The 71640-nt window shown below is 41.5% G+C and overlaps 2 protein-coding genes across 8 annotated transcripts in view; one reads left to right on the top strand and one right to left on the bottom strand.

The window, feature by feature from the left end:
• The first annotated feature begins 21858 nt into the window (after positions 1 to 21858).
• lancl2 (LanC like 2) lies at positions 21859 to 42140 on the top strand. 3 transcript variants are annotated; one of them, XM_023326709.1, is made up of 11 exons: positions 21859 to 22413; positions 23913 to 24109; positions 26660 to 26777; positions 27658 to 27696; positions 27793 to 27865; positions 31835 to 31982; positions 32520 to 32666; positions 33532 to 33714; positions 37309 to 37485; positions 37579 to 37651; positions 41472 to 42140. In XM_023326709.1, the coding sequence occupies exons 2-11, from the start codon at positions 23945 to 23947 to the stop codon at positions 41546 to 41548; spliced, it is 1200 nt and encodes a 399-aa protein (XP_023182477.1). In that variant the 5' UTR covers positions 21859 to 22413; positions 23913 to 23944; the 3' UTR covers positions 41549 to 42140. The 3 variants fall into 3 exon arrangements, with proteins under 3 accessions (XP_023182477.1, XP_023182476.1, XP_023182475.1); XM_023326708.1 differs by having other exon boundaries at positions 21861 to 22413; positions 23825 to 24109; positions 27658 to 27865; XM_023326707.1 differs by having other exon boundaries at positions 21862 to 22413; positions 27658 to 27865.
• Positions 42141 to 54249: 12109 nt separating this feature from the next.
• Positions 54250 to 71640, bottom strand: part of vopp1 (VOPP1, WBP1/VOPP1 family member) — a 20217-nt gene continuing 2826 nt past the window's right edge. Inside the window, exons 2-7 of one of the 5 annotated variants that reach the window (XM_023326778.1) lie at positions 62732 to 62790; positions 61365 to 61499; positions 61071 to 61288; positions 57774 to 57851; positions 55583 to 55716; positions 54250 to 55454 (exon numbers count right to left, since the gene is read on the bottom strand). In XM_023326778.1, coding sequence (XP_023182546.1) covers positions 55249 to 55454; positions 55583 to 55716; positions 57774 to 57851; positions 61071 to 61105 — 453 coding nt within the window. In that variant the 5' untranslated portion in view covers positions 61106 to 61288; positions 61365 to 61499; positions 62732 to 62790 and the 3' untranslated portion in view covers positions 54250 to 55248. Of the gene's footprint in view, positions 55455 to 55582; positions 55717 to 57773; positions 57852 to 61070; positions 61500 to 62731; positions 62791 to 71640 lie in introns of those variants that run through there. The other 4 variants (XM_023326780.1, XM_023326779.1, XM_023326777.1 and 1 more) reach the window with 4 other exon arrangements.

The raw sequence follows: 71640 nt of genomic DNA on the forward strand, positions 1-71640 counted from the left end.
CTTAATCCCAAAGCACCATTTCATGATTCACTATAGAAGAATAGTTGTAATGTTTAGACCTCTTGTCAAGTTGTGGTGCATGAGGTTTGAAGGTAAACGCTATCCTTTGAAAGGTCAAGCACAAGTAGTCTGTAACTTTGGGAACATCTCCAAAACACTGGGTTACAAGAATCAAACACATGCATGTGTGTTTGACTCAGGTACCGCTTCTCCTGGACAATTTTTAGATTTTCAGCTTGAAATTCCATTTGAAGAATGGATTAAATTTATACCAGGAAAAAGTCGAATACAATGACATGTTTTTGTCATCTGGCAAAATGGAGTACACAATTTAAAAACGTGGCACTTGGAGTCATATAAGTAACGATCTGGTCTGGAAAAAGGTGAAAAGCACATGTACATTTGTATTCCAAGGAGCAGGGGTTTATCCAACTGTCACTAGTAACTACATAGATATCAAAGGCTCTATGAAGAGTGTCAAGACAATGTTAAATTACATATGACAGAGAGCCAATGGTCAACAGTCCAATGGTGCTCCAGTGTTCCATCGAAGACACTGATATCTCCCTGCACACTGACCAGTCCAAGAAATTCGTGTCAGGAACCCTTTGTGCATGGGTTTCAAAAGAGCTGTGTGAGAGCAGGATGGAACCTGCTGTATGGAGGTCAGCAAAGGCATCAGATTTGATGGATATTGGAGATCTTGAACCAAGTCACCTTGCAAACTTGGCAACCCTACGAAAAACCAAGCAGAAGACAAAAGATTTGGCATTAGGTGACAAAGAACCCTCTCTATCTTTGCAGTTATTAAAGTATAGCACACCTAACAGCGCCAGTATAAGAGATATTGGTCTGGATAAATGTTTCTGTCACTATTGGAGTCCAACTCAGATACATGTGTATAAGGCATTGACCAGAACATGTCCCTCAGTAGTTTGCGTTGATGCAGCTGGCTCAGTTGTCAGAATATTGGCATGACCAAATGGTACATCTGGCTGCATCTTCTTATATCAAGGTGTTCTGAGGGGAGACAACTGCTCAGTCCCAGTGGAGAGTGGAGAGTGGAGAGGACAAATTCCTCTAAATGAAGAGGACTTCATTCCTAACTTCTTGCAATGAATTGCTTCATGCAGATCCATCTTCTGGGGCCAAAAGGTTGAAAGTGGGATAATTAAAAAATGGAAACATGCATCAGAATGTTAAAGTTGGGAAATTGTTGCGCTCTGTGTCAAACACCTGTTCCTTTGATGCCTTTTGTCAGTACTTATGCTGTGCTTTCAGTGACAGCTCTGCATTTCAAAATTTTGTCATAAATGACAGTGAACACACTCTTGCAGTTGGTGAAATCCATAGCTACAGATGGTGTGACCCCAAAGACATACTTGCAGAGGGCAGATCTGCTTAGTTCAATATTTGCAAAAACACAGTTAAGGTCTGGTGTAACATAGTTAATGTTGGATAGAATTCCACTTGTCACTACTTCCAAGTTTGGGTTCATGTGTAATGGGTGAAACAGCACCCCCTCCTGGTGGTTGGCAGTGTTAAATATACTGAACACAGATATCTTATTGCCAGTTCATGAGAGATGAGCGCGAGGTAGGTTCACTGAGTTTAACACTGTGGTAAAATGTTACGTTAGCTTGATGCTAACATGAAATGCTATTCCTCGTAAGGTGCTGTACCCGCTGTGATGAACCTGATTCCTGATCAGTCGTTATTCTGTTCCATACAGATAAAAATCATTTCATCTCATCCTGTCTCCTGGCCCTTATTCACACAACGCAGAACTGAGTTGAACTGAGCTATCACGATTATCGAGGTTACACTGGCACCCACCAAATCGATGCCCAGTGCAATATTGCCACTGTTATTGGCAGTGTTGGGTAAGTTACTTTAAAAATGTAATCCGTTACAGTTACAAGTTACCTTGTTTAAAATGTAATTGTAGTGTAACTTTTTCGATTACTTTTAAAAAGTAATGTAACTAATTACTTTTGATTACTTTTTGATTACTTTGAGGTTTTAATGAGTATTGACCCATGTTCAACATTTAATTTTTGAGAACTGAGTGGGAACCTTAAAAGAGCACTAAGCTGAGAGGGAATTGCTGACAGGCAATCACAGGAGGTCCACAAGAAGAGATGCCAGCACCAGGCATGTAAGATTTTCTCAGACTCCTCTCATCGGGCCATACTCTTTTCTGCTCCTCCCCCAGGCTCTACCATTTACGCAGTTTGCAGACTAACACAAGCAGGTTCAGAAACCACTTCTTTCCTACAGCGGTCACCTTATTGAACTCTTCCCAAAGACCAGTCTTTCCTTCCCCTCTATCCATACCTTACTGTACCATCCCAACATTTGTACAGTGTTCCTCTTCAATTCGCACCTGTATAGCCCTATCTACAGTGGCTCTGCACATACATGCATTTCCCTAGGGGTAATTTATTTATTCTGCTGCACATATCTATCAACCATCTTTCCTTACCCTAGCTGTAAATAACTGCATTTTATCTCTAAATACTGCATGCTGTACAATCTTCACACGTTGCACTTGATTAGATGCCAAACTGCATTTCATTACTTCATACATGTGCAATGACAATGAAGTGCTCTAGTTTAGTAATAAATAAGCAAAGTGTCTTTTTTAACAAAAGTAAGACTTTTACATCACATTTTATTTTTCTTGATTTTTTCTTTGCACACCCTTGCTTGTAAAATTAAACACTGCACATCATCAACCACAAAATCGAATACCAGCTTGTTTACACGTTCCTGTGACACATTGAACGCTGGTGTGATCCTTGCTTGCTTCAAGGGGGGTTGAGTAGCTGCTGGGGTAGAACTGCCTGCCAGGTCATCTTCCCGAGTATCAGATGGACTAAACGTGCCTTTCAGAAGAACGCCTGGATGCTTCCTCTGAAAAGAGAGAGAGAAAAAAAGATAGAAGAAAAATATACTATAATTAATAATTATATGTTCAAAGTAGCATTAATTGGGGCCTGCCCATAGCAATGCATAAGGAGAGTAGTGACTGACTTGCGAAGCAAGTTATAAAATTCAACAAGCTAATGACTACTATTTAGCTAAGCTTAGCATTGATGCTAATTTTTAGCATCAGAACGCTGGGTCCAAACCGACGGGCACACTTTGGCAGGCCCCAGTTAAATTTCTTCAGGAATTTCTAGTTTACTTTATGTTCATCATAAAAACCATAACACTAGCACATTGCATACAATGTCTCATGGAAAAGAATAGATTCCAACGTTTGTCATGCATCAACACCAAACAGTCAAATATTCGTAAAACAATACGCTTCGTCTATCAGTGAGTTGCACTTACCTCTAAATGTTTCCTCAGGTTTGACATAGATTGCTTCGACGTGGACAAGTTCTTGATAGCCGGCAAACACTTCTTGCACTGCACGGTTAAATTTGAGCCATTTTCACATATGTAAATGAAATGCTCCTTATATTTCCAGTGCTGGAAGGCTGTCATTTTTGACGCGCTGCTTGAGCTGAAATGGAACCGTCCGCTCGCTTGCTGTTCCTCCAGGAGGCTCCACCAGCACAGGATGGAACATCAGAGTGGCATTGCGGCTGGCAGATATGATAGAGACAAGGAGCCGTAGCGGGAAACGGCTATATAGGGCGCAAAGCAATAAAAATATCATTACATATTTCGCAAAGGTTTCTGTTCATATTTTTTTTTAAATGTAACTAAATTTGTAATTCTTAATATTTTCGGAAGTAACTGTAACTGAATTACATATTTTCTCATTGTAACTGTAACGAATTACAATTACTCTTTTTTTGTAATTAAATTACGTAACGTCGTTACATGTAATCCGTTACTACCCAACACTGGTTATTGGGAAGACAATGAGAAATGTATCAATCGTTTATCTCAAAATTCTGAACAACATTTGTTTTTCCTGACATTTCTATTTTGAAGAATTTTGGCATTACTCAGATTGACTCTTCAGTAGAAAAAGGACTCTTCCTTCTACAGTCTACCTGCCTCCGACCTCTACAGAATGAATCAGAATGTCCAGCTGAATTCAAAACAGGAGCCAGCACCTCAGGAAATGTTATCTGCGCAGGGACCGTTTCTCATACCTACAGCATTGGAGAAATAGCATGGATTGACACTGACTTTGCAAATCCACCTGAATTTACCTTGAGTGAATTTCCCTCCATTATGATTTTCCAAGGAAAAAAATTTACTTTGCGAGCAGACATTGCTTTGTAGGGAAGCTTGACCAAAGATGGCCTGGGACATTACACTGCATAGTGCCGGAGAGCTCCGTGAGTGTGAGAACTTTATGATGACTTGGCTAACATAATGAAGACATGTCTGAAAATAGAATAGAATAGAATAGAATAGAATAGAATAGAATAGAATAGAATAGAATAGAATAGACGTACTTTATTCATCCCAGTGTAACAGTGTTTAGGTTTAAGTTGTAGAATCCCACTTGCCTTATATGGATCAGTGCAATGGGGAAATAGCGCCCCCCTCTTAGTGTGGCTGGTTAAATGTTGCTGGCTCCTGTACTCAGTGCCAGTCTGTGAAAGCTGCACGAGAGGTGAGTTGCGTTTTTCAGCACACAGTAGAAACGTGTTAGCAACATCATTTTTATTAACTTGGACAAATAGTGTGAAATTTATTAATTACTAGATGTGTGCCTAGCACCAATTTTTGTACTTTTAGTTTAGTTAAAATTATCAAACACTTCATGTGCTAAGCTAAAGGCTAACTTAACGCTCTGTTGTAGTGTACTGAATGAAGTGGAGCCGTTGCACTGATTTGAACTCCCCATATGTTCCCATTCAGGTACATCATTTATTATTTTATTCTTCAATGTACATTGAAAATATCAATGCTTTACTGTACTCAGTGCCAGTCTGTGAAAGCTGCACGAGAGTGTGCTGAATGAAGCGGAGCTGTTGCACTGATTTGAACTCCCCATATGTTCCCATTCAGGAAATAAACTGCCTGAACAACCAGAAACTTCTCGTCTTCATTTAAAAATCTACACAACGCAGAGTCGAGGGGTTACTGGGGTTGGCCTGGTACAGTGGAGTAAAGCAGAACCCGGTTACATTGGTGCCGTGACCCGTGCTTCTGCAATCGTGTATTCAGCGGTGCTGTCTATTTCCTGGACAGTGGTTGGAGTCACCACGTGGACTGTGGGGAAACCCCGTGGGATTTCCCTCCTTCCCACCATTTGCTGTTTTCTGTTGGAACACTGAGGTGGGATTCTGTACATCTGGTTGTAAAAAAAAAGGAAAAAAAGACAAAAAGAACAAAGCAGATCTGCATCATGTCAGACTTTCCTGGTTTTGGCAGAGGGAGGGGGACAGTTGGTTTTAGCCCACTGCAGTCATTTGGCAGGGGTAGAGCAGGTTTGCTGGCAGCCCCAGTCTCATCCACACCTAGGCCCGTCTTTGCTGAGTTAAATGAGAAACCTGTTGATGGTGACTGTGATGATTCCCATCATTCTAATTCAGATACGAAACCTACTAAAGAGAGCCTTTATGCAGAGATAGCAACGCAAATTGGGGTTTCTATTGGAGAAAGCATTGCCTCTTGTATTGAGTCTCGCTTGGGCTGTGGACTGGGAAACAGTGTTCTTGGGTCTGCCAGTAATGTCCTCTCAGAACCTTCACTTTTGAATGTGATTGTGAAATCTGATGTTAAAGAACCTGTATGTTTTAGAGGGGATGGTTGTGACACATGCAGTGTTCAGGAATGGGAGGAAATGATAATGACCTATTTGAAGAAAAAAGGGGTACAGACAGCTGAACAAGCTGATGAAGTGCTTAGTAAACTGGCAGGGAGGGCAAGAGAGATAGTCAGGGTGGGCATACGTAGTCAGCCATCCTTGTGTCTTAAGGAAGGCCCAGAACCTATTTTTGAGATCTTAAAACAGCACTTTAGTGACACTGCCTGTTCGAGCATGCCTTTGGCTGATTTTTATGCGACATTACCTAACTTAGGTGAGACACCTTTCGATTACTGGCTCCGGCTGAACAGAGCCATGGAACGCACAGAGGACTGTCTCAAACGACAGAATAAGTCATTTGCATATCTGACAAAAGAACTGACTGCAATGTTCATTCGTCACTGCCCAGACTCAGAACTGTCTCTTATTTTCAAATGCAAGCCGTTGCAGCAGTGGACGCCTGCTGATGTGCACGAGAAGTTGCTGGAGCACAGCAAAGATCAGAAGTGTGGCCCTCAGCTGAGTGCATCCAGTGCTTTAAGTTTTCAGCGACAGGATGTGCAACAGGTGACATGCAGCAGTAAATGTACCACACCATCACCGACCTCTACCTCTACTGGACTTAATGCACCGGCGCCTGCTGATCATCTTGATCATGTGATAGCTCTGTTGGAGAGAGTTCTGGAGGGTCAGCCTCGACAAGCAAAGTCACCGGCTAAAGATGATGTCAGAGCTCATCGAAACCAAACACACAAAGTCATGCCCTGTGTAATTTGTGGAGACACAGCACACTCTACCTATTACCACTGTAGAGCCAATCAGCTGTGCTTCATCTGCTATGCTGCTGATCACACACGGGCTTGGTGCCCCAGGGCCGTATCTAACGAAACCAGAGGGCCTGAATCAGCTGCCCAGCAGCTGGGAAACTAGTTGGCCTACATGTGGAGGGGGCAAGTGTTAGGCCTGAAATTGCGCCCCAAGAGACTGATTTTGATGATTTGGAGTCTGCATACCAAACTGTCTGTGAAGAACGACAGCTTGGTCATCGACCAGTACTTCAGAACACCCAAAGACTGCAACAACACGATAAACTGTTCTATGAAAATGTGACCCTTGGTGGCAAAGTGTCTGTTAAAGCAATGCTTGATAGTGGCTCCATGGCCTGCACCCTCAGTTCCAATGTGATGCCCCACCTCTTAGATCATGCAGTGCTGCAGTCCCCCACCTTGCAACCCACTGACGTTGTACTGATTGGTTGTGGTGGTTCAAAGACAATCCCATCAGGTGTGTGTGACATTACAGTGGAAATGTATGACTGCAAAGTTGTTGTACCTATGCTGGTGGTTGCAGGACAAAGTGAGGACCTTATCATAGGCAGCAACCTTATGCGGCATTTGGTCAATCACCTGAAGACAAAAGATAATTTTGGGGTGAAATGCAGCAAGAGTTTAAATGCAGAAGATATGTCTGATCACAATGTGCTAAGTTTAATGTCAGAAGTGGTGGTTCCAGAGAGTTCAGGTGATAGAATTGGAACTGTCAAGCTAAAGAAAGCCATAACCTTGGAACCTTTGACAGAGCACCTGGTCTGAGGCAGGCTGCAGCTAGGAGACAATGAGGAAGTCGGCAGTGCTGTAGTGATCGAACCCACAGCAGCAAGGTCAAGGCCAAGGTCAGTTATGGTTGGAAGAACTGTGGCACATCTTAATAGTGATGGGTGGCTCCCGGTAAAGGTGTTGAACCCCTTTGACAAGCCAATGCCTTTAAAACGAAACATGAAGTTGGCTGATGTGTTTACCTGTGCAGCAGTGGAGAGCTTCAGTCCCACTGGCTCCTGCTTACAACAGAATATTCAACTGCCAACTACTGAATCAGCACAGTGCAATGATGTGCAGAGTTTAGTCACTGATGTCTCTACCTTGCCTGATCATCCATCTTCGGAGAGAGCAATGGGTGACAATAGCTCCTTACATGCAGTGCTGCAACATCTGGGGCTGTCTGACATTGATATCAACTCATGTGAAGTGTCACAAGCTAGCAAAGAGAAACTAGTTGATCTCATAGCCCAGTTTGAGTCCATTTTCTCGAGAGACAAGCTAGATTGCGGCAAAACTACAGGCTATCTTCATAGGATTCGAGTAGTAGATGACAAGCCATTCCGGTTGCCTTGCCGACGTGTGCCACCGACTCATTATGACAAATTAAGACGAGCTCTGAATGAAATGGAGGAACGGGAAATAATCCAAAAGTCTTGCAGTGATTTTGCATCACCTTTGGTCTTAGTTTGGAAGAAGTCTGGTGATTTAAGAATATGTAATGACTTTCGCTGGCTTAACGCTAGAACTGTCAAAGATGCCCATCCTCTTCCGCATCCAGCAGAGGCTGCTTTAGGAGAAAATGGATTTTTCTCTACAATGGACCTGACTTCAGGCTACTATAATGTGGAGGTGCATGAACAGGACCGCAAGTACACAGCATTTACATCACCATTCGGGTTATACGAATACAATCGTATGCCACAGGCAGTGTTGTATAAAGTACTGAAATCTCAGAGTCAAGTAAAAGTACAAGTACCTCTCCAAAATATGACTTTGGTAAAAGTCGAAGTCACTGACTGAAATGTTACTTGAGTAAAAGTCTTAAAGTATCTGAAACTTCTTGTACTTAAGTATGGAAAGTACTGTAAAAATGGATGTACTCAAGTAATGTAATGAAAAGTACAAGTAAAAAGTAAAACAAAGCAAATGCAGGTTGAATGACATTTTTTATATTTTGGTAAACTTGTCAAATACACTTAAAATAATGTACACAACCATGTGCAGGCAAAATTAAACCTGCTAATAGATATACCTGCAGGCATCATTTAGTTAAGAAAATTAGGTGCTTTACCTATAGCACAAGGTTAACTTAACCTGCTTTACAACTGAACCAGCTTCTTAGTATACCCTCCAGGACAGAAAATACAAAGTTTTTGTAAGCCTTAAGTTTTCCCTTCAAGTAAGGTCAGTGCTGAAAATGAGAAAAATAAATAGTACAGAAAATGCGGCCAACATGAAGAAAAAGATCTGTTACGATTACTCTACTTCACAAATCAGTGAATCAGTCAATAGGTGGTGCACACAACTGGTCATTATGCAAAAAAAAAAAAAAAAAAACCCAGAAAACTTTGGAGCGGGGGGGGAGGGGGGGGATGCTGCCCACTGACGCGGCTCAGGGATTACGTGACACGCAGCGCCGTGCGCAGTGCCCTACAATGCACTGTAAGCTATGTAATGTGTTTTGAGGCAATTGACCAAAATCCCGGACAATTTTTAAATTCCCCCCGGACATCTTTTTAGGTCTGAAAAGTAGGACATGTCCGGGAAAAAGAGGACGTCTGGTCACCCTACCACCAGCTGGTGGTTCCCCTGGAGCCGTGTCCGACGTAGTTGCAGTCGTTGTGGTCTCCGTCTCCTCCTCCATGTGGCTGTTCCTGATTGCGAGACTTGCTTTGTGTTTAATGGGAGAAGCGAAACAGGTGTATCCTATTGGTGGTGATGAACAAGCCCAGGCAAGAAGGCTACGGACTTTGTTCGGTAGCCTTCTTGCTACTTGCTAATCAGTAGGTGGGGTCAAAACACTTCGTTTCTCTCTCTCGCTTTTTTGTAACGAGTAACTAAACCACACATTGAAAATGTATCGGAGTAAAAGTACGCAATTAAGTTCGGAAATATAGTGAAGTAAAAGTGAAAGTCATCAAAAATTGTCATACTCCAGGAAAGTATGAAGTACTCCAAAATATACTTAAGTAAAGTAGTGAAGTATTTTTACTTCGTTACTATACAACACTGGCCACAGGGACTGTGCAACAGTCCAGCGACCTTTATGAGGATGATGTTGGGCATTTTCGGAGACCAGAACTTCCTCAGTGTGCTGTGTTATCTTGATGATGTCCTGGTTTTTGCCCCCACAGAAGAAGCAGCACTGCAGCGCTTGCATATGGTGTTCCAGAGACTGCAGGCTCACAATCTTAAGTTGGCCCCAAAGAAGTGCCACTTCTTGAGGCAGTCTGTGAAATTCCTAGGGCACATTGTTAGTGCTGATGGAATAAGGTCAGATCCTGACAAAATTGCATCCATTACGTCCCTTATGGAAGCAGACCTCATGGATGATGGTTCTAAGGTTCCATCCCAGCGGAGGATCCGCTCATTCCTGGGAATGGTCATGTATTATCAACAATTTATTGAGAACTGTTCATTCATTGCAAAACCTCTGTTCCGGCTGACATCTGGGGACAAAGGTCCACGTGGTCCAAGGAGAAGGCGCCAGAAAGCACGTGCTAAGCTGTGTGATGAGGACTGGACAGATGACTGCAGGATGGCGTTCTTCAAGTTAAAGCAGGCTTTGTTGGATCGAGTGCTCCTGGCCCGTCCAAACTTCGAGGAGCCCTTCCTTCTATCCGTTGATGCCTCCAGCAGTGGCCTTGGTGCTGTGTTGTCACAAGTTCCGGCTGGAGCTTCAACATCAAGGCCAATCACCTTTGCCAGTAAGACACTCAGTCACGCACAGTCCAAGTATCCAGCACATAGGCTGGAGTTCTTTGTCTTGAAATGGGCAGTGTGCGATAAGTTTCATCACTGGCTTAGGGGTCATCGGTTTACAGTATGGACCGACAATAACCCTCTGACTTACATACTGTCTAAGCCAAGATTAGATGCATGTGAGCAGAGGTGGATTGCAAAGCTGGCACCTTTTCAGTTTGACATACAATACATCCCTGGTCCTAAAAATGTGGTTGCTGATGCACTGAGCAGGGAACCCTTTGTGCAACCAACTGCCTCCCATCGACTCATAAGAGTGCCATACAATGATCTGCTGGTTGAGGCAGAGGTAGTTGCCACAGGTGGGGTGCAGGAGGCCTTCAGATGGACGGTTCACTCACCTGAGGAGACCCAAGGCAATGACCAGCCTATTGTTTCTCAGTGCACAGCTGTTGTACAGGCCGGGGGGCTGACATCTTCTGAGGTGGGTGCTGTTTTCCAGGTTCATACAGAACATGAGTTCAAGGTGTTGCCACATGCTCTCCTTCTGCCTCAGTTCTCTCAGACTTTGCTCACACCAAACCAAACAGATTCTGAAATCTTTTCGCATGACAAACTAGTGAGGCAGCAGCGGTGTGATGATACACTGAGTAGGGCAATCTTCTATGTAGGAAGAGGGCGAAGACCATCAAGGAGAGAGCGTGCCAAAGAAGCGACTGATACAATTAGACTTCTGAAGGCATGGAACAAGTTGACTGTGAAAAATGGTGTATTGTACCGAATCTCCAAGAATCCTGTAACAAAGACAAAAACCTACCTGTATGTTGTCCCGCCTGCCCTGCATCCTGCTGTACTGAAGGGAGTCCATGATGAAGCAGCCCACCAAGGCCAACAACGAACCCTTTACCTGGCCAGGCAAAGATTTTATTGGTCTGGCATGGCTAAACATGTGGCAGAGTATGTGAGGTACTGCAAGCGGTGCATTGTTAGCAAGTCACCGGAACCAGAGGCTAGAGCACCTTTAGAGAACATCAAGACATCAGAGCCCCTTGAACTAGTCTGCATAGACTTCTGGTCGGCTGAGGACTCTGCAAACAAATCAGTGGATGTGCTTGTGGTCACCGACCATTTTACAAAGATGACGCATTCCTTTTTATGCCCCAACCAGTCTGACAAGGCAGTGGCGCACCAACTGTGGCATAACTATTTCTGTATCTACGGCTTTCCAACTCGCTTACACTCTGAACAGGGAGCGAATTTCGAGAGTGCACTCATCTCTAAACTATTGAGTGTTGCTGGTGTCCAGAAGTCCCACACGACTCCATATCACCCAATGGGTAATGGTTCTTGTGAAAGGATGAACCGCACCTTGGGCAATATGATTCGTGCCTTACCTCCAAAAGCTAAGCAAAGATGGCCTGATGCGCTGAAAGCCCTCACCTTTGCATACAACTGCACTGTCCACGAGACAACTGGCTTTGCTCCATTTCTGTTGATGTTTGGCAGGGTACCAAGACTCCCAATTGATATAATCTTTGGCTCTGTCATTGACCATCATGATGTCACAGATTATGACCGTTATGTCCAGACACTAAGGAAAGACCTTAAGGAGGCAATGGACATTGCACAAAGAACGGCAAGCAAACAATTGCAGCGCCACACAGATCTCTACAATCGGAAGGTCTGGGGATCCCCAGTGGACATTGGAGACCGTGTTCTTTTGGCCAACAAAAAGGGGCGTGGCAAGAGAAAACTTGCTGATCGCTGGGAGAATGTTGTCTATACAGTTGTGGACAAGAATGACACAAGTCACATCTTTAAGCTGCAGAATGCGTCCACCGGGCAGGTGAAGGTTGTACATCGTAACCTGTTAATGCCAGTGAACTTTCTGCCTGTCGAGGATGCTTCGCTGCAGGATGAAGTGGATGTGTCTTCTGAATCTGGCTCGCTGATGGTGGGTGGCGATGGAGAGGCTGTGTGTGGTGTGTCTGTGGCATCTGCTGAGAACAGGACAAGAGCTTGGGTTTCTGACTTGCCATCTGAAGTGTCCAGTGAGTTGCCGTCGACTGAGGATAATGAACCAGAAGGCACGGTTGTGAAGCATCAACTGGCCTCCACCTACGTCACCTCTATTGACGCCGATGTACATGACAATTTGACCAGTGATGAGCAACAATCTGACTTGGTTGTATCCTTGGATCCAGCTACATGCTCTTCTGCTTTGGAGGCAGCAACGACTGCTGAGCATGATCCGAACTGTTTGCCTTTAGTTACGGTTCCTGTCTCACTTGAGTGAAGCAGAACCCGGTTACACCAGCAGGGAAATTACTTCGCAGTTACAGCATAGAGACAAGACAAGACAAGAGACAAGACACAATAACAACGTCCGGGTGTTGAGTCTGGAGTTTGGCTGCGGTAGAGCTGATGACGTCACAGGCCACCGCTGCATCAGCTGATGGGGGGAATGTAAACAGCAATCAAAATGGCGGACGTAAACTCCCTCGGTAAATAATACGGCCGCATTCCCACGGCCAGAAGTTCAATGTCCGGGCTACAAATCTGTTCCTTTACGTTAACATGACCGGGATTACACCACCTCTCACTCACATAAAGTGCAATCCCGCCGCCCCTCTTCTTCTGACTCTTGGAAAAGTCCAAGGAAAATCCAGGGACCTCCACGCTGTAGTTTGGAATAAGCGAGTGTAGCCAGGTTTCCGTGAAGCAGAAGATACTGCACTCCATGTACTCCTTCTGGGTCCTAACCAGCGCCGTGAGTTCGTCTGTCTTATTCCCCAAAGACCTCACGTTCCCCACAATAATCGCCGGTACCGCTGGTTTGTGCCGTCTCCTCTTCTCCCTCCGTTTAACTCCAGACCTGCAGCCCCGTCGTCTCCTCCGTAACTCCTCTGGGACCACAGGCCTGTCTCTGGACCGCAGCAGAGGCTTACACAGCGCAATCAGCTGTTCACGCAAGTAAACAATGCCGTTACTCCGTTCGGTGAGGTTCTCCGTAACAAAGAGTAGAAAAAGTAGCAGAAGAACGCGGAGAACAGCGACAGAACCACATCCAGCCATTGTGGAAATCTTAACTGATGATCTATGGGTTCTTTAAGCACGGATCCTTAATCGGTTACAGCAAATATACACAGATTAACACACACACGACGGGAGCTGCGTCTGCAAGCAGCCAGCTGTGCCGGCGCCATCTAAGAGAAAGAAAGAAAATACTACCACACGCAGTGTTAGACACAGCAGATTGAGCTGTGAGTGAAAAAGAGTTGGGGAAGAAACTTTGGAAGTGTACTGAAGGGAAGAAATTCCACATTTGCTGTGATATTTTATTGTCTTGTTTGACTTGAAAATCAAAATAAGTCTGAAACTGTTTACTGTATTGTGGTGTGTTAATTTTGTTATATTATGGTTTGTCAGCCTTCAATCTCAGGAGAAAAACTGAATTTCACTGAAAGAAAAAAAATCCTTATTTTTTTTATTGTTTGTCCTAAGAACAATTCTATTTGATAAAATAAACAAAGAACTAGAAAAGATGTCCAGTGAGGGGAGAATTTTAATTTTAATTTTGTATTTTGATCTCTCATTTTTTGCCTCATAATTTATTTTCCTAATGTTAAGGGAAACTTTGTTTTGTTACCGTTTCATTGTTTCTAAACAGAAATGTTGATTGTGATAAAGTATTTTGTTGTCACGTATAATGTTTGCCAAAATTCTATCCTAGGTCTTTTGGATCCTTTGGATCTACGAAGCTTATACTGGCCCTGAATGTAGTTGGTATCAGATCGATAAGAAATTTCCTGGTATTGCCCATCTCTACCAGGCGATGTTAGCAATTTTTTTAAAATATGGGCCTGTAACAAGGTGGCCTTTTGCGGTTGGATTTTACAATGAGGATGAAAAGTTGAGGCAGAGTCAGGTGGAAACAGCAGTGGTATATTCTTCACACAGCATCAATAAATCACTTCACAGTTGAAATTTCAGCCTTAAATAGTCCCAGCTGTGATGGACCAAATCACTTTTGATTCACAGGGGGATATCAATTCATCAATCTCCCCCTATCCATCCATCCATCTTCTTCCGCTTATCCGAGGTCGGGTCGCGGGGGTAGCAGCTTCACATAAAATATCTTTTACTGAATACAAACATTTCCACTTACTTTTTATAAATATTTTATGTTTTATCATTACACCATAATGAAACATCACAAAACCCATAAACAATCTCCCCCCCCACACACTTTTCAATGGCCTCTCCCAGAACCTATAAATGGTGTCTGGACCCCCAGGACAGTATTTGTCCAAACACCCTGGAGAGGACACAGAAAAGACAGGTGAGTCACTTCATATTAGCACTCCACACTTAACAGATTATGCAGAAACATTTGCTCAGTTTTACCTACCAGTAGCTTATTGCTCTGAGTAACAATTATCCTCTCTTCACATACAACCACCTCACTTCTTGAGAGGCAACAACCATATGTATGCTTTTAGTACATATGGTGCATTACAGTAATAGAATAGTAGGGGTGCCCCTGTAAGCAAAATAAATTTTTATGAAGAGAGAATGAGAGGCATAAACATCAAAAAATTATATTTTAGACATGCTTATTATGACAATAAATGTGTGAAACCAACGAGAAGGACCTCGTTGCGGCAAACAGAAAGGGGTGGGAACAGACCACATGGCAGTCTCATACCTTATTTGGAATGGGACCATTGCACTCTGGAAATGAAGGGGGCACTATTTATTATGTTATCCGCGGGCTCCTGTTTTTATTTTCTTTTGAAATATGTGATATATATATTGCTCAAAAAAATAAAGGGAACACTTAAACAGGTGTTTAACACTTAAAGTGTTCCCTTTATTTTTTTGAGCAGTATATTTTTCACCTTACTTCAAACAAATAACATTAACATACATAGAGGATCTTCAACACAAATATCATAACTATCACAATATTTTGAAAAACCAAAAGAAATAGATAGTTGGAGGGCAAATTTTTATTTCCTTTACTTGACTCTCCATGTCCTCTGAAATAAGTCATAAGTAAACTTGAGATGGAGCTGAAAAGCTTTTGTTACTCCAGGTGTATTGTCTGTCAGTAGGATGACGATGTCTCCAAATGTCTAATAAATTTTGTCATTTTAGAGAAGTCCATTTGATGCTCCTGTCCACTTCTAAGTCTAGAGGGATGTCTATCCAGTTGAGTGGGGAAAAAAACTTATTAAAAACTCCCCATAAATTAACTTTTGCTGATGCCAAGAAAAAACATGGTGTCCTCCAGCTCCTTTAAGAAAATAATATTTAAAGAATTAGAATTATAACTATAAATATTGCCCAGCAAAAAGATGTAAGAATGAAATTCAACCACTGAAAATCCAATTACCCTTATTATCACATATAACATCTAAAACTTTACTTTTTGAAGTTATCTTTTAATATTGCTACATCCCCTGACTTGTTTGAACCAAGTGCTAACCATATATCTTTGCTCCACTGATTCTTCCAAAAAGATTAATCTTCTAAACATGAATGGCGTTCCTGAAGAAAAACAAAATTCACTCTTGCCTCTTTGGAAATTATTTTTATATCATTACATAGACCCCTCCTATTAATAGATGAAAATGTCAACTCTGTGCTTTATGAACGTTAAAGAAAAGTAGTTTAATAAAACATGACCCATTTAAAATGACTCCTAGAATAAAATTTGAAGCCACTACCAAAATTAACCATTTATAAAGAGTAGTGCTTACTGCTGAGTAAAAAACATTATTCTCCAGACCCCCATGGGGTCTGGAGAATAATGTCCAGAACCCCAATTTCCTTTCCATCCACATAAGCTTTACGTCCCACAAAGTAGGCCCTCTTCCCATCCTTGCAAGCCTGTTCGATGATAGGCCACAGAGCAGACCTGGCATCCTTGTCATTCTTGGATAGGTCTTCGCTGAAACAAAGTTTGTTGTCTCTCAGGCAGATGTTATGTTTTGCACTTCTCCAGATGATGTTCCTCACTGAAGTTCAAGCAAACAGGACAGATGTTCAGTTTTATATGATGACAACCTGATCTTTTTATCTTCTACACTTAGAAAAAAAGGTCCACTTGGGGGAGCTAGTATCTATCAAATAACTACTCAAAATCAGCAATGCCATTCTTCTCCATTAAGTTTTTCACTCAGGTAAAAAACTTAATTTAAAATGTAAAATATAAACCTATTAGTCAAAAGAAAGTGACCATTTTCTTAAGAGTGGTTCTCCTGTTCAGTCGAGACATGAATTCCTCTTCATCCTTGAAGGCGTGTTGTGGCATCTGGCTCTGTGACATTACCAGCAGGTGTTTCACATTGCACTGTAATGCACTCGGTATTGTGACTTCAATTTCACTGCATATCTGAACTCAGTAATATTAATGATGCTACCCCACAGTGGTGGAAGAAAGAATGGATGTAAAGAACTTGGTTTTCATAATGATGGTGACAAAACAAGGGTTAATATTAGAGATAGATCTGAATCAGTAATAGACTTAATTTTGAGTCTTGCAGGGATTAGTAATTCAAATGTTTTAAGAGATTCAAAGGCAGGAAGTGATCACTATCCCAAACTAATTCAAATTGGTTTAGACATTGCAAAATATGATAATTAAGGTGAAGAAAGACTGATCTTTTGAAGAGCTGGTTAGGAGAAATGCCAAAGGTTAGTATTGATTTGAATATTAATTTGAATATTTCTGCTTGTGAAGTCATTTTGGGTACTGCATGTGAAACAATTCAAAGGAAAACAGAAAAACATAAGAAGAACATTGTGGACAAAGTAATTTGATGTTGCAATAAAATATCAAAATAAACTTTTATATTATTAAAAAACAACATTTAGAATTTTATTCCATATAAAAAGTTACACGCTCTTGTTAAAACCCAGAAAAATGTTTCTTGGAGGAACCTTTTAATAGAGAAATAGAAATTTGTGGAAATGTATACACAAATAAATTTAAATAGAACATGGAAATCCAACTCTGAAAGATTAGATGTTACTGCTGTAACAGAGGAGAACGCAGATATGTTATAAAATGGTTGAAGTTCACAACTGTGGCAATTTATGTACAGAAAAACAAGAGAAGAGATTGTAGAATGAATGAAAATATAATATGCTAGAAGAAAAAGATAATATTTCTCACATTATTATGAATAAAAATAGTGGATCATCTGAACAAGTTTTATTAGACTTGTGTAATAATATCTGTGAAGTAGCTTTTTACGTAGAGCATGAAAAGAAGCAATTACAGTTCCAATGCTTAAACCAGGTAAAGAGTGGTCAAATTCAGGAAGTTACAGACCAATAGCTTTCACTTCTCATATATGTAAAATAATGGAGAAAATTATAGATGAACAATTGACCTACTTTGTAGAGAAGAGAGGATATTTATCAAAAATACTCAGTGGATTTGAGAAAAGCATAAATATTATGGACCCTGTTTATATTTAGAACGTGAAATCAGAAAAGCACAAGTTAATATGGAGAGTGTGGTGGCTCTTTTCTGACAAAGAAAGCATACGGTATGATTTGGAAGCAAGGTTTCTTAATAAAATGAAAAAAGATCAGAATTAGTTGTCAATAAGTACAAGTACAAATAAGACAAAGTTTTTCAAACAATTGTTTTTGCTGTAAATGGTTTTCCTCGGGGAGCTCTAGTGAGTCTGTTTTGTTTTCCATTATGATTACAAACTGGTGCAGGTTCTGTCTGGCTGTTTGAAAGTGTTGGGAATGGAATGGGTTTTTCTTTATTTTCTGATGATGGAACAACGTTCCAACCAAAGTCCAGACTGAAAACTATATGGGAATGTTTTCCAAGGTTTGAAAATATTGTTATCCCGCTGCTCTCCAGACAAACAGACCTGGAGGTGTTGCGCAACACCCCCCCCCCTCCTTTCTGTCTCTACTCTCTCACTCTCGTACTTCCTCTTCTGAGAGGGGAGATGTGCTACCAGCTCTCCTTCTAACGGGTTAATTGAGTTTCCTAAATCTGCTGGGATTTACCCTGTCCAGAACTGAAGTAAACTCTGTTTAAGCTGGTTTCGAGAAACGATTCGCCTGGTTTTCTGACGGCCTACATCCAGGTGTCCCACCCTTCTTCCCCCTGTGAATTAGCCAGACTGAGCAGCCTACAGCCAACTAGTTTCACAGAGCACACCTGTTAACGGTCGCTCGTTCTCTATTTTACAACTTGCATTTGTTATTGAACCAGGTAGGTTTTAGTGACTCGGGCGAGTCCCAAGGATGACGTTTTACATTTGGGCTACCAGCAACCTAAAAACATTTTCCACTTCTTCCTCTTCAGAATCAAACATCATAGCTATTTTACAACCATCAAAGAACTTTAAGGCGACTCATTAACTGAATGTCCACAACATCTTTTAGATTTTCTTTATGCTAAATATTTTATTAGTAAAGCATTTTTGCAAGGGTCAGTACAGCTTAATTCAGTAGCAGAAATAATCAAATAAGTAAAATCAATCATCTAGTCTATCTTTCCCTACTGCTGATACTGAGAACTAAAAAAGGGAACCTTTGAGAGAGACGGACGGAGTTTGGCGTTTCGAACCCCAGACCTGGCTTGATGATGAAGAAGGTGCTGCAGCAGGAGGAAGACGCCGATCGATGAAGGCCAGGATCTCCGCAGGTCTGATGAGCCTCCTCTCCGCATGGATGGTGAGGTCACACAGGACTTGGTGCTGGCAGGAAAAAAGGCACCAGTTCTTCTTCTTTGTCTTTGCCTTTGTCTTCATCTTTGTCTTTGGGGTCTGAACCCAGCCGATGAGAGAAGTGTGATTTGAAGCCACAGGTTGTGGGGCTGATGGATTGGTCCCCATGGCAGGACAGTCTTCGCCTCCGTGGCCCCGGCTCTTCTTCAGCTGCAGAGTTCTTTGTCCATCTCTTGGCTCGAAGCTGCCCGGAGGATCCAACAAAAGGTTCCTCTTTTGCACCCACCTTTTATAGGGTTTATCCACCCATTTGGTGCGTTTGCATTGGCTAGCACTGTTGCTGTGCTTGTTTAATTGGCTGTCTGCTCAGACAGATGATCTCATATCCATCACTGTCTTACAGACATTATGTCCTGATGTCTGTGCTAATGTCTCAGGGTTGCTCAACCTCCTATGTCCCTTGCCTGCACAACCTTTCACCTACCATCTACCTCCAACATATCAGTGATGTTTAATTGCAGTTACACCTTTTTACACCATTTCAAGTTCAATGTCAAAATCACATTTATATCACATTTATTTTCTTTAGCTTCTCTGATTTAGCATTCATTTATGATTTTATAACCATAACTTATTAATTATACTTATTATAATCTTAATGTGAGTTATTACAGATGTTTTTCTGAAAAGAAACCAAGAATAATCCATGATTCTAATTATTTGATGCCAAAGTTACAGTTACTTGTTTTTCTTGTAAGTGTTCTCACAAATGTAAGTATAAGTATTATTACAAGTAAACCAATATTAATATAAGTATTTTACTTTGAATCTTATCAAATTACTCAAATGTTTAGATTTCATTCTTTAAAACTTTCATGCTTTAAATTAAGGAATAGTCTCAGCTATTTTTATAAATCTGCAGGCTGGAAACTTACTTCCTCTTTTTCCAGGAAACCTGCTTTTCCTGCTTCATGACTCTTTCTGACTGACTATGATTTCTTATGATTAGATAGAAAAAAGTAGAATTAAAGCAAAGTTTGCATGAGACAAAAACAACACACACAACCAGATTTATTTTATTGATACCTAAGTCTACTGCTGGGCCTTGATGTCACTTGAGTGATTCATTTTAAAGATAACTTTATTTATTATTACTGTTAAACTAAAATCTCCAGCATGGGGAAGTGGGATGAGCTCGGATTTTCTTGACAGGTGATATTGAAGCAAAAGGTTGCTCTACAAACCATTGACACTTCATGCCCACTACCTCATACTGGTCTATCTCATAAAATATCAATGAAGCACAATATCTTAAGGCTGTTATGTGAAAAACATAGAAAAATTGAAAGGCTATGAACACTTTTGCAAGACATTATAGACACACTGTAAAGACAAATGGACCAAAATTCCATCAAACAACAAAAAACCCTTATATCTTTAGACATTGCTTAGTTAGTAAAATGCTGAGTGGTAGATTTGTTTTACTCTTGCATTTTCTGTATTAGACTTATATAATGTGATCTTTAAGTTTTATGTTCTTTTGTTCTAAGATCAAATGAGTTTTGTTTGTTGTTTCCTTGGTAATACATTTAAATTTCAATATGTCTTCAGGGAATTGAAGTAGAAAGTTGATGGATGACTGATGCAAGAAGAGAAAGCCATAGAGTAAGTAAGTAAGTAAGTAAAGTTTATTAATAAATCAAATCAAATGCAACACCTAGATTTTTTACCTTTGATTTTACTAATGGGCAGAAGGATGCAATTGTCTGGCTGATATTGTTGTGAAGGTGACTGGGAGCAATAATCATAGTTTCTGTCTTACTGGTGTTTAGAACCAGAAAGTTACTGGAGAACCAATCACTGATACGGGACAAACATTAGACGAGGATGGCCAACCTGTCCAGTTGATGCAGTCTAAATGAAAAATACAACTGAATGTCATCAGCGTAAATATGATAAAAGATTTAAAGGACTGAATAATACCATCATTATATTGGAGATGGTTTTTTATAACATAAAAAGAAAACAAAAGTGGACCCAAAACTGAGCCTTTTGGCACCCCACAAGTTATGGGGGCATAGTCAGAGGAAAACCTGTCCGTCTTAATGCAGAATGTCCTGTGAGATAAATATGAGGTCAGCCAGTCCAAAGCTGAGCCAGAAATACCAGACAGGACCTTTAACCTGTTTAACAGGATTGCATGGTTAACAGTGTCAAAGGCAGCACTAAAATCTAATAAAACCAGCACCGAGCATTTTCCCTCATCAGCAGCCATTAAAAGATCATTATGGACTTTTACTAAAGCAGTTTCAGGGGAATGGTGTTTAAGAAAGTCAGACTGAAAGGGATCAGAAATCTGTTACTGACTAAACCAGGATCTGAGTTGAGTTTGTACAACTTTTTCAAGTAATTTACTGAGAAAAGGAAGCTTAGAGAAAGGACAGAAATTGGAGATAGTACCAGGGTCAAGATTGGGTTTCTTTAAAAGAGGGGTCACTACTGCTTTTTTAAAATACAATGGGTATTTTAATGTGTATTAATGAGTTAGAGCCTAGACAAGTAGAGAGGGGGGTAATATTTCCAACAAACAAGTAGAAAGTTTCATTTTACCAACTAGTGAAGTCAGTTCATTTAATGTAATTGGAACAAAAGAAGAGAATGAATCCGAACACTGAGGCTCATCAGGAAAAGTAGATGAGCTCAAAGGTATATTGGTTTTCAGGTCCATCACCTTCTTTATAAAAAAAATCCTGAGGAACATATTGCAGTGGTCATTTGAGGTCAATAAAACATGATGTGCTGGAAGAGAAACAATACTGCTGATAGTATTAAATAACACTTTTGGATTATTTCTGCTCTGGTGAATAATACTGCTAAAGTAAGATGGCGTGGCATCAGTAACTCCCTTGTTATAATCCTCAAGGAGATTTTTGAAATGTTCCCGGTGGACGACCAGACCAGTCCTCTTCCACAGTGCATAACGCTGGAGCTGCAACACAGAGAATTTGTTCTCTGTGTTGCCTAATCCAGCTAACGCAGCATCACACACTAACACCATCTGTCACCATTCACATCGGGAGTCAGCTGCCGAGAGGGACGGCTACTGGTGCGGGTTCTGTCCGACTGGCCTGAATAGGAGGCTTCGTGCCTTCTGCAGCCTTGGCACTGCGCCTGTCTGGGTGCAGGTGGGACGCAGAGATCTGATTTTACTGAGCAGATCGTTGCCTGATCGTTCGGTGCGTGAAAGCGGGAAAGATGCGGAGGAGGGAGCGACTCGGTGATGCGGTGACACATGGCTGTCTGCACGCTCTGACTGCGGTCCCCACGCTTCTTCTCTCCAGCGGAACAAGCAAAGGCTGGGCATCGGGGCACTGAGTGAGGCTGCCCAGAGGCTGACGGATCAGGACAGACTGTGACTGGAGCTGTAAGGAGTGAAAACCGAGCCGGTCGCATCGCCTCGGTAAGCTCTGCTCCAGCTCCATCTGTTTCTACCTGCAGTACCGCATGTTTACAGCCTATAGCGGCCAGCAATCACTGTTGTAGCACTGTTCAGTGAGCAGCCTCACAGTCTGTCATTGTTCTGAATTTTCTCTCACATGTAAACAAAAGAATCAATCTTTGTTTTTAATTTGAAATTCAATAGATTTGAAGTTGGTGCAGCCTTGTTGAGAGCATAAATATGCCCAAGGTGACTTTCACTGCTTTATTTGGGTTTCTACGGAGAGAACTGAAGTGCATGCTCAAAGATCAACTCATTTATTTGATTATTTATATTATATATTTATACAAGTACCATTGGAACTTTCTCTAAACGTATTTTTCTTGTAATCACCAAGAATATGCCACATTTTCTGTTTATCTATAAAACCTTTAAACCACAAATTATGATCGCAAATTGTCATTTATCTTCTCTAAAGAAAATAGGCCTACATCAACTTCACAAAATAATACAATAAAAATTAAAAGTAAATAAATTTACACTTTTTATTCCACAACTAAGGTTTTATAAAGCAGTAGAGTTTGTATCTAAAGCAATTTATTTCATGTTAGACTAGTAAAAGTCTTTATGCCTATGTAATGCTAAAGTGTTTCTAAAGCTAAAGCATTTTTATTAATTCAATTTCAGAAAATACTAAGTGCATGTTTCCATCAGCTCTGGGTGAGAGACAAATGTCTGTTAACTAGCTGACTTCAGAAATGATCATCCAATTAATGAAACAGCTAAGAACAGCTTGCTATTGGTGTCGCATCATGAAAAGCAAACTGGCTAAAAGTGATGAAATTCTGAGCAAAAATGAAAATTAACACACTTAGCACTTCTTTTCGGGGGTTAAATTTATGGATAAAATTTAAATAACAATTTCGAAGGTTATTATAACCAGAATCATAACATTTAAATATGGTGATGGCTAACAATATTTAACTATATTTATTTTATTACGTTAACAGTATTTAACTGTAAAGTTACTGTAAGTAAGTCTGTGCTCACTTTACAGACTTGCTCTTGTAGTCTGTGAAGTTACATTTGATATTTTTGTTAAAATTATGTGTAAGTATTTTTGATGCAATGATGTGATGGAAACTGTTAGTCAGCTCACAGAAAAAAATGGAACTTTGGAAGAAAATGACTTTTTCAATTTATTGCAATGGCGATAAAAGTGTTAAAAGGAACCAGAAGTATAATGTGTACATTCACTTTTTACTGAGTACTTTAGGATATTTACAAACTCCGTATGGTTAACTATACAGTGCGGCAGCTACTGGAAGTAAAACTCTTTTCATCAACTGCTTGACGGGATTGATTGCTTCTTTTTAATGTTTTTCAAATAAATTAATGTAGACTAAATTTTATTCTTTATGCGCTGCAACAGGTACAGCTTCATTTGCGCATTACAGTACAGCACAATAAAGACTCCACACATCTGGGAATGAAATGTGTCTCCCTCTACAACGTTGCAGAGGATTAGTGTCACCCCCGAGCCGCCGTAGCGATGGGAGAAAATATGTCCAAGCGGCTGAAGTTGGTGTCAACTACAGAAGCAGAGATGGAAGAGCGTTCTTTCCCTAACCAGTATCCTGACTGGGACCAGGGATTCGCTGTCTCGAACGCTGGAGCTGAGATGGACTCTGACGAGCCGCTTGACTCTGAAGGAAAGGTGGGAAGATAAAGGCTTTTATGTTGATTTTTATCTAACGGTAGCTGCAGTTAGCTTAGCTTCGGCTACGATAACCTGTTCTGGTTAGTTAGTAACCAGTGGTTACCTTCTTAAAAACGGCTGCTTAGTACAACATGCTGTTACCTGATAGACATCATTGCTGTCATCGTTTGCTTTTTAATAATTCTTTAACCACTATTCCACTTTCAGCCTTGCATTCCATTATGAATGTCATTAAACCGTTAATTCACAACAATTATTTTTTTATATTGTAACAGATTATCCATAAATATTGGTTAAACGAAGTCTATGACATTTTGTAGCTCTAAACATTTGCTAGTGCACAATTACATGTTGATAACGTTGCGATACAAAATACTAAAAATAGGTAAGTTTTTGAGTGTTGTCATTGGTGAATATTTATCATGGAAATCTTATACAAGTCATATGAAAGTTCAAAACTATTCCTATCTTAAGTAAGAATTAGGTAAAGGGATTACTAAATAAAATATTTCTTAATAATGCACTATTGGAATGCCTGCATGTACAAAGTGCATACATTTTGTTTAATTAAACAATATTCAAATGAGATTTTATTTTAGTTGTTACATGAACTATTCATATTTATGGAGAGTGAAACAAATCAAATGAAATAAACATTCATAGTTAAATCTTTATAGTTGCAGTTTTGGGATCAGATCCAGTATTTTGCTAATGATACTCTAATGACACCCATATTTAATTTAATAGGGTTGATTATGATAATCTACAACCAACTTTAATACTAGATACAGTGCAGTCAGTCTACCGGTGATGTAAGGTGTGGAAGTTGTCTGCATGCCAGCTGGATGATTCCCAGATGATTCCTGGATAAATCCTGGATGATTCAAGCTCCTCCCATTGCCCTCCTTCTTTCCTGTTTTTACATGTATTTGTAAAACCAATCAACAATCTTTGTGCTAAATGTTAGCTTCAGGTAATTGATGTGTTGTCTTTTATTTTAATGGCTAAGGGATCCAGTTTGGAACATTAGATTTTAGTTTGTTTTTTGGGAAATTAAAAAATGGTAGAATATTCTGGCTCAAAACAAAATAACATTTTGTTTACTTTTTTTATATGTATAAATGAAGAGTTAAGATAAACTACTTCCACCTTTGATTCCAACTATTCTTTGCTTGGGTTAGAAAAGTAGGTGATTTGTGGTGTGTAGGTCTTGAAATCATTATGGTGGGAATGAGGTGTGATGTGCTTCACTGACATGGACTTCTTTCAACATTTTATAATTATTATTTTCAGCCATTCTTTACATCCACATCTCGCTTCTTCTAGTGCCATAATGAATCCAGTGGATTGAACAGCAACTGACCACAATTCTTCCTTAAGTAAACGCCCTCTTCTTGGTAGAATTGGTTTCCTGGCAACAATGTGACTTTTAGGGATAGTCACAAATTCAACAGGTTCTAGGTTAGGTTCTTGACAAGATCCATCCAGATGCTGTAATGTTATCCTTTTTGTTGACGTCAGAACCTGTTGTAAGCCAGGCGTGCCCATATTTCTATCATAAGCCTCTTTTTGAGCTTAAGTTAAATCATTGAGATGTTGATGTCATTTTTTATGTCCTGTTTGTGCAATGCAAAAATATCTGGATTAGAAAATAAATTTGAAATTAAGTAGAAGCTTGAGCATCCAAAGCTTGTTTTTAAAATTGAATGTAAAATTTGGAATTGTGTACTGTGTGCCCAATTATTAGGCAAGTTGCATTATAAAGAATGGAATTCTATTTGATGAGCTACAGTGCTCTCAGTGATTTGTTTACTGTGTCTAGTTCCATGGTTCTCCATTCAATTTCTGACTGCACATTAGTGGGCAAGTCAGTGTTCATTTTAATTTATCATATGATTAATTACTTGCTTATTGTGACAGGTTATGTGTTGATCTCCTAAGACCCCCCTCTTTAAATAAATAGACATCAGCTGCTCTGCCTAGCTCCAATAAGCATTTACTTTTATACACCTTTAAGTTGGAAAGTATGCATAAAATAAAAATTAACTTAAGTGCTCAGTTGCCTAATAATCTGCACTCGGTGTATAATTCTAATCATTACACATTGGAAAACAGGGGAGCACCTATAATCAGCCCTGATTTTGGGTGATCAGGAATCGGCCTTAATGTATCTACCGATCTTATCTAGTGTCTTCATCTACTAAACAAAGGTCTAACGATCAGCCACCATCCCATGTTGCTCTGCTATGAGAGAGGACCGACTGACAGACCTCCCACCAGGTCACGTCTGCACGTGTGTGATTAACAACAGTCACCCCACTGTTGCCAACTTAGCAACTTTGTCACTATATGGTTAGCGACCTTACAGACACAAAAAAATCGGTATCTGTCAAAATCGGCAGGTCAGGTTTTTTAAAAGTTGATGATCGGCCAGAAAACTGCAATCAGTGCACCTCTAGTGCTAAACAACTTATAAAACACAAGTCATAACTGAACTGTACAATTCCTGTACTTGATAGCTTGCAGTATTTCTTTTCTTCTGCTCAGGTTAATGAAGCATTTCTAAGGAAGGTCCAGAGTAAGATCAAAGATCTCCTCCAGCAAATGGAAGAAGGCCTGAAGACCGCTGACCCCCATGACTTCAGCACTTACACCGGCTGGACAGGTCTGTGCCAGATGAGCTTCTTTCTGCCAGCAGCCAAAGAGGAGCTGTGGAGAAGGATAACAATATAGAACAATATATCCTAACCAGGAACAAAATCCCTGCCAGCTAACCTTCACGCCCACTGCAGCATTACATTTATTATTGTGAAATGCTGAACAATAATAATAATAACAAAGATAATAATAATAATGAATTTTATTGACAATGCGTTAAGCTTTTTCCTGCTGAAGAGCACAGCTCACCTTGAGGTAGTGGACTTGTGGAGCTGAGAAGGTCCATTCCCTGATCACTAAGTTCCCTCACTAACATTCTTTCTTTGCACAAAATCACAGTAAGGAAATCAAATGACACAAAATCAAATGACACAAAGGCTAGGTGGAAAGGCTATGTCATTATCTAAAGGTCAGACTAACTTTAGATCTCCAGAAAAAAAGTCAAGCTAACACAAGGTTTGAGACACAACCCAACAGAAGAAAAGCTTCTACAACTAATGTAATGAGACTTTTAATGATTGTGGAAGATTGTTTACACAAAAACATACATGTTTGATAGTAGCTGACCTGCAGGAGACGCAGCAGATTGCTTCACTAATGCCTCTGAGATTTTTTAGCTTGTAAAATAACACTTTTTATTTTTTATATTAGTTGTTAAGGTCCCTTCATTAAAAAAATGGTGTTCCAAGCTTTTCTGCTTATCCTAGGCCATATACTTGAATTCATAAGCAATGTTACTCCAACAAATAACTTTCTGTGCAGGAAGTTGTATGATCTCCACAACCCATGCAGGTCAAAACTGCATGAAGAGCAGCTCTGACCTGCTCTGCATGATTAGAACATTTTGCAGTGTGTCAGCTGTAGAAAATGTTCTCCTGTCTCTGCAGGCATTGCCTTAATGTACCTTCAGCTGCACCGCGTCTCTGGTGAGGCTTCCCACCTGCAGAGGGCATTGGACTATGTGAAGAGGGCCATGAGGATTTTGAATGGCCGCAAAGTGACTTTTCTGTGTGGCGATGCAGGACCTCTGGCTGTTGGTGCTGTGGTCCACCACAAACTAAACAACAATACAGAGAGTAAAGACTGTGTGTCCAGGTGAGTAGTAGAGTATAGCTGCATTCACACCAGCCCTATTTAGTCCACTTTAATTAAACTCTTGTTGGTTTGCTGCTCGAAAAACAGGAAGCGCTGGGCATTCTGGGTAAATATAAGCATAAACAACTCTGGCGCTAGAGAAGGGGTATCAAACTCATTTTTGTTTTGGGCCAAATCAAGATCATGAATGCTGTTAAAGGCCCAGTTGTGGGTGTGCCGTGGTGGCTTAGGGCAGTGGTCCCCAACCACCAGGCCGCGGACCAGTACCGGTCCGCAGACCAATTGGTACCGGGCCGCGCAAGAAATAATGAACTACTTCCGGATCTTTTATTTTGAAAATGCTAAAAATTTTACCGGTTACATCTTGCGCGTCAAAATTGAGCCAACTTGCAGCAGAATGAGTAACAAAACAACATCGGAGTACTGCGCACCCCCCCCTCAGGGCTGACCGGTCCGCGCGACTCAAAAGGTTGGGGACCACTGGCTTAGGGGATAGCGCGACCCATGTTTGGAGGCCTTGAGTCCTCGACGTGGCCGTCCGGGGGTTCAACTACCCAACCTAACAATATATGCCGCATGTCTTTCCCCCTCTCTGTCACCCTTTCCTATCAGCCTACTTTCATATAAGGGACACTAGAGCCCACAAAAGACCCCCTGGAGGGGTAAAAAAAAAAAAAGGCCCAGTTGTGAAAGAATCCATTGATAAAACCTGTTCACAAACCGGACTATTAAAATATAAATGAATTCTTAAAATTAAATAATATTACTGAACATCTTTTCAGATGTAGGTACTAATTCAGAAATATTTGCGCTTATTTATGATGGTAAATAAGCCGTCATAAATAAGCTACATAGATCATGGACTATAATCTGACATCAGTTAAGGCTGAGACAGCTGTTTAGTACAAACAAGAAAGTTTTTCACGATTTTTGAGTTAAATACACATTTTTGACAATGTCAAAAATGCACTAAAAAGTGTGGGGATTTATTTATTTTGCATGAATTTCCACACTAATTCTCAAAAAACTAATTGATACAGACTGATTTATATAAATTTTCAGTAAACAGATAAAAACTGCATTGATAACATAATACCCTGCTCAAAAATATAAAGGGAACACTTAAACAACACAATATAACTCCAAGTAAATCAAACTTCTGTGAAATCAAACTGTCCACTTAGGAAGCAACACTGATTGACAATCAATTTCACCTGCTGTTGTGCAAATGGAATAGACAACAGGTGGAAATTATTGGCAATTAGCAAGACACACTCAATAAAGGAGTGGTTCTGCAGTTGGGACCACAGACCACTTCTCAGTACCTATGCTGTCTGGCTGATGTTTTGGTCAGTTTTGAATGTTGGTGGTGCTTTCACACTCGTGGTAGCATGAAACGGACTCCACAACCCACACAAGTGGCTCAGGTAGTGCAGCTCATCCAGGATGGCACATCAATGTGAGCTGTGGCAAGAAGGTTTGCTGTTTCTGTCAGCGTAGTGTCCAGAGGCTGGAGGCGCTACCAGGAGACAGGCCAGTACACCAGGAGACGTGGAGGAGGCCGTAGGAGGGCAACAACCCAGCAGCAGGACCGCTACCTCCGCCTTTGTGCAAGAAGGAACAGGAGAAGCACTGCCAGAGCCCTGCAAAATGACCTCCAGCAGGCCACAAATGTGCATGTGTCTGCACAAACGGTTAGAAACCGACTCCATGAGGATGGTATGAGGGCCCGACGTCCACAGATGGGGGTTGTGCTCACAGCCCAACACCGTGCAGGACGCTTGGCATTTGCCAGAGAACACCAGGATTGGCAAATTCGCCACTGGCGCCTTGTGCTCTTCACAGATGAAAGCAGGTTCACACTGAGCACATGTGACAGACGTGACAGAGTCTGGAGACGCCGTGGAGAGCGGTCTGCTGCCTGCAACATCCTTCAGCATGACCGGTTTGGCAGTGGGTCAGTAATGGTGTGGGGTGGCATTTCTTTGGAGGGCCGCACAGCCCTCCATGTGCTCACCAGAGGTAGCCTGACTGCCATTAGGTACCGAGATGAGATCCTCAGACCCCTTGTGAGACCATATGCTGGTGCGGTTGGCCCTGGGTTCCTCCTAATGCAGGACAATGCTAGACCTCATGTGGCTGGAGTGTGTCAGCAGTTCCTGCAAGATGAAGGCATTGAAGCTATGGACTGGCCAGCCCGTTCCCCAGACCTGAATCCGATTGAACACATCTGGGACATCATGTCTCGCTCCATCCACCAACGTCACGTTGCACCACAGACTGTTCAGGAGTTGGCGGATGCTTTAGTCCAGGTCTGGGAGGAGATCCCTCAGGAGACCATCCGCCACCTCATCAGGAGCATGCCCAGGCATTGTAGGGAGGTCATACAGGCACGTGGAGGCCACACACAATACTGAGCCACATTTTGACTTGTTTTAAGGACATTACATTAAAGTTGGATCAGCGTGTAGTGTTATTTCACTTTAATTTTGTGTGTGGCTCCAAATCCAGGCCTCCATTGGTTAATAAATTTGATTTCCATTGATGATTTTTGTGTGATTTTGTTGTCAGCACATTCAACTTTGTACAGAACAAAGTATTCAATGAGAATATTTCTTTCATTCAGATCTAGGATGTGTTATTTGAGTGTTCCCTTTATTTTTTTGAGCAGTGTATTTTAGTACACTTAGTGTTTATTCTAGAATCTAGAGGACCACATAAAAAGCTATAGCGGGCCGGATTTGGCCCACGGGCCTCGACTTTGACACATGTGCGCTAGAGGGAGAAATGGCTCAAGGTGTTATGCCAAAGACATCATAGAAATTTTACAAAGACTAAGATCTGACGCTACTCTATTTTCGTTTACATTTAGTAAAGAAAGAAGTTGTTCTCAATGTGTTCTTCAGAGGGTTTTGTGTCATTTCCTTCCGTGTTTCTTGGTGCAGCACCACCACTGTCGAAGGGGGGGGAACAGGCTGCTTAGGGCATAGGGTTCGGTTGGTTTGACACAGTGCAGTGTAAAAGAACCACAGCAGCTCAAAATGTAGCATGTTTTGTGATTTTGGTCCTCAGTCAAACTCAGTTTACTGGACTATCAGGTGTTTTCCCACCTTAGACTATCTATGTGACAGTTCACTATGTGATGACTTTAATAAGCTGCATAATTTATCCACAACAGAAGGAATTTAATTTTCTCCTCATTATCTGCCTGCATTAAAATCTTTGCATATATTTTTGGAGTGGTTTTACTGGCCTTGATTTGAGAGTGGCCAGACAGGACAGTAGGTAATGAGAGAGGAGGAAGACATGCAGTAAGGGTAATCAGCCCAGGAATTGAATCTGTGACAGTCGCATCGAGGACTAAGGCCTGCACATATGGGTTGTGCTTTACCCCTGCACCCCTCATTTGTTATCTTAAATATGTTTCACAAAATATTATGATTGTCTGTTTGTCATGTTCTTATGTTAAACAGATAGGACAAATATTATCGTACACACTTATCCCTAGTGGGGTCTCCAGGGGTGCTGGTGCCCATCTCCAGAGGTCAACGGGTGAGAGGTGGGGTCACCTGGACAGGTCACCAGTCCATGACAGGGCAACATAAAACAGTTTTGCTACATATTTCATCATAAATTTAGAACACCTACAGGAACTATTATTAAAAATACCTTACATTTCTAATATTATGGTAAAAGTTGTGTGATAAAATAGATTTGACGCTAAATTCAGTCGTTAGTATTTCTTCAAGTTTTATATATGACAGGTTAAAGCTGCTCATAATCTTGCTTTGGGCACCAAAATGGAAAACGCTGGTTCTGATTTCACACAGCCCTTGTTTAAATTTCAAAATAGTGAATATTTTGTCATAGTGTTCTATGCATAATACTAACTGAAGGCATTTTGTTTTTATATAGTTTTGTCCCACAATAAAAGCTTAGCCCTGATCAAAGTGTTTGGATCTCCTCCAGGCTCTTCCAGCTACAACGCTCAGTCGTCAGTCCAGACAACGAGATGCCTGATGAACTGCTGTTTGGTCGGACTGGATATTTGTTTGCTCTGCTGTATGTTAATAAAGAAATTGGGGCTGATGCTGTGGATGAGGCAACAATTACCAAGGTGATCCCCACTCACTACTGACACAGTCAATGGCTTAACATTAAGCCTGAAGAACCTTGGTGGAGAAGTTATGATTTGTACTTATCTTGCACCCATACGACTGTGTTTCAGGAATAATATCTTGTATTGATTTGCACATTTAAAAATGAATATATACTGTGTATATATATATATATATACACATATACAGTACAGATCAAAAGTTTGGACACACCTTTTAATTCAATGAGTTTCCTTTATTTTCATAACTATTGACATTGTAGATTCACACTGAAGGCATCAAAACTATGAATAACACATGTGGAAATATGCACTAAACAAAAAATTGTAAAACAACTGAAAATACCCCTTATATTCTAGTTTCTTCAAAGTAGCAACCTTTTGCTGTGATTACTGCTTTGCACACACTCTGCATTTTCTTGATGAGCTTCAAGAGGTAGTCACCTGAAATGGTTTTCACTTCATAGGTCACACCTACATGCCTGTTGGGATATACTTGGCTCATTGCTTTGATTGTCCATCGTCTCCTAACTGTAGGTGGTGACGGCCATCGTGGAATCAGGAAAGAACATGTCAGCTGAGGAGAAGAAGACGGATCGCTGCCCTCTCCTCTATGAATGGCACAAGAAGCAGTATGTTGGCGCTGCCCATGGTCTCACTGGCATTTTTTACATTCTGATGCAGGTAGGAGAAACCTCCAACCATAGCTGCTCAGCTGGTTCAGTTGTACATTTTCAGAAAATCTATAAATTATAAGGTAAAATCTGAAAGTAGCTGATCTGCTCACAAGTCAACAGGTCAGGTGTAGTTTAGTGAAGGGAGTTAGACATTGAGACCATTTCCATATTGTGTGAATGTATTGTTGTTGGTTAATCAGAAGCCTTAGTCTTCTCAGGATTAATAAATAATCACATGATGAAAAAGACTCATTAGGACTTTTGACAAACCTGTTTTAATCTTGTTTTGCTTTTTCAGCAAATCAGTGCACAAATATTACAGTAGGATAGAACCAATACCACAAACTGCTTGCCAAATATTTTTATTCATAAGAGTTTGAGACATTTTTCCAACATTAACAGAAATCATAATCCTGCTCAATTTGATTCATAATAGTATTGTTTATATATAACAGCTGAAGGGTTAAAATATAATTTCTTCTTGTGAAGTAATTTGTATTTATCAAAACTATCACACTTTCACAATATGATATAATGATTTAATAGGTTTGCTTGAACATTTACAACTAATCCATAATGGTCACTGCCCAGGTCTCACTGAATGGCTGCTTTTCCCTCAGTAGAATGATACATAATTTCCTTTATGGTGAGCTTATTTTATGTATTTAATTAAATGAATATATTACTAGTTTTTAGAAAGTTCCCTTAGCAAAGTACATTTTAGAAATGGGTAACAGGAGGACACATTTCCCATAACTTTAGGTTTCACAAGTCAATTAGGTCTATGTCTGCCATAACCAGTTCCTGTTCTGCTATCCTTCTGTGTAACCATGGAGATGGATGAGCAGTGACCTGAGTGTTTCTCTGTTCAGCCCGGAGCCGGACTCCACCCAACCATGCTGGCGGAGCTGGTCCGCCCCAGCATCGACTACGTCCGCCACAAGAGGTTTCGATCCGGGAACTTCCCATCGTCGCTAAGCAACGAGAGTGACCGGCTGGTACACTGGTGTCATGGAGCTCCGGGTGTCATCCACATGCTCATTATGGCCTACAAAGTGAGCTGCTCTTGTCTATCGCAAGCACAACCCTGACTCCTCATCGCTCTGTAGGAACAGTGTTGCATTCAGTGTCATATCATCAATTTTAACTTCTGAAGCTTCTTCAGGCACTTTTACAGCTGAGACTGAATTCTGTCTGACTGCAGACTGAGCCTGTTGTCAGGAAGTGCTCTGCAGGTTGTCTGCTTGTTGGTCCATTCTGGTAGTCTCACTCCGTTCACTAATGTGTAGCGCTGTCCAGCACAGTACAGAGGGAAACGCTCAATAGGAGACCAGATTTCCCAGAATGCTTTGCCTGCTACATCAGTACATAACAGCTCAAGCTTTTGTTTTACTATGTGCAGGATTGAAACCACTGATTATTTTACCAGATGAACATCTCAGGTCAGCTTTAGCAGCTGTTGTTGGCACCAGTATGATTTAGTAACAAACTGTAATTATGAATCGGAAGTGGAATGATTAGTTCCCAAACATTTGTGTATTTATTTCATTGTGTAAACATCATATGTTCACTGATGACTAAAACACCGTGGGCAGCAGGTGGACTGCCCTGGTGCACAGACGACCAGGCTCAGCAGGTTTTCTGTCAAGACAAATCCAAGTTTATAGAATCATGGTAGACAAGGTTATTTCTTCAGAATTCAACTGACTGGAAGGTGTCAAGGAATCCAGCATGATTCTGATAAAGCATAGAGCAGCAGTGGAGAGCAAGAACTTGCTCTTAACAGAAAGGTGGCTCCAAGAGAACCTGACCCAGGATTACCAGCTTGGTCACCTGGGTTTTATTAGGCAGATAAGCAGACACATGGGGAGAAAAGAATCATTGGACTGTAAATACTTTTATATGGAAATAAAAAAATAAAACAAAGCCTTTGGCAATCATTTTTGCAAATGATGCATAAATGGAGGGCAGCACAAAAAAGCTAGCAGCTACTGTAGCTATTCTCTTTATTAGACAATTTTAGGCCTAGCCTTAAAAACTGCCAGACAAAAACTGGTTCCACAGGAAAGGAGACTTATAACTGAACAATCTGTCAATCAGACTCTTCATTACTTTGAATCAATGGTAACTATGTCTCAAGTCCATATCCAGCACTTACCTCAAGTCCATGAATCTTCATTTCTGTCATTTTGTTTCACTGCAGAGGCTTGTCAAACACTTCAGAGGAGAATAGAAAGTCATAAATCCCACAGTCTTTAAATATGTATATAAGTAATGCAGCTCTGAGGACAGAGTGTGTAAATCTGGGTGTATAAGATAACTGTCATAAGACAAAAACTGAGCTGAGAGACCAAGGAAAGGTGCAGACCCAGACCTCTTTCACATATTGTTCATGACATTGAAGCTTGTACTTTCAAGCTGAAAATGAATATTATTTCTGACTATAATCTGCTGTATTTTGTACAGCAAGCATGCAAAAAAAGCAAAGAATCATTTGACAGATGCCGTTCTTTCCTCATCATCCCATGATCACCGTTTGGGACTGCATAGGAAACCTTTTTCACAGTATTCTAATTTTCTGAGACACTGAATGTTTTGTTTTCATTACCTATGAACCATAATGAGAATTACAAGAAACCAAGGCTTGGAATATATCACTCTGTCTGATGATTCACTTCCTCAGATGACTGGGAAAAAATATAGCACCTCTATGCAATCTTCTAATTGTTTTAGATGTGCTTGTACTGATGTATGAAAATGGGAGATGGTTTAGTTTACTATGAGCTGTTTGTTATTACGCAATAGTCAGCCCCGCCCACTCCTCACAACTCCTCTGGGTTGACTACTGTCCAGTTCTCTGTCTAACAGGTCCGGAATATCTCTAAGACCTGGGTCTTACCCTAAAGGAGGTCTATGAGAGATAATCATTCTAAACTGGTGGCGAGAGAGGCTTGTCTAGCTCCAACTACCTTCAATCCAGAAGTTACGACCCTCTACAGTTAAGAAACAGTCAGCTGAGTAGCCCTCACAGCTGCGTAGCTCCAATAACCACTTCTGTTAACGGTAGCCCTCTCTCTAAAATAACCTGCACTTGGAAACGGCTAGATTAGATTTAGTGACTTAGATTCAAGTCCCAGGGTCGTTATTTTTATACTCACTAAAGGAAAGTCCGAAGCCACCACTTTACTAGAACCATGTACACTAATTTTACTTTAACTGGAGAAACTAAAATAATTAATGGCTCAATTAATTTCAATGTCCACCAACTTCTACAGAATTTTAAAAAGTATATTTATTAAGCAAGCTTTAACAGGGGCGAGTGGCATACAGATTAATTATCAGTGATTACAATACTATAGTAGAATGATAGAAATCAACATAAATCAACCACACTATCCTAACTTCTCTCTCTGACCTATGTCACTAATTAACTGAGTGAGGCTTTTGGGGAGCAGTTCAACTCATACCCAGATAGCAGTTGATCTCGGCAACAGAAATCTTTAAATCCTCGGTTAGAGTCTTTGCTCCTTGTGTGGCAAAATCCTCTTTAGAATAGAAGCAAAACAGAACGGGTCATTATCCTTTGAACGCCCAATTCTTTATCCCTCTGGGACCTTTGCCTTTTCTCCAAGTCTGTTGCAGTGGGTTTGAGATCGTTGGGTTGAGGCAGAGTCGGCGGCAGAATCAGGAGCCAGGGCTGGGGGCTGAAGGATCTTGTCCCTTTTTGGCGGTGTGAAGTCTCAACCTCCCTGTGGCTCCAGGGTGCGGTCCTCTGCTGGTCTTTTCTCTGCGTCCTCTTGTTGACTCGTCTTCAGCGCCGCGGACTAAGAACAGTTTGTTCCTCTTTTTGCCGTCTTTTATACTATCTCGACCCATGGTTGTGTATGGGAAGATGGTGTACTTGCCCTCTTGAACGTTCGATGAGACAATGGAAAGTCCCAACCTTCCCCAATCGTCAGCTCTTGTGTAACTTACAGCGTTAAACATCATATGACCTTCCTCTTTTCTGTTGGCCATCTGGTTATCTTTCTCGTTATCTTCCGTAATCTTATTTCCTTGAACCTCCCCTCCTCCCCCGCTCTGCTCAGCTTGCCTATTGCGACACAGCCTGAGAACAGGACCTCACTCATTACTTTAACTCCATCTTTTTAGATCATCACATTTCTGTTAATGCATTATAAATCATTAACACAATCATCTTGTCATTTACATCCATCATAACTTTGAGTATGATTTTAAACCAACACAGTTCTGTAATCCATTATTAATTATCAACCATAATCATCATGTTTTTGTAACCATTACAGATCAAGATACAAAAATACATTTCAGAAAATCATTCAGTATTTGAATATGCACATATATATATTTATCTTTAATTATACTTAAATCAAACCGCAAGATCACTTTATTTCTCTCAGGCCTTTATGCTCTGTTTTCTGCGTGTACCTGGAAAGATCTCACAACCCTACGCCAGTTTTCATGACAGAGCTCATTGCTCTTCCATCCTCCAGAGAGAAGGGAAACACTGCCAGCCTGGCAGGAAGATGTCATTAAACAGTTGATTCAACTAAATGGTGATTCCTCTCTGCAATGGGTTGAGCTGTTAGGATGTACTCATGTTCCTTCTCCCTGACTATGTCCTGCAGATGTTCAAAGAGGAGAAATACCTGAAGGAGGCAATAGACTGTGCTGAGGTCATCTGGCAGCGGGGCTTGCTAAGGAAAGGCTACGGTATCTGCCATGGGACCGCCGGCAACGGCTATGCCTTCTTAACCCTATATAAGCTCACACAGGAGAAAAAGTATTTGTATCGAGCGTGCAAGGTAAGGCAGGGCCTCAGGAACTGAACTAAGCTTCACCATGGTGACCGGTTTTGGACCAGCTCTTGACCTGGTGGTGTGATTGCTTTTTTCCAGTTTGCTGAGTGGTGCTTGGACTATGGGACTCATGGCTGTCGCATCCCAGACAGACCATACTCTTTATTTGAAGGTACATCTATCTCCTTGTGTTTACCTCACAAACTTCTTTGGTGTTATTCCTCCAGGGCTAGGATCAGGTTTGCCCCAGTGTACTATCAATCTGATGGGCCACCAGGCTTTACCTGCCTCCCGACCAAGCCAAGTGTGGTTTGTTTATTTTATATAGGTTTTTTATAAACCAGTAACAGTAAAGATGGATTATAGGTTTATAGTTAACTCATTGAACTGGGTGTGAGGAAGTTGGCATCAATTGCTCCATCCCTGCACCTGCTCATTGGCCTCATGCTATTATTTTGAAATTATGATGCCTGCTCTTCCACCTCTGGATTTTTGTGACTTTTAACATTTTTCATCATATAAATGTGGTGGGCCACTGGTGGACTGCCCTGGTGCCCCTACCAGCAGGCTCAGCAGGGTTTTTGGAGGAATCCATCCATCCATCCATCTTCTTCCGCTTATCCGAGGTCGGGTCGCGGGGTTAGCAGCTTCAGAAGGGAGGCCCAGACTTCCCTCTCCCCAGCCACTTCTTCTAGCTCCTCCGGGAGAATCCCGAGGCGTTCCCAGGCCAGCCGAGAGACATAGTCCCTCCAGCGTGTCCTGGGTCTTCCCCGGGGCCTCCTCCCGGTGGGACGTGCCCGGAACACCTCACCAGGGAGGCGTCCAGGAGGCATCCTGACCAGATGCCCGAGCCACCTCAACTGGCTCCTCTCGATGTGAAGGAGCAGCGGCTCTACTCTGAGTCCCTCCCGGATGACTGAGCTTCTCACCCTATCTCTAAGGGAGAGCCCAGCCACCCTACGGAGAAAACCCATTTCGGCCGCTTGTATCCGCGATCTCGTTCTTTTGGTCATGACCCAAAGCTCATGACCATAGATGAGGGTGGGAACAAAGATCGACCGGTAAATCGAGAGCTTCGCTTTTTGGCTCAGCTCTCTCTTCACCACGACGGACCGGTACAGCGCCTGCTTGACAGCAGACGCTGCGCCAATCCGCTTGTCGATCTCCCGCTCCCTTCTTCCCTCATTCGTGAACAAGATCCCGAGATACTTGAACTCCTCCACCTGGGGCAGAACACCCCCCTTGACCCGGAGAAGGCACTCTACCCTTTTCCGGCTCAAGACCATGGCCTCGGATTTGGAGGCACTGATCCCCATCCAGGCCGCTTCACACTCTGCTGCGAACCGCTCCAGCGAGAGCTGCAGATCATGACCTGATGAGGCCAGTAGGACCACATCGTCTGCAAAAAGCAGAGACGAGATCCTAAGGCCACCAAATCGGATCCCCTCAACACCTTGGCTGCGCCTAGAAATTCTGTCCATGAAAGTAATGAACAGAATCGGTGACAAAGGGCAGCCCTGGCGGAGTCCAACTCTCACCGGAAACGAGCCCGACTTACTGCCGGCAATGCGGACCAGACTCTGACACCGGTCATACAGGGACCTGACAGCCCGTATCAAAGGGCCCGGTACCCCATACTCCCGGAGAACCCCCCACAGGGCTCCCCGAGGGACACGGTCGAACGCCTTCTCCAAGTCCACAAAACACATGTAGACTGGTTGGGCGAACTCCCATGCACCCTCCAGGACCCTGCCGAGGGTGTAGAGCTGGTCCAGTGTTCCACGACCAGGACGAAAACCACACTGCTCTTCCTGGATCCGAGGTTCGACTATCCGACGGACCCTCCTCTCCAGGACCCCTGAATAGACCTTGACAGGGAGGCTTAAGAGTGTGACCCCTCTATAATTGGAGCACACCCTCCGGTCTCCCTTTTTGAACAGGGGGACCACCACCCCGGTCTGCCAGTCCAGGGGAACTGCCCCTGATGTCAATGCGATATTGCAGAGTCGCGTCAGCCAACACAACCCTACAACATCCAGAGCCTTAAGGAACTCTGGGCAGATCTCATCCACCCCCGGAGCCTTGCCACCGAGGAGCTTCTCAACCACCTCGGCGACCTCGTCCCCAGAGATTGGAGAGCCCAACCCAGAGTCCCCAGGCTCAGCTTCTTCAATAGAAGGCATGTTGGTGGGATTGAGGAGGTCTTCGAAGTACTCTGCCCACCGACCCACAACGTCCCGAGTAGAGGTCAGCAGCACACCATCCCCACTGTAAACAGTGTTGGTGCCGTACTGCTTCCCCCCCGCGAGACGCCGGATGGTGGACCAGAATCGCTTCGAAGCCGTACGGAAGTCTTTCTCCATGGCCTCTCCAAACTCCTCCCACGCCCGAGTTTTTGCCTCAGCAACCACCCGAGCCGCATACCGCTTCGCCTGCCGGTACCCATCAGCTGCTTCCGGAGTCCCACAGGCCAAAAAGGCCCGGTAGGACTCTTTCTTCAGCCTGACGGCATCCCTCACTGAAGGTGTCCACCAACGGGTACGAGGGTTGCCGCCGCGACAGGCACCGACAACCTTGCGGCCACAGCTCCGACCGGCCGCCTTGACAATGGAGGCACGGAACACAGTCCACTCAGACTCCATGTCCCCCACCTCCCCCGGGACGTGTTCAAAGTTTTGCCGGAGATGGGAGTTAAAGCTCCGTCTCACAGGGGATTCCGCCAGACGTTCCCAGCAGACCCTCACAACACGTTTGGGCCTGCCAGGTCTGACCGGCTTCCTCCCCCACCACCGGAGCCAACTCACCACCAGGTAGTGGTCAGTGGACAGCTCCGCACCTCTCTTCACCCGAGTGTCCAAGACATACGGCCGCAGATCCGATGAAACGACGACAAAGTCGATCATCGAACTGCGGCCTAGGGTGTCCTGGTGCCAAGTGCACATATGAACACCCTTATGCCTGAACATGGTGTTCGATATGGACAATCCATGACGAGCACAGAAGTCCAACAACAGAACACCATTCGAGTTCAGATCTGGGGGGCCGTTCCTCCCAACCACGCCCCTCCAGGTCTCACTGTCATTGCCCACGTGAGCGTTGAAGTCCCCCAGTAGAACAAGGGAGTCCCCAGGAGGAATCACTGCAGGATTATGTCTTCCTAACCACTGTCAAAGACTTGGCAACACTTGGTCAACTTTACCTTATGGTAAAGTCCAGTTAGCCAGCTGACTCAGTAGCTGGTGCCTTTCAGTTTGCCTGAACTTCAGTACTGAAAAGGAAACAGAGCAGGAAAAGTCCTGCCTGTAAAATGAAATCCCTACCCAGACCATGTGAAATATCACTCTTACTTGTTTTTTAATAGGATCAGTTGTCAGGGAGTAAAACCCTTGCAGAAACCAACCAGATGGACAGTGTTTTAGGGTGCTTTGTGATTCCTCAGAGGGACACTGAGCTTCTTGGATACAGATCAGTAACTTTGTTATATTTCTGGCAGTCTACAGCCACCTTCCAGGAAGTGTTAGAGCACTTCATTCCTCCCTCTGCCCACAGTCTTTATGGATTTGGGTATTTCATTTTTCAGCAGGACATAGCCTCTTCCAACACTCCCAAGAGTACCAATACTTGCTTTAATGGTCATGGATTCACTCTGGCTAATTAGCCAGCAACCTGATCTTGCTTTGGCTTATCAACAATGTAGACAAGCCAAAGCAACTTGAGTTTCCTTAACACCTCAACGCCTCAGCAGTCTGACCGGCTCACCTGTATTCTACTGAGCACTGCTCCTTCAATAATTTTGCTGATGAATGTAAGTTCAGAGATTGACCTGTAATTCTGCTATAGTGATTTGTCCAGATTGTTCTTTTCTGATCAGATACAATGACAGGCAGAACTCTGGGCGGAATGTGAAGACAGGTGGAGCTTCACTGCTGTATAATGTATAAACAGAGTGAGACGTGATGTTGATGATGATGTGGATGTATTTCTCTACTCAGGTATGGCAGGAACCATCCACTACATGTCGGAAATGGCCAACCCTGAAGCCTCCAGCTTCCCTGCCTTTGAGCTTTAACCCTCCAGCTGATGAGGCTGAGGATCGGGGGGACGGCAGGAGATGGGGAGGGCGTGGTCAAGGAGGTGTCAGTACTTGGACAACTTTGTTGTTGCTTTGGACAGAACAGTCCTGTTGGCAGCTGAATTTCAGTGAAATCAGTTTGTTTCTGAAGAATTCCTGGTTTAACAGCATGATGAATGTTGTTTCTTAGGAGGAGGAGGTAGAGGTTTCGGGGGAATAGGAGGGGAGATTTCTGTCACAGATTATTATTCTGTGGATCAGCAACAGGAAGGTTTCTGGAAACCTGTATGTCGCTCTTCCCTCTCGTCCGGTGGTGTTTTGGACTCCATGAAGAACCTTCTCACTCAGAACGATTCATTGTCAGCTGACAGAGACAACCCCCACCTCCCCCCGGCCCCCAATCGCACAGAGAATGAGGTGTGATACTGTTCAGGTGTTAAAATGCCTTTGCATGTTCATTATTGCAGCTCTTGGTGTCTCATGTCCTGTCTGTAGTGTTTGAAAGAATCCATTCATGTGTGTCAAAATGTACTAAAGTGTCATCTTTGATTTCATAATTGTAAACAATATATGTGGATTGAAGAATCAATGTGAGTGTTTTTTCCTGTGCATGCTGCTCTGATCCTGCCGTGGGAACTGGTTCCCCAGGCAACAGCCAGGCTTTCCATTATGCCAGGCTGAAAAGTGGTTGGATATCATGGAAAGCTTTTTCCTGTTTGGTGTGTCTGCAGCCTGGCTGCACCATGGTGGTGTTTCAACGTAAGCTGCTGTACCAGCTCTGACTCGGTCTTTAATGTCACACAGCGGGGAGGAAGTTCAGATGAGCTAATGTAACTGGATCCATTCTGCGTTGTGCTGGTTTTAAGTTATCAGGCCGTGACACGGTTTGTCTTTAAAAAGATGATTTCTCGATTTATTCGGACGAGAACAACAAACAGAAAACAACCATGATAACACGGTTGTTTTCTGTTTGTTGTTCTGTTTGCTGCCCGCTCCAAGTCCTCTCCCGCAGGACAACATGACAAAAAGGGCCGAGGACCATGTCTCACAACAATAAACAAAATAAACCTTTTTTATGCAACATACCTGACGAGAACAACAAACAGAAAACAACCGTGTTATAAGCTGCCCGCTCCAAGCCCTACACAAAGCAGAAGTACGTAACAAAAATTAACTTAATAGATCTATAAATAAATATGTATTTAAATAGAAAATAAATATTTCACACCTGTCCTGCAGGACAACATGACAAAAGGGGAGGGCCTAAGGGACGCAAACATTTTAAAGACAATACCACAGAAGAAGAAATAAAAAGGAGGGGCTTTTGCTCTTAAAGTAACACGGTTAAAACAATGACAGATTTTCAGTCAGGTAGGGAACAATACAATAACCAAAACAAATACATTTTGTGTAATTATAACAAAAGAGACATACAACCAGGTTACACTAATAGTCTTAATATTACAGTGTTGACCTCCTTTACCTCATGAAAATGCTCCAATATAAGCCTCATATCCATATGCTTCTACAAAACAAAACTGTTGTCGTTTCAGGGCAGGCTCCAGTTTTCCTTGAGGTCTGACCATTTCCAATTTACACAGATTCAGATATTTTTTCCTAAGGACAATAATGCAAAAAAAGAAGAGAAAATATAGAACATAACAAAGATGAATGAATTAGATTGCACAGTAGTCGTGAAATCATTATGCCCATAACTTTATCATTATTTAACAAAAAGTGCATCAAAGTCCTTGCTGATGGGGATATGGAATGACAATGTGAGGATATCTTATTTTTAATGAATAGATGTCCAATCATAAATAAAGTTGGTTAGAAAAAATATGGCCAGTTCTAGTCGCTGATTAAAGATGATTGATACATCTCTAAGTCTGTAATAGATTTATCTTATTCCCTAAAGTTCATATTCATATCAAGATAAATGCAAACACCAAACGTTGTCATGGTTGTGAGGAATTCAACTTGTGGATTATTTGCACCCGCCACTGGCCAAATGCGGGTAAAAGTATGAAGTGGCGTGTAAATTGGAGCAACTCACCCGCCACTGTGGCGGGTTGACAATTTGAACAGAAAAAACCCCCACCTGCATTCAGTTTGAACTTCTGTCCAGGGAAGGAGTGGCGGACTGGACTACAGACTGATGCACATACCTAGCCTGTTATAATTTAATAAAAACTATATATCTAATATAATTTTTATCGACCGCAATAGCCCATTGGTTGATTTCATTGACGGACAATGAATCCCTCAGTTCTCCTTGGCTCGCCCCTCTCCACCGAGGTTATAAATAGCGCCATTTCAGCTAACCGGAGTCCGCGGATACAAGACGGGGCGAGTCAGAAAAACTACTACAAGTAAAGCTAAAATGCGACAGACTGGCGACCTGTCCAGGGTGTACCCCGCCTCTCGCTCGGAACGTTAGCTGGAGATAGGCACCAGCACCCCTCCGGACCCCACTAGGGACAAGGGTGTTAAACAATGGATGGATGAAGTAAAGCTAAAAAGCGTGTAAGTCCATTCAGAAAAATGTGTCAAACTAACCATATGTTAATTACCACACAGTAATGTGACCGAGGGTATGGACCTTACCACAGGGACCGCTTTTCATTGGCTGATGCCCATTCTACGTGGTAACGCGGAAGAATGGCAGTCTCACAAACACGCTACCCATTAGATAAGTACAGCATAATGGCAATACTGATACAACTTCTACACCTTGAAGCCTGTCTGCTACAGTCTTACCTTAGCTAAACAGATCAATATGCAATATGTACTGTATCTGACATACACTAATGATTTTATTTTAGCAGAAAAGGCTTTGGACTAAACTGTTACTCGTGTTAGCCACTCTAGCACCAAGTACAGTGTATCAGTACAGTGTATTCATCATGACGGGAGTCAGTGCCAATCGTTGAAAGAGGTGACTTGAGGTTTCTTTGGCACCGGAATGATGGAGGCAGTTTTGAGGCAGGCTGGCACTGTGGCTTGGTCCAGTGAGGTGTTAAAAATGTCTGTTAGGACACCAGCCAGCTGACCTGCGCATTCCCTGAACACCCGCCCAGGTATGTTGTCGGGGCCTGGGGCCTTCCGTGGGTTGACTCTTTTCAGAGTCTTTGTAACACTCACGATGTGTTTACAGTTTATAGAACAGACAATCAGACCAGTGCTAGGTTCGGCTACGGGAGTAGAGAAATGTGCAGGTGTATTAATGGCCACAGACCAGAAAATAAGTTTAAACTGCCGGCTTATTATTTGTTGAAAAGAAAAGAAACAACAATATTACAAACAGTTGACGTACAATGACACAAAATTAAATCCAAAATAGTTTCCCCGTTTCTTTCAGAATATTGTATTTATCCCTGCTTGAAATTTTAAACCTAATGTTAGGTATTAAAGGATACCATTTATTTTTACCTAGGTTATAGTTCCATGTAAGTTCAAGTTGATACCGTTAATCTATTTAATTTACAGTTTGGTTGTTTTAATCTTTTAAATCTAATTTTAATTATTTAGAGTTCTTTTAAGAAGTTAAGGTTTTTTAATTTCCTGTTTTAACCATTTCTTGTTTCTATTATAACCAACAGACAATTTTACATTAAACACTAACAATGGATATTGAATGTGGTTCGAGAAAAGAAAAAACAATAAAACACAACAAAAACAATCCAGCAAAAGACCGAATAACTTGTGCTTCAAATCTTTCTGATGATCCTGAAGGGTTAATCCTGTTTCTCTGAATCCAGTGCTATTTCAGCAGGAAAACATGGGCAGGTCTTACCAGTTTGGATGAATTGCAATGTCCAGCAGAGGGCGTAGCTCCTGCTAGACGGCGGTTACAGGGCTCCTGGGTTACGGCTCGCCATCTTGTTTCTCACTAGCGGAATCCAACTCAGCAATCGACTCGGAATTTCCCGGTCCAATTTTCAGCAGAACCTTAAAAGGCCTGGTTTAATAACCAACAAAGCATAACAAAAGTTCTTTTAGCTTTACTTTGTACTAAATAAAATAACATACTCGCCGATTTGGCGGCTGAACATCGTGTGTGTGGAGGAAACATGCTTCACCCACACCAGCTCATCCGTTACTTCCACGGTTTTTGAACATAAAACAACATAAATGCGCTACTTTAGCTTTCCGTTTCAATTAAATAAAATTGTCTTACAAATACATCCTTCACAGAAAATAAAATACACTTTTTAACTCACCAAGTCCAGTTCTGTAACATATAACACTCCGAACGCAGTCAGTAAAAAAATGCGGAAAGCTCCTCCTCCGAAGAATGGAAAAGGTTTCCAGTCAGCAGGTAGACTTTTTAATCGTCTATTTTCTCTTATCTCTCTCTCTTTCACAGCACAACTCTTAGCTTCTTCGTTCTCTCTCCTTCTTCTTCACTCTTTCTGCTTCTTCTTCGAGCGCCAGAGAACATAGCAACCCGGTTGGCTGGAGCAAGTCACATGGGCTACACATCAATGTGACCCTTCAGAATAAGAGATCTTACTCAACTTGACGGTTTTAGCTGCTGACAAAATAATACTCTGTTTTATACAAAATTTTAACCAAATAAAATATAACATGAAATACAGCATTCTTAATGTTTGTAAGTATTACTTTTTATATTTTTAACTATTTTAGGACCTATTTATTCTCTATTTATTTATTTCCTATTTATGCATTTTATAGCTAGTTTCTATGGAAAGGCTTATTTTTAATGAGGCTATATTAACCTGGGTTACATCTTCAACACATCGGCTGTTGAAGATGGCAACAGCCTCTTCCACCAGGAAGAGGAGAGTGCCTCCTCTTCCTGGTGGGGAACAGTTTTCTTTGCCGGAGTACTGTTCAGTGCCTCGAACCTCCCAAAGAAGTTATTGAGTCCATTGAGAAAGTCAGCATCAACTTTGCCCACTGGGGGGGAGGATGTATTGTAATCTGCAGAGGTGTGACCAAGTCACTGTGTTGCAAGCCTCAAGTAAGTCTCAAGTCTTTGTCCTCAAGTCCGAGTCAAGTCTCAAGTAAAGACAGGCAAAAGTCGAGTCAAGTCTCAAGTCAGGAACCTTTAATTTCAAGTCATTTCGAGTCGTTTTTATTTTTTTATAATTTGCAATTATACATAAAATTCAAATAATAGACCATTTGTTCGTTTTAAAATATGTTTTTATCTCAAATGATAGAACATGTGTAGCTGAACACAAAGTATAAAAAACATTTTTAAATTGGACCACTTTATTGCCCATTTCTGTTAAACTTGATATTCAATAAAAAAAGACGAAAATGCTGACATTTCCACAGCACAATACAAAGAACCATAACAGCAGTTTTTTTCCTCTTTTCTCTGACCTGTCAAAACAATATATTGTCAATATAATTTCCCAACGTAGATGTCTTCAAATACACCAACCATCCTTAGATGATACTAGACCCGGCTCATCATCATGATGGGACAGAGACTCTGTTCCCTGTGTTCAGGTCCAGAATCTGCTTTCTGTTCCGGAGCCCCGCTCACTATCCACCGGCTTCCTGAGCTAACACGGTGCACATTATTTGTGGAGGCATTTGAAGGACCGGATTTATGGTAAATAATCACCAATTTAACCCGGAGTACACATGCTAATGTAACGGTTGTGAAACGGGAAGTCAGGACCACCTCGGAATCAGGATTCAGGATAATTTTATTCCTGTTCAAAACAAGAACATTTTAAGCACAGCAGCTCCTGGGCTCCAGATTCTCCACAAACACCCTCTCCCCAGCGCAGCTTGGCGCGAACTGACAGAAATGCATTAAACAAAACTAAAATTCTCTGACATACAAAGCAATTAAAATAAAACCTAAACAGAAATAATCTGCCCTACAATTACAATTTTCCACTATAACATAGAAATATGCTAAATACATTAATTTAACATCAGAATAAAATCTGAAACAACCCACATACCTCTTCAAAACAAGAACATTTTAAGCACAGCAGCTCCTGGGCTCCAGATTCTCCACAAACACCCTAATCAACCAAAAGGAAAAAAAAATAACCACGTTGATACGGAAAACTTGATGGGTGTCACCAATGTGGGAGACAAATGCCCATCATAGTGCTGCGCTAAACATGAATATATATATGTGAGTTTACAACATTTTTAGAACGTTTTCAATATTTTAATACTCGAATGAAAGACAACTCTGTACACTTACCTCTCCCCAGCGCAGCTTGGCACGAACTGAGGAGGGCAGCGGGAACACACAGGATGTAGCGCACAAACAGGAAGTAAGAAAATAAAAGCTTCCCCACCAAAACAAAATACAATTAAAATACAAAGGAAAACCAATATTCATAGATGAGGATGGCCTTTTACACACTAGGGGCCAAAAATGAAAGCAAGATAAAACAGAAATAATATATTACAGACATGTCAATTCAAAGAAAATTAGTTTTGAGAAGGTTCATAAAGAAAAATAAAATAAATAAATAAAATTAATTCTGCTACATAATTACATTACATGCTACACTAACACGAAGTTAGCTAAAGTCAACTATCTTACAGCAAAAGAAAAGTGCCACCTACCGATCTTTGTGAAGCTTCAAATGCCGGACAAAGTTGGACGTCGTGGCATTTATCTCAAATGATAGAACAATTATAATCCGATATTCTCTTCTTGCATGTTTTACAAGTTGCACTTCGTTTTTTAGTCGAAAGTTCATAACCTACGTAGCCAAAAGAAATTACTCGCGGAAGCATATTCGAGCGGTTATTTCGTATTTCGTTCCCTGAGCTCTGCAGCTTTGCCGCGTTTTTTTAAACGTCCAAATCCTGTTAATTTGATTGGTTGTGCTGCAGCTACGTACACATACATACTGTGCATATTGATACGGAATGAGTGACATTAATTAATGACGCCACTTTATAAATAATGTGTTTTAAATTTTAAGACTTTGAGTAAAAAATATCAAGTCTTTTCAAGTAAACAGCTTCAAGTCGAGTCAAGTCCCAAGTCAGTGGCATGAAAGTCAAAGTCAAGTCCGAGTCTTTGAGCATTTTTTCAAGTCAAGTCTTAAGTCGTGATATTAACGACTCGAGTCTGACTCGAGTCCAAGTCATGTGACTCGAGTCCCCACCTCTGGTAATCTGTGATCGCCCGTATGCCTTGCCACATACTCCTGGTGTTGCTGGTGTTGTGGAAGAACTCCTGTATTTTCTGACTGTGGGTTCGCTTTGCTAACCTGATAGCACGGTTCAAGTTGGCTCTCGCTGTCCTCAGTGCCTCCTTGTCGCCAGACTTGAAGGCTGAGTTCCGTGCTTTTAGCATTTCACGTACCTCCTTAGTCATCCAGGGTTTTTGGTTGGCCCGGGTGATAATGTTCTTAGTGATGCTGACGTCCTCTGTTCACTTGTTGATGTAGGCTAACACAGTCATGGCGTACTCATCGATGTTGATCTGGTCGTTGTAAGTGGCTGCTGCCTTGAACATCTCCCAGTCAGAGCACTCAAAACAGTCCTGAAGTGCCTCCATGGCCCCTTCAGTCCACACCCTCACCTGCTTCACTGTTTTGTTCTGATCAGCAGGGGCTTGTGTGCAGGAATTACCATGACAGATAGGTGGTCTGAAGAGCCAAGGTAGGGGCGGGGGGCTGCTCTGAATGCTTCTTTGATGTTGGTGTAGGCCAAGTCTAGAGTATTCACTCCCCTGGTTGGAAAATTCACAAACTGGTTGAAGTGAGGGAGAACAGTCTTCATGTTGGCCAGGTTAAAATCCCCAGCAATGATGAAAACGCCCTCTGTGTGTGAGGATTGCAACTCACTGATGGTCCGGTAGAGAACACTCATAGCCTCTTTAGTGTTAGCACTGGGGGGCACATACACAGCAGTGATGCTAACAACAGTAAACTCCCTGGGCAGGTAGAATGGTCTGCAGTTAACAGTCAGAAGCTCGATGTCCGGGGAGCAGTAACTGGTGACAGTCATGGCATTTTTACACCAGTTGTTGTTGATGTAAATACACAGCCCCCCTCCTCGGGTTTTACCGCTGAGAGCACTGCTCCTGTCTGCGCAGAATGTAGCGAGCCCCTCCAGGCTAACAACGTTGTCCGGTATGGACGAGTTGAGCCATGTCTCCGTCAGAATGAGAGCGCAGCAGTTCCTCAACTCTCTCTTTGATGACAGTTCCAGTTGCAGATGGTCTATTTTGTTGTCCAGAGAGTGGACGTTGGACGGAAGCGGCGATCTGTGGGGGTTAGCGTTTAGCTTAGCTGTTAGTCCACTTTGACAGCCGCGCTTCCTCTGCCGGTCGCACCGCCTTCGCTTGCTCCTCCTCCGACTACTGCTGCTAGGCGAGTCCGCTGCGCTGTGGGCCGCTGGGTCTTGCCTCCGTAGCACTCCGAGGTCACGTAAACACTCCAGAGTAGTCGTATTTATGAGTCCAAAATCACTTGATGATCGTAATTCCAGCAGACGCTGGCGATCATATGCTAACTTACTGAGTGGATGCAAAGTTTGTAGCGTTTTAGGCGGCGTATTTTGCTCAAATACTCACAAGTTGTCGAGAGCCCATGCAGCCGCAGCCATACAGGGCGCCGCCATTTTAGAAGGAACTAATATACAACATTCAAATTTCAGAGGCATTTTTTTATTCAAATTCTGATGGCACATATTTACTTCCATACTGATAAGAAAAGCAGAAATAACTTTAAGCTGTCTTGCTCTAGCTTCCACTTGTGGATAATTGATTTGGCAACTATTCACATAAGCTTCCTACCAGATCGGTCTGCACTTGAGCAACTTTGGTGTCATTGTGAAAATATGCAGCTGCACAAATCCTGAATGTGCATTAAATGCAGAGATTTTAAGAGGAATCTCATTGCATTGGGGATATTCACACTTCACACAGTTCTTTCCTAAGCTTAATGTGTTGTTTTTTTTAAGTTGCATTAGACATGTAAAGTTTTTGATTTTGATTATATATTTTGTATAATTGGTCATACACGCACCTAACTGATGTGTGTATGACTAATATATTTTTGTCTAGACATAATGAGATAAACATTCACTGTTTATCTCATAAACAGCTTCACTGTCTTGATATATAAAAAAGTATGCCTTGAGATAAAATTATTGTTTTGAAATATTCAAACATATTTATTTATATTTTTCCTGTTTTGTTTTAGATGTTTGCAAACATCAAGTACATCTATGGATGATCAGTCTTACCTTGTTTTTTTTTTTTTTTTTTACAATGATGGTTAGGTTTTAATCACTTTATAATGTAGTGATCGCCAGACGGACCATTGCTATGACCATGGAGTTCTTTAAGTCAGGAGAAGTTAAGCTCCCAAACTTGAGTCCTTCCAGGATTCCAGTTTCTTCCTTTGTTGCAGCCTGAATGCACAAATACTAGTATAATTAACAACAGATGCTGAGTTTAAGGAAATTTAAGGAATTTAAGTTTAAGGAAGTCACAATCAACATTTATCAAAAGTGACATTTCCCTTCATATAGCAAATCTGAAACTTTAAGCCTGAAAGCAGATGGTGGAGAGAGGGACAAATAGAAAGAACCCAGGCGACCAACGGGTTATCAGCCGCTTCCTGCTGCATTTGCATAGTTCTGATAGAAATCTTAGCACTTTCAAATATTATTGTGTTGTTAATGTACGTTCCAAAAACTGACACCAAACAAACTGGCGTCAGTTTTTGACCCGGTACAAATTCTGACATGAAGATGTACCGGGTCATGTTAACTGCTCAGAGCAGATACTCAACATTCACTACAACACAAAGTGGCAGCAGAAAAGACTTGCAGTGCAGAGATGGGCACAGAGACAGATAAGACCAGTTGATCAGATCAGTTGTGAGGCTTTTATAGGCCACAGCTGCTTTGTTTTAATGTTTTCTATTATGTAAAAATGGAGCCTCACATGTTAGAAAGCAGCTTCATCAGCACTTTAATGTAATGGTAAAAATGGTTTAGAAACAACCATTTTAGTTTTTAGGAAATGTAAAACTGGCACAACTGGATGGAAAATCTGAGAATAATGTCCAGTGTTGTAAATCAGTCCTTGCTGTGTAAAGAACATTTGGATTGTGTTTAGTTTTCCAGGTCTGCTATCCTAAAGGAGTCTGTGTTGTTTGTTCAAAAAACATCTTGCAGTAACACAGAAATCTTGTTTAAAATAGTTGTGCAATACTTTTCAGTCACATTTCCAGATGTTTAACATTTCTTTCTCCAAACTACAAAAAAAAAAACAACAAAAAAACGTTTAATCATCCAAACATCCAGCTGCCTGGTCTGAGTGGCTGGTTGAAACAAGAAAGTAGTTTACAGTTTCCATTATTTTCTGAACCGATCTGATGAAGAACTTTGATGAAAACTGATAGGTATTTTCTCAACCTATATAAAAAGAACCACAGACAACGTTTATTACCGTAGTTTTCATCCAAGCTTTTGCAAAAGGAGAAGATACAGCAAACCACTTCTGCAAGCTGCTCACCATGCGTTCTGAAAGCCTTCAGTTAGAGCTTGTCTTTTATTTGCAGGGAAGGGTGCAGGGGCGCCCTATGGGGGAGAAAAGTTATGACAATTCTAAGGGCCCCTGACCAACAGGGGGCCCTTCACAATTTATTAATTTATTTTTTGTTCATAGAAATAAAATAAAATTGGGGCCCTGTCAATTACAAAATTAATCATATTGTATTTTCAAAGATTGTTTTTAGCAGTAAAAATTACCCCTCCCAGACCAAAAAACACACATCCATATTTGCCCTGAACCCCCTAGATCTGCATGAAATGGTTTGTTCCTGCTTGGAGCGCTTGACGGTGACGGTGTTCAGCAGCAGTCAGTAGAAAACAAGAACGACTGTGGCGATTATTATGCTGCTAAGAAAAATGATAAAATCAGGTTTTCAGAAAAAAGAAGAGTGAGAGAGAGAAAAAGGCAAGAGTGTCAATTTATAACCCAGTTTTTCTCCCAAGAGAGGTGGGTAGACTGTGAGATTATCAACCATTTAGCATAGTTAGTGTTTGCCTCCATTTCACTAGCATCTAATGAATTAAGGAAAAAAATTACTAAGACTGTAGCGTCCTGCAAATGACCCAGCTGGTTCTGTCTCCCAGTGTTTAAGGCCGACTCTCTCCTAGTCTGGATACTCTCTAGTTCATCCTATAAGCTTGAAAACAGTGTCTCGTTTCCATTGGATGGATGGACGGACGGACAGAAATGTTAAACTTAGGTCCATTAGGTCATGTTGCACAGATGGTAAATATTAATGGCAGCTCTATTTCTTGTCCTCTTGACACCTGTAGCTATCTTTTTAAAACATTGTCATGAGGTAAAGTGTAAAGTTCTTTCTTCCATTTTTTAAATTCATTTTTAAACTTGACTCACAACACTTAAGCACTAGAATGGCTAGAGTTAGTCCACTTTGACGTATACCTATATCGGCTTCGATAGTCCAACTGGCCTGAAGGATTTTATCTAGCAGGTGCTTTTGTTCAGTAAATAGGGCCATTACCTTATCAGTACCCTGGTAATGGCCTCAACGCATCTCACAGTTGCACAATAGACTTAGACTTCGACTTCGACTTAGACTGACTTTGTTGTCATTTTCAATGCACAGGGTGTATAAAGAACGAAATTTCGTTGCATACGGCTCAGGATAATGTTTGAAGTTCCAATGTTGTGAGTAAAATAAAAGTCTGATGGCAAGTAGGAAAAAGCTGTTTCGGAACCAGGTGGGCCTGCACCGGATGCTGCAGAACCTCTTTCCAGAGGGCAGCAGGGAGAACAGTCCATGGTGGGGGTGTGAGGGGTCACTGATGATGTTTCGGCCTCAGGACACGCATCCTGCATCGATGGTTGACCTGACACTTCGCCCTTTTGCCTGAGCTGGGTGTGGAAGGTTGTTGCCGAAGCAGTTTCTCCTTGTGTGCCTTCTTCTCACTCACATGAGAGTTACCGAACTCTTTTGCAAGCTCAACCAGGAAGTCCACCCGTCTCTCCTGCACCCCAATGCATGCCTGATAAAGCACATGTGCATTCAGTGCTGCCATGTCAATCATGTTTGCCAGGTTTGCTGACCAGCTGTCACATAGTGATGGAACCTTGGTCACCCCCCGCAAGATTATGACTGAAATAAATGCCATTAGTTCTTGTGAACTAAATAGGTGAAGCAGTCACCTATTTATCCTCCACAGCACAAAAGGCTGCATGCAAATTTGCATGTGCAAAGTCTCCCAGATTTCTTTTGCTTACACTTTTTGCATGATTTTTTTGAGGTGGATCAACACAATTAATTTGGTTAGTTTATTTCTAAACTGTCATGTTATACCCTCTTAGCTTTATTTCAAAGAGAAACATTACTAATTTCTTTTAGAAAAACCTTTGCATATTTTTTGAAACAGATTCTATGTTTTGCAAACTCTATGTACATTTGGCAAAATGACCTGGATAATGCAGCACAACATCATGGATCAGCTGCAAAAGGTCACATCTCTCCAAAAACACTTCATGTATGCTTCAAAACTAAACTGAAGAGCACTACCTACAGGAGACCTGATCTCCTGCAGGTATCATAGATACCCACCCCCAACATGGACTATTCACATTCCTACCTTCTGGCCTGACGGTCAACGACCACATTTACAATTGAAGAAGGGATGCTAATTTGAGCCATCAGAGTCGTCAGGGTGGACTCCGGCCTATTGGCCCTGCTGAGCCGATATGGGAAGGACTCGAAAACTGTATCATCCTAGTGTTAAGGAAAATGGATAAAAGTCAGGATCCCTGGCAGGGGCCAAGCTGTTCTGTTGAGGGTGTTGAAGACCAAAAAGTCAAGTGAATCAACATGAATGTTAAGGGACAAAAGGTTTTATTGAACTCACAAACTGGCCTAATTTATAATTCACACCCTCCCTCTTCCAGTGAGCCTGTGACACACGGTGGCTAAAACACCCCCCCTCACCTAAGGGGCTTGATAAGAGAACTCCAGCTTAAGCTTTAGTTTTTTGTTTAATAAAACTAGGAAAGAAAGCATCAAGCTGCACTGGGTCAAGGAACTGGATCACAGTTCCTAATAATCCCTGCGCAAATCAACAAGTTTCTTGTATTATTTCTTTGAACAAAGAATCAAATGGATAATATGACAGGAAGACAGAACCATTCCATTAAAAAGATGCTCAAGAGTGAAAATGAGTTCAACCACACCTGGAGCTGCACTTTTGTCACCACTAGGATGTCTTTAGGTGACACTTAATGTTAGTCACCAACTACCACATCAAGTCATCATCATATACAAAGAAAATACATCAATAACTTATTGATGAAGAAGCTCATGTTGCATGCTGGGAAACCTGTGCCATCCTTCCAGGTTTTTTTTTTTAATGTTTTTTGGTGGAGAGAGACCAGTTTCTGCAACATTTTAATCCATAGTAACGGTCCATGACTTTCTCTGCACAGACGCAGTGAGATGAGTTCCAGTCAGGCTGTGTGTGTGTTCTAGAACAGAACCAGAGTGCGTGGGTCTATTTTTGTGCTTATTTTCAACAGTAGACCTGTGTCATTTAGTCTTCACACAAAGTCAGTTAGCATGAACCTGCAAACAGCAGACTGGTCCTTGTTCTCCTCAGCTTTAGCTGCACTTTGTCTCCATCACTCTTCTTCCCTTCTCATGTTCCACTTGGTTAGCGCTTTGAAGACACTACTTCTTGTTGTCATTCTGGATGATTTTTTCATAAGGTGGCGGTGGGTGGTTACAGTAGGATGGAGGTGGCGGGTAGGACCACATCATCATCTGGGTGGAGCCCGGCTGTGAACGATACGCAGCCTGGGTCAATGTCATCCCAGGGTCACCTCCAGCCATCCTGTTCACCCCAAAGCTCTGTATGCTGCTTGGCTGCTGGGAAACTGCAAACACCCCCCCGATGTCAGATGTCTTTGCTAAACATTTTGTATTCAGTTTTTATTGAACAGACAACAAGCAATAACTACAACAGCTGTTTGCAGCATAGCAACTGAAAACAACAAGGCTTTACCTGGAGAGGTGACAGGTTGCCTGGTGAAGGACACATTGAAGGTTGGCTCATCTCTCAGAGGAGAAGGATACATCCTTCTGCGGATGAAGAAGCCAGCACCGCAGCAGAACAACACCCCCATCATGAGCAGGACCCTGAGAGGAAAACACAACATGTTGTAATATTAAAGTACAGAAGCTGCTCCTCAAACAGATTGCTTCAGTCCCAAGTAGAGTGCCTCAATGTTACCTCTGGATCACAACACCAGAGTGCTAATCCCAAATTAGCACTTACAGTCCAATACCGTTTTTAAAATTCTTCTGCTGAGAGAGAAACACCACAATTTATTTACTGGAATTACAGCAAACGTATAGTGACACAATGTCCCTTCCTTTCCCAAGTGGGGATCGATTCATAATCTATTGCTCTGAAGGTTAGTGTCACATGGGAGAATCACATTCTATCAAAGGGATTGGGCTGACCACCTGTGGACTGGAAGACAACGCCTATTTGGAGTGCCACCATTTGCCTGCCTGGTGTGAAGACAACAGAACAACATCCTCCAACACGTCACACCTTTTATGTCTCCTGGAGCAAAACATGGAACCCTAAAGCTTATATAGTTAGACTGACTTAGGTTATCCTGAGCTACTTCCATGGGCTACTGGCTACCTGAGCATTTTTTTACTTCCTTATTGTCATCCAGGAGGAGAGTGCTGGAAGTCAAAGGTTCCAAGTTCTGCTGGGCTTCCTTAGATAGAAAACGTTTTAAATTACGTACTTTGAATAATTAACGGACCTTAACGCACTGCTCAACAGTTAGGATCAATTGGAAAGTATGCGTGACTATTATTAAGTGTTAAAAGACATTGTTATGTAAAGACATTTGTTGTGAAATAACACTGTAGAAATAAACTGAGTTGATAGAATCCATTTGTTGGTTCCATCCTATCAGCCATTATTATGATATAGAGATCCTGTCTTGGCCACCTGTCCTTGATGTTCTCCTGTTATCTCAGAAAGGCAGAAGCTGAGGTTCAGCATATCTTCATATTATCTGACTGAGGCCCGCTGTTTGGAGCAAAAGATGTTTGAAGTCCAGATTTATTCAGACAAAATCCATTTGCCTTGAAGAGATGTTGACATTCCCAGAAAACTCTAAAGTTATTGATAAAGTCCAGTTTGGCAGTGCATGCTTTTTAAAGCCATTTATTGATTATTAGCAGCCTACTGTATGTATTCTCTCCATGTCAAACAGCAGTCATTGATAAACATCCTGATTTTGAGTGAATAAAATTATCTTTCTAGATTTCTGATTGTTCCCGGGGTGAATAGTTGTCTGTCAGTCCCTTCATTTGCTTGAATCAGTGGTAAGGTTGTCTCATTGTCCAGCATTTACCTCCAAATTTATTCCAAGTTGATAGTTCTTTATTTTCATCACGACTCTAAACTTGTAGATCAGAAAATAATAAAACAATCCACAGAGTCTTACAATTTAAGAGTAACTCTGCTGTGAAGGCAGGCAACAGCAAACTCTGTTGTTATAGTTATACAATAACTACTAAAAAGCAAAAAATATCAAAAGTTAAAATTAATACAAGAGAAAGAGAAGCCGCTTGTCCCGCTTCAGAGAGTCTACTAGGCTCATGGTTGCAATGAAGCCTAGGCGCAAATTCAAACTGGAAGACTCTTTTATCCCCACCGGGACCCGTTAATTGAAGCGACCTGCCCACAATCGTCGACCTATCAACGCCGGACCAAGCCACGTCACGTCCAATCATCGACCAAGTCCCAGCTGATAAGGACCTTTATTCATGGTGTCCTTCGCTCTCCAGCCGAGCTCAACCCACAACCACCCCTTCTCCTCCATTCGCCCGGTCCTGAGGCCCGCACCCTTCTTCAACCTCCACCACCAGTGCCGGGCCCTGGGGGATGACGTTCCTAACAGCATCGGGGATGCTCATCTGAAGCCTATTGCTAACGCTGCGATAACCGTTATCCCCAGCCGGGGCCCGAGCGCCAAAGACTTTAAATTCTGTTTGTCAATAAACTCTTCTAATTGTCTTCCTATCTCCGTCTGAGTCTCTCCAGATTGAAGTGGATCTTAATAACACCAGGCATTTTACCGAGACTTTAAAAATCTGCCAGCTTGAATATCTTAAGATAATTTGTTATTTTAGGTGTAAAGCAGAAGTAGATTAGGGGAATTCACCAGAAATACCATAATCTCTGAATGGACAAGGCTCTAACACAGCAGCGAGTTCCACAGCAGTCCTCATAGGAGCGACATCTGCAACAAAACAGACAGACAGACCAACAGGTCACAGACAGAAGAAGAAGAACATGCTAAAGGGCCATGCCAAAGTCTGGTCTGTTATATTCATTTTAATTAGATTCAATTCCAAAATAATTTATTAATCACAAAGAGAAATTAAGTCAATCAGTCAAGTTTATTTATACAGCACATTTCAGTGACAAAGCAGTTCAAAGTGCTAAAAACACAAAAATACCAAATCACCATGCAGTCAATAATTGAGAAAAAACCCCCAAATATAACATTTCGATGAGTGTCACCATCAAAATCATCAATTGGTCAATGTTCCATTTATTATGTTTCAAAAGCAACTGTAAACATGTGGATTTTTAGTCTAGATTTTTTGTAAGTTTGTTCCAGATTTGTGGTTCATAGAAGCTGAAAGCTGTTTCTTCATGTTTGGTTCTGGTTCTGCAGGCCGTGTCAGAGTGGAGTTCAAACGGAACAGTCAGAGGAGGGATTTGTGAGCCTATTAACTGTTGAAGATAAAATATCAACAATGCTTGAGCATTGTTGTTATTTTTTTATGAGCTCCAAAAACAATGTTTCATGTGGCATGTTTTAGTGTGGACATAGCTTCACAGTCTCTCTTGTTGTACAATTATTTGAAGAGTCATTATAAGATAACTGAACATGCCTGCTTTGTTCAGATGACAATGGGTTTGTTGCAGCAGATGGATAGTGGAATCTTCAGCTCCAGCAAGGTACTGTAAGCTGCTTGTTGTTGTCCCCCTCCCCACCCCTTCTTTCCCCTGCAACTGAGAGAAGTGCTGACTCAGCTGTTAGAGTGGAACAAGAAACTCCTGTAAGCTGTCAGGTGCTGGAACTTTATTCACTTTGAGTCTGGTGACTTTAGCAAGAAAGCTGCAATGTTTGGGGGAATGTTGGAAGATTAGGGGCTACTTGCTTTAACCATTAATGTGTGTCAGTAAATAATTTATGGGACCATACAGCAGACACCAAACTCATTCCCTGACATAAAGCAACTGCTTTACATCAAGATAAGGTAAGTTTGTTCCAGATTTCCAGGTTAAGATATAACCTTAACCTTATAAGTTAAGGTTATATCTACATAGCATATTTTCAGCAAAAAGGTAAAGTGCTTTACATGAATAGAAGGAAATGCAAACAAAATAACAAACCAAAGGAAAAAGAAAAAAGATAAAAAGATAGGCATAAGATAAATGTTGATTCTCCATGTTTGATTCTATGAAGTATGATGCTCAAAAACAGCAAGCAGGGTCAGAATGGGTAGAGTAGAGGAAAAAAGCGTCTGCCTTCACCCGAGAGCTAAAGAGACAAGCTGTGATATTTTCTCACAGGTATCACATTAACAGACACACATTTTGTATTTTAATGCTGGCATTAATCATACTTTGTACATTGCAAACAAAATCTTAAATGTCCTTTTAAACCACATGAGCAGCAGCCTGGAAACCAAATATTCAGAACTCAGGCCAACTGTGATGGCCTATGGAGAACAGTGGGAAATCTGCATTAATAACACAGATCAATAACAGAACTTGTTTGCATATGACAGAAAGCAGGATGAACGATGAATAAAAAAACAGTATATACCTCAGTCTCTCGAATCTCAAACTAGTTTTAGGATGAGAAACAGCAGCTTCAGGAAGGAGGAAATATTTGCACCTATGATCATTACAGTCTCTACTGGAGATGTTTCTTTTACACAGTACATGTGGGAAATATGACCAACTGAAGAGTCATCCTGTCTGAGTGTATGATTGGTTTATTTGATTAATTTTCTGAATTATACCTTATGGTGCATAGAAGCTGAAAGCTGTTTCTTCATGTTTGGTTCTGGTTCTGTAGGCCTTGTCAGAGTGGAGTTCAGGTGTTCACAAAGTGTGTGGTGTTTTCTAATTACTCTGGTGATAGAGCCATCTCCTAAAGCTGCAGGAGCTAGCGACCTAAAATTAAGACTTTAGGTCGACTACTTTAGTAGTGTTCAAGTAGGAGCAGAGTTGAGATAGCTCTGGAGTCTGCTGGGTAGGAAAAAATGAAGTTCCGTTCAAACACTGTTGAAGCAAGAACTCTTCGAGGCTTGCAGGATTGCAGGAGCTAGCAGAGCTAGCTCTGCTAGCTCCTGCAATCCCAAACATGGCTTCTTCCTGCTCATGCAGAAAACCGTGGGAATCGCTGTTGCTCATAAACAATTAATTAAGTTTTTTACGGTGTTTTGATTGCTTAAAATAACTATTTTAAGCAATCAACAGTGCTTAAAACAGTAGAACTCGTATCTTTATGTATGTTTAAGATGTTTAATCCACCATTTTAGTATTAAAAATACTAAATTAGATCTATCACTGCAGTGACTGATCAATAGACGAAGAATCAATTGTCCAAGAGGATATTGATTTCTGATTCAGCAAAATTTAATCAAACATTATCTCAAATGAATGTTTTGTTTCTCCTCTGCTTTGCATTGTGAACTTGTTGAAACACAAACCAAATGTGTGAATACGTCTAAACTAATCAATAAAAATATGGAGTTCATTTGGTCTCACCGATACATACCTTAATTTTTAAGCATACATATTTATACTGGACTGTATAAATGTCATCCTATGAGTCATTTCTTTACATGGCAGAGTGAGAGCCCACAGTGTTTCTGGTTCACCTGATCTAAATTAGTGTAAATATTAGTTTCATTTACAAACACTTCCTAAATAAATCTGATTTCTCGACATTCACAGTTTATGTTAAACTGTGATATTTCATCAGACCCAATCAATTTATTTATTTTAGGAGCTTTTTTACTAAGTGAAGCACATTAACTACAAACAGATGGATGGTTGTAGGCCTAAATTTGTTTTGTTAATTATGATGATTTTCCACTTACAGATATTGAAAACATGACATTCAAAAATAGAATATGACAATTCTTAAAAACATAATGTGCTTTGAAGAATGTGGGCTTAATGAAAGGAATGTTTAATACCTGCTTAATGTCATGGTGAGGGGTTACCAGGACTCGAAGGCAAGCAACAACTACGGACACCAAGCGCAGTTTAACAGATTTATTGAATAATGAGTGCAAATGGGGAGAGAATAGAGAGGCGTTGATCTGCAGCAGCAGGGAGGAACCGGGCCAGAGGAGGAACTGAGGAAAGGTGAGTGGTTAAAGAGGGAAGCAAATGAAGGGAATGATGGTGTAACCTGGTGATGGCTTACTGGCTGAGGGTTAGGATGAGCAGAGGTGGGTACATGGGTTTTCCAGCAGTCGGTGCAGTGTGGGATTTCCGGGGGGAGGAGTTCCAGCATGAGACTGAGGGTGGACAGGCAGCAGCTGGCTGGTGGTTGTGGAGGTATCCAGGAGCTAGTTTTAGCAGAGCAGCGAGGATCAGGTAATTAGGTAGTCTGAGCACCAGGGGGTGATCAGGGCTGGTTCTCTGAGGAGGGAATAGATGAGAGAGGAATCAGAACAAGTTAAACACAGTAACAGCAGCACAGAGAGCCAGAGTGTACCACTATAGAAGCAAAATCATCTGGCGTCTGCCTCAGGGAAGCCGCTCCTATTAAAGGCCTTCGCTGATTGGTCTTGATGAGCACTAGCTGGATCCCGTCCGCCTGCCACCCTGTAAATGTAGAGAAACCACTCCCCTGCAGAACCCAACACTTAAAGCTTATTATATTCAAAACGTACTTTTAATCTGACAAGTGGCACAAATATTCTTGTTTACTGAACATGACTATTATTGGTTTTATTTATTGTTTACTGTTAGTAGTTTAGTTTTCATCATTCTTGAATGTTTTTCTCTCTGGTTTAGTTTAGTTACTAGCTTAGTGAGTTTGTTGATTAAAGTATTTAACTGTCAGGTTGAATTATTTTATTTTATATGTTGGTGAGTATAACTCACCAACATATAAATGTTGGTGAGAAGTTGATAAGCAAACTGCAGGGGTCCTGATATGTGCTTGTTTGCTTACTCAGTACCTGTTGTCAGGGCAACAGGTCTACAGTTGTCGATGACTTGCAAAGTTTATCCTGATGCACACAGATGTGATTTCACAGCTCATCCAGATAAAGTCAGCAGTGTGATGTCTTTTCTTAATGCCTTGGTTTCTGTTTCCTCCATCTAAAAGTAGGTTAACATTATGCTTAAGATGCCATTTTGTGAGTAAAAACACTTCCTGTCTGCTATTTTGCTACTCCAAATTTTTACAATATCAATGGAGGAACTGATAAATAGATTCAAAATTGATTTTTCAAACTTTATTGGTGTCTATGCATAAGTTCATTATACATCTAAAATTCCATCTTATGAAATGCACACATTTTTGGAGAACTTTTTTGGTAACACTGATTAAGCTTTAGCCTTAATAATATAAAGCTACATAATTGTTCAAGTTTAATCAGTAATACTTTTATAACAAATTTATGTCAGATCATGATATCTTGGTTAAATGTCAAGTTGTCATAACAAAGACATTTTGAATAATGTCAACTTTGTATTAAAAGTGTCATAATTTACTGAATGACACTTTATGGCAACAGTCATAAATATTCATGAAGACTTACTCATGTTCATGACAGGTGTTATGTCATGTTTATGATGGTGCCATGACAGTCTTATTCACAACCTGTCAAATAAAGTGTTACCACTTTTTTTCTGGGTTGTCAGAAGTAAAACCATATTGAAGAGAAAGAAATGATTGAACTACATCACTGTGTGTGCAATTAATCAACAAAAAAGTTTGCCTGTACTTTTTCATTTAAAGAATTAAATGAAATAACTTTCCAAGTTATTATAATTCATTTTATATGCCAATGCCTGTTTTAATATGCAGATAATTGCAAAGGTTAAAAATGTAGTTAATGGAATTGGACTTACACAAAATATGCAGGATATCGTTCCTCAAAATACCAGCAAAACTTCTTGGCTTCAACACACTGTAAAAGAAAATAAGGTTATAATTAGGGTAACATTGACTAATGTGAATATTAAAAACTGACTACATAAACAAAAGCTTTCAGGTCAAACCTGCATGAGAAAAGCAGCAGAACTGCTGCCTGACTAATGGTGAATAAAGAAAACTCCAAAAAAAGTGTTAGAATTCTGAGCATTATCAGGACAGAGACAGTAAGATAAGAGATATTATATGAGATGTGAAATTTTATAACAAATAATTAGATTAGTTTTCACAGCTCTACATTATGATGTCACCAGGTGACTGAAACCATCCAATCACTAAACGTAGAACAGATAAATGTGTGGATGTGCCAAAACTTTCTCCAGCTGAAAGAAACAAAACTGAAGTTATCTCTGGACATAAAGAGGAACGATCTACAGGGTTGGCCATAAGTTTCCATACGTAGGAGAATATAAAATGTATATTTCTTTTATATTTCAGATACCCATGCTTCAGATGCTTTTGACAAAAGAGCAAATTGAAATTATACTGATGGCTGGATCAGGAAGCAGTCGCAAGGTTGCACGAAACTTTAATAGAAAACATGGAACGAGCATCACACACGACACTGTGGAAAAACTTATTTGCAAGTTTCAGAAAACTGGAAATGTTGCAGATCAACCATGCAGGTCCAAAATGTGCAGCAATTACACAGAGCAAAAATAAAAATGGTAAAATGTTTATCTTTTCTATGTATGAATACATAGAAACAGGTGAATACTTATTCATTTCAGTTTTTAATTAAAAATGTTTTCACAAATTTTATGCAGATGCATGATGTGGAATGTAGATTAAAACCTTTTATATACAGGTTGGAATGTAAGAAAGCAGAAAAAATGCAAAGAGGGGTGAATATTTTCCCAAGCCACTGTGAGTATGTGTGTCATACCTGGATGGGTGAATCCCAGATACATCAATAATGTATCAGCATATCATAATTGATATCTGCTGATAAAACTAGAGATAAGCACTATTCGCTTTCTATGCCAAGTAATAAAAAATAATCCTTAAATGATATACTTCTGACCCATTTTTGTTTTGATTTGCTTTTTGGCTACCTCAGCTGGCATGATGTTTTGTAGACTGCACGATTTGAGCTGCAGGAAACTGTTCCTGCAGCTCCCATAGGACAGAAGCTGCCACTACACACAACTAGAGCATGCATTTTCCTGTTATTCCATAAAGGCAGATCAGTTGGCTGTTGGCTGGGAGACATCTGGGGCGTCAAGAGCTCAAACATGTACATACTGAACTGCAGCAGTGTGCAATGATCTGGATGATTTTTGCCTTTGAAGTTGCATGGATTCATAGGAAGAGAGAATGTCAAACATTCAATTCTTGATTTCTGCAACCTATGTTACATTTATATAATCCTGCAAATAGAGCATCTAGTAATTACCAGGTTATAATTGCAGCCCTTAGAACTTGATATGGAAAAGGTAAGTGGTAACAATGACTACTTTCAATCACTGACTACACACATTTGCTTGATTTGAACATTCTCTTTCACTCAAACACTCTCTGATCTCCCATCCCTCCACTTCCTCCTCTCCTTCCTGTCTTATTGATGTCTCCTGACCACTCATGATGCCTTGGACATCAAAAAGCAGGATACACCCAGCGATCATCATTTCATAAACTTGGTGTATTTGGACTGAAGTAAACAGGAAATGGGAAATGTACGAAGCGGGGAAAACACCCGATACTCTCAGTGAGAATGGATCACTGAGAGTATAGATATAGATATCACTGAGTGATATCTATTGTTGAGCTATCACACTGTGGAAACCCCCTCTGGGTATCCCAGGGCTGCAGACAGGCGTTACCATAACGATTAACCAATCTCTGAAATGACACAGTCATTTACTCATGCTCTAACAGGGCAGACTACAAAAATTGTAATTTTGAAAACCAAATTGAATTGTAGAATAGTAAAGTAACCATCTATAAATTTGTGATTTTCATGCTTGTCTCATTCTACAGTGGCCGTGAAGGCCAAATAAGCAAAGAAAAAGCTAAGTATTCTATGCTTTCACAAATTAAACATTAGTATTACACTTTATTGATACACAGTAAAAAAAAAAAAACATTATATTATAAAGTTTCTGATTTCAGAGCATGAAGCTCATTATACAGATTTATCACATGGTGAAATCTTTCAAGCTTTTATTTCTTGTAATTGTGACGATTATGTCTTACAGACAATGAAAACCTCAAATTCAGCGTCTCAGAAAATTTGAATACTGTGATAAAGTTAAAGTAGGAAAGTCATGGTGTCACCATCTAGACACAGATCAATGCTACAGAAGCTGCTTGTTTTGTTGTTTTCTCTCTTCTTTCACAAACACATAACCTCTTTTTTTCTGCATCACACAAACAGAAAAACTCTTACACTACAAACTTATTTTAGATCTTATACGTAGTGATATGAACTCAGAATGATATGTCACATGGAATAGGAAATAATATTCAATCAATCAGTCAATCAAATTGCATTTGTATAGCACATTTCAGCAACAAGGCATTTCAAAGTGCTTTACATCATATCAAACACAGAAACACAATGCAACATAGAATCAATAATCAAAACACGTCAGGTTTGTAATTTGTAATTGATGGTGTTTCAAATACAATCCTAAGCAGGTGGGTTTTTAGTCGAGTTTGCATCCATAAAAGGTTTACTTGTTACACTCCTACTGTGTTATATGGAACAAAATACCTATTGCTATTTTTATTCTCACTCACGCTCACAATCACACAGTTTAAAACGATGTGCCAGAAGCCCATTTTAATCGGCTTCTGGCACAAGGCTTCGTACACCTCTTTCAAGGAATTTCAAGCTAGGACTCCGCCGTCCCTCACGGATTTTTTTTGTGTGCAATTCTATGGTACCTGTTAGTGTCTAGAATTCTAACAGGGTTTGTGTTATGCGCAGTGACCCTCAGTCACTCGCTGTTTTTCTGCCCGCACTAGACTCCGTACACCTCTTTCACGGAATTTCGCTCTGGGACTCTGTCGTCCCTCACGGATTTTTGTGCAATTTCAACATAGAATCAACAATCAGACCATGACATTAAGTCAAGTTCCATCATTAAATGTGTAATTGATTACGTTTCAAATACAATCCTAAACAGGTGGGTTTTTAGTCGAGATTTAAAGGAACTCAATGTTTCAGCTGTTTCAGAGTATTCTGGAAGTATGTTCCAAATTTGTGGTGCATAGATGCTGAATGCTGCTTCTCCTTGTTTGGTTCTGGTTCCGGGGATGCAGAGCAGACCAGAACCAAAAGACCTGAGATAGTTCCTCTTTGGATCCAAAAATAATAACTTCAGCTTTGTTTCTGTTCAGCTGGAGAAAGTTTTGGCACATCCACACATTTATCTGTTCTAAGCATCTGTTCAGTGATTGGATGAGTTCTGAGTCACCTGGTGACATCGTAATGTAGAGCTGTGTGTCAACTGCATAGTTATGGTAGCTAATATTATTTTCTGTTATAACAGAGCATACTCTGTGGGAGTATATAAATATTAAATAAGAGGGGTCCTAGGATTGAACCTTGGGGTACCCCACATGTGACCTTTGACCTTTTTGATGAGAAGTTTCCAATTGAAACAAAGAAATCCCTGTTCTTTATGTAAGATTCAAACCAGTTAAGCACTGGACCAGAGAGTCCGACCCAACTCTCCAGTCGATTCAGTACTATGTCATGGTCAACAGTGTCAAAAGCTGCACTGAGGTCCAACAGAACCAGCACTGTGGTTCTCCCACAGTCTGTATTTATATGGATATCATTGAACACTTTTACAAGGGCAGTCTATGTGCTGTGGTGAGCATGAAAACCAGATTGAAAGGAGTCAAAGCGGTTGGTTATCGTTAGGAAGCTATTTAATTGTTTACACACAGCTTTTTCAATAACTTTGCTGATGAATGGGAGGTTGGAGATCGACCTGTAGTTCAAAGTAGAGATTTGTCCAGATTGTTCTTTTTTATAAGTGGCTTGATTACTGCTGTTTTCAAAGCCTGGGGGAAAACGCCTGATGAGAGCGATAAGTTTACTATTTGGATCAGATCAGTAGCAATAATAGGCAGGACTTTCTTAAAGAAATGTGAGGGTAAAACATCCAGACAGCAGGAACTTGAGCTTAACTGACTTATAATTTCCTCTAGGGTTTTATAATTAAGTAGTTGAAATTGGGTCATTTGTCCTGTATTTGTTTTGTTTGGGCACAGCATTGGTACTGACTTTAAAGTGGATGTGCAGATTAATCATCTGATTTTTTACATTTTCTCTGAAAAGAAGCTGGAAAACTGGTTACAGGCGGCAATACATTGGAATTCAGGTGGTAACGTCATAGGAGGGTTTGTGAGCCTGTCAACTGTTGCAAATAAAACTCGAGCATTGTTAATGTTTTTGTTTATGTTTATGACATCTGCAAAGAAAGCCTCTCTTGCATGTTTTAGTGTTAAATGATAGTTACATAGTCTTTCTTTATAGATGTCATAGTGAACGTGAAGTTGAGTTTTACGCCATTTTCGTTCTGCCCTACGGCAGAGTTGTCTTGCAGATCTAACTGTTTGTGCATTTCTCCATGGAGATTTCTTCCTATCAGACACAACCTTCATTTTAATTGGGGCAACGGAATCAATGATATCTGAAACTTTATACTGAAAATCATTTACCAACTTATCTATGTCATTACAGCTTAAGGGTGAGGAAGAAGAGTAGATTTGATTAAATGTTTCTCTGTGTTTTCTTTGAGAGAATGTTTTGTGATGGTTGCTGTTTGTCCAAGTGGGTTAAAGTAGGGTGACCAAACGTCCGTATTTCCCGGGACATGTCCGTATTTCACGTCCTGTTATATTGAAGCACGCCTCCTCCTTTTTTATGTTTTCTATTCTCACTTAAGAAATTGTAGTTAGGAGGCGCTGATTCAATTAGTACAATTGGTTCATTATTGTCATTCAACCATGTTTATGTCAGAAACATAACATCGATATTATGCTCAGTGATAAAATCATTAATTAATAGGGCTTTAGCACAGAGAGATCTGGTATTTAAAAGAGCTAGTTTAAGTGACTTGGAGGCCAAAAGTTCTTCAGTCTGAGGTTCCTTTAGGCAGGGGAACAGTCTGAGGTTCGAATTAGGTCTGCTGTATTTTATGTTTCTGTATTTTGTAAATTTTCTTTATCCGGACAGGTAATGTCCTGTTTTGTAGTGCCGGGGGGCCAGACACATTCTGGAGTAAGACAGGTGAAAAGATAATATCTGGACCCCGGTCTCAGACCTCAGAAAAGCAGAGTGATGGATCCTCTGGGAAGTTAGAGTCAGGTGGCTTAAATGAAGTGAGGTCTGCTACGTGAGCGCTAAAAAGAGACGTGCCGAAGCGAACCTGTTGATTCATTCCATCTGTAAATTTAAGAAACTCCGGTCCAGAAGACATTTCGTCATAAGTATTTTGTGAATTCTGTGAATGAGTGGGTGAGCAGAGAGGGAGGGGGGAAGGAGGAAGTGAACCAGTCGCTCTGTCTGCAGTCGATGTATCAGCTTGTTTTGGAACGGTTTGCTCCTGATATGCAGAGGGTTCCATCCTAGTCAGAACTCCTTGAGCCTGTTCTTCTGAAGCGATGATCATGTTGCTGTCCTTGTTGATAAAATGAAAAAGATTTGCAGTGAGTAGCTTTATCCCATGTTTATTAAGATTGCATCCGCCTCTTCCAAAAAGGTGAAAGCACTGCCAATAGATCCAGAGGATATCGATGAAGGTCACTGAGCTGGCAGAGCAGGTTTTAATCAGCCATTTGTTTATCATGTCCAGCCTGGAGTGTTTTTCGTCTCCCCATTGAGGTGATAGAATTGGACCACTGAGAAATAACTTCAATTTTAATTTTCCCATAGTGTTCAGAAGAATATTAAAATCCTTTTTCAGAATCTCAGATTTCTGTTTTGCCAGATCGTTGGCTCCAACACGCACAACTAAAGACTCGATATCTGGCTGATCAGTGGTTAGAGAGAGAACTTTGCGTGTTAAATCAGATACAGTATCACCAGGAAAAGAAATCGCTCTCGTTTTCTTGGGCTTGCAAACGTGACTGATTCCATTTACTGCCTCATCTCCAACAATAAGCACTTTTGGGATACCTTTCGTTTTCCTGGTAGAGCTTTGTCCTTTGGGGTTTTGGGGGGTGGATGTGATGGTCTTGCCTCATTGTTGATGTTTGAAGGCGAGGTTTCACTCAGAGGCTCAGGCTGGAGTACAGAAAATCTGTTTTTCAGTGGGATTCCCACAGAGTCAGAATGTTTTGAGGCCCGGGCTGGTCGCTTTGTCCTTGGGAGCGGGGACGGTGGAACCGTTTTGGTTGCAGCTACTTGTTTATTTTTCTTTGGTGGAGCAGGTGTTGAAGTTGAAAATGGGTTTCGGCTCAGAGCCGGCCACGCTGATTCATCCAGGTGAGGGGTTCTCCCTGTCAGTCGCCTCATCGGATCTGCGGTGTGAGACTTTTGCTTTGGCTTGGCACCCAGAGCGTTCCAGGGTGGGCTGCTTGATGCGGGGCGTACGACCTCTCCGTTGAATTGAGAAAGAGTTGTCTCATTTCCACAGGTAGCGTTGATCTCAAAGTTCACCTCCAGCAGTTTAATCTTCATTTCTATAGACTGAAGTCGTTGTATAATACTGCTAATGTCCCTGGGGCCGTCCGGAGCCATTTTGCCCTGGTTCAACTTGAAGATGAAGAAAAGTAAGGTAAAAATAAAAGTAAGAAAATCCCCCAGTCCTTAGATTTGAAGTAATCCAGTTATGATGTTGATAATGTAAATATAACTTTAAAAACTGTCACTTTAAAAAATAACTCAGGCAAATTTATCAGTAAGGACAAGAGAGAGCAGGACAAGCTGTTCCTCCTTCAGCTGAAGGTACAGTCATGTTTGACTGTAAGTCAGACACTATGTACCAGGCACAAAGGCATCCCTATCCTTCACAGTGTATGCCACATTTCATCTGCAGTATTAAGAGCGTCACTATTAGCTGACGCTGACTCTTCCCATTCACTTCAAAGATCGAGTCAAACTCGAAGAATAGGGACCAAACTTTTATTAGCAGATGCTAAATTCTCATTTCCTGATTGAGAATCTGGGAACAGATTCCAATTCTAGCTAATTCATTTTTTTAAAAGAAATACACCACAAAAGAAAAAAACATATCTACTGATTGTTTGATAAAGGTCCATCAGGTCCATAAAGACCTGATGGACCTTTATCAGGAAATGGATAAAGGTCCATTTCTTCCACTTTATCCAGGGTCGGGTTGCGGGGGAAGCAGCTTCATAAGGGAGGCCTAGATTCCCCTCTCCCCAGCCACTTGTTCCAGCTCCTCCGGGGGAATCCCAAGGCGTTCCCAGGCCAGCTGAGAGACATAGTCCCTCCAGCGTGTCCTGGGTCTTCGACGGGGCCTCCTCCCGGTGGGACGTGCCCAGAACAAATCACCAGGGAGGTATCCAAACCAGATGCCCAGCCACCTCAACTGACTCATCTCAATGTGAAGGAGCAGCGACTCTACTCTGAGTCCCTCAAGAATGACTGAGCTTCTCACTCTATCTCTAAGGGAGAGCCCAGACACCCTACGGAGAAAACCCATTTCGGCCGCTTGTATCTGCAATCTTGTTCTTTAAGTCATGACCCAAAGCTCATGACCATACATGAGGGTGAGAATGTAGACTGACCGGTAAATTGAGAGCTTTCCTTTTGGCTCAGCTCTCTTTTCACCACAACAGACCGGTACAGCGCTTGCTTCACAGCAAACGCTACACCAATCCGCCTGTCGATCTCCTGCTCCTTTCTTCCCTCATTCGCGAACAAGATCCCGAGATACTTGACCCCCCAGATCCAGAGAAGGCACTCTACCCTTTTCCGGCTCAAGACCATGGCCTCGTATTTGGAGGCACTGATTCTCATCCCAGTCGCTTCACACTAGGCTGCAAACCGCTTCAGCAAGAGCTGCAGATCACGACCTGATGAAGCCAACAGGACCACATCATCCGCAAAAAGCAGAGATGCGATCCTAAGGCCACCAAAGTGGATCCCCTCAACACCTTGGCTGCGCCTAGAAATTCTGTCCATGAAAGTAATGAACAGAATCGGTGACAAAGGGCAGCCCTGGCGGAGTCCAACTCTCACCGGAAACGAGCCCGACTTACTGCCAGCAATGCGGACCAGACTCTGACACCGGTCATACAGGGACCTGACAGCCCGTATCTAAGGGCCTGGTACCCCATACTCCCGGAGAACCCCCTACATGGCTCCCCGAGGGACACGGTCGAACGCCTTCTCCAAGTCCACAAAACACACGTAGCAGATCACGGTTGATCTGCCGTGATCACGGTTGGGTGAACTCCCATGCACTCTCCAGGACCCTGCTGAGTCCTGTAGAGCTGGTCCAGTGTTCCACGACCAGGACAAAAACCACACTGCTCTTCCTGAATCCGAAGTTCCACTATCCAACTCTCCTCTCCAAGACCCCTGAATAGACCTTGCCAGGGAGGCTTAAAAGTGTGACCCACCTATAACTGGAGCACACCCTCCGGTCACCCTTTTTGAACAGGGGGACTACCACCCCAGTCTGCCAATCCATGGGAACTGCCCCCAATGTCCATGCAATATTGCAGAGTCGATTCTGCCAACACAACCCTGCAACATCCAGAGCCTTAAGGAACTCCGGGCGGATCTCATCCACCCCCGGGACCCTGCCACCAAGGAGCTTTTAAACCACCTCGGTGACCTCATCCCCAGAGATTGGAGAGCCCAACCCAGAGTCCCCAGGCTCAGCTTCCTCAATGG

This window comes from Xiphophorus maculatus, chromosome 21 (assembly GCF_002775205.1).
Source record: "Xiphophorus maculatus strain JP 163 A chromosome 21, X_maculatus-5.0-male, whole genome shotgun sequence".
NCBI classification, from domain to species: domain Eukaryota; kingdom Metazoa; phylum Chordata; class Actinopteri; order Cyprinodontiformes; family Poeciliidae; genus Xiphophorus; species Xiphophorus maculatus.

What these genes read in the sequence shown, in the direction of transcription:
- lancl2 (XM_023326708.1), top strand. Translation starts at nt 23,945, where the DNA reads ATGGGAGAAAATATGTCCAAGCGGCTGAAGTTGGTGTCAACTACAGAA. An exon ending in CACTTACACCGGCTGGACAG is followed by an intron (nt 26,778 to 27,657) that starts GTCTGTGCCAGA and finishes CTGTCTCTGCAG; the next exon opens with GCATTGCCTTAATGTACCTT. An exon ending in TTTTTTACATTCTGATGCAG is followed by an intron (nt 32,667 to 33,531) that starts GTAGGAGAAACC and finishes TTCTCTGTTCAG; the next exon opens with CCCGGAGCCGGACTCCACCC.